Source organism: Coloeus monedula, assembly GCF_965178545.1.
Source record: "Coloeus monedula genome assembly, chromosome: 1".
NCBI lineage: Eukaryota > Metazoa > Chordata > Aves > Passeriformes > Corvidae > Coloeus > Coloeus monedula.
In genome coordinates this window covers 42,122,985-42,178,591 of record NC_138781.1, presented here as the reverse complement: position 1 = coordinate 42,178,591, position 55,607 = coordinate 42,122,985, and the positions used below count along the sequence as shown (strand labels likewise).

Genomic DNA, 55,607 nt, shown 5'->3' with positions numbered 1-55,607 from the left:
AGTTTCTCCCAGAAATACAGGAAACATGAGTTACCCAAAGGAACTGTTCTTGTGCATTACTGTGCCTCCCCTCACAGTATGTGTCACAGTACAGGCTCCATGGGCTTCTTGGAATGTGTGTCTTGGCTCAGGCTCTGTGGAGCCTCCGTGCCCTCTAAGCTCTGATTAGGAGAATAAGTAAATTCTGATTAGGGAAAAGATATGTAATTTGGTGAAGCCTTTCAGTGTAAATGTTTTAGACACTGGTGATTTTTTTATTTAATATGGCAGAAGAAATGTGGCAGAGTTTTGCAAACATGAACTGCAGGTCATCGGAACATGATGCCAGCCACTCGACATGATGATAAGATATACAGATAGCATCTTTTTTTTTTTTTTTTTTGGTGAGGAAAAAAAGACCATTAGTAAACCACACACTCAAACCCGCTTAACACAACTTCTTAACCATGAAACAAGGAATTTTACACTTTTTGACAGAACCATAATTTTTTTGGAGACATTAACAGCACTCTGTACTTTTTGTGTTCCTGTTTTATCCCTTTCTATTAAATAAGAGTTGATATTTTGAAGGAACAGAACAGACCTGTGCACTGGCCTGTTTAGAGGCCTGCTTCAACTGGCTTGCAAATAAAAAGTGCTTTATCTGATTGTTCAGCACTGCCAAGGTTCCTTCCAATGCCAGAGCTACTTTGCCATGCCCCTGCTGCTGTTTGTGAGGACCCATTGTAACAGCATCGATTTTCCCCTCTGACAGATTCCTGTCTTTTCAGTTTTCCACCTAGAAGATCAGTAAGTAAAAGTGAGGAAATGTGGGGCTAAAATTCATGCCACTAGCAAAATTAACACTAATTTCAAAGTTGTTTGAGCCATTCACATCACTTCCCTTCTGAGAGCTGATTTATTTTACGCTGGATGCTTATTCTCACCATGTTTCCAGGATGTTATTCGGTGGTCTCAGTGTTCATGCATAATTCTAAAACTCTTTATTTATTTTGCTCCCAAAACTCTTAAGGGTCAGTGTTGGTTTTCTGTCAACCATCAGAATAAGAGCAATAAATTCCATTGCTTTTGGTCTGCACATCTGTTGTTTGAGCATCCCAGCTCCTGTAGGGGAAAAAGAAAAGTAAAATAAAAACACAGATAGGGAACCAATTGTTTTCTGCTTCAACTATATTAATATATTGTCAGCTTTCAATGTCTGTTCTAGAGGTCTAGTATCATGATTAATTCAACAAGAATTGGAGGGCTACACTTGTGGGCAATTTCTCTGTACACTGGCTGCCATTCTGACTTCCCTAGTTAGCATATTTTTCTCCAGCAAACCTGTTCAAAGAATAAGTTTCACTAAAAAATGGGTAAACACTCCAGAAGCTTTTCTGTATCTGATATTCCTGGAAGCAAATTTCATTCTTTAACTTGACAACATAATACTTGACATTTTGAATGTTAATTATGAGGGTCTAACTATTTTGTTTTGCATCCTTGCACTAAGGGCTAGAACTGGAAAGCCTTCAGGGACCAGCTGAGCCTAGCTAGATTTTTTACACGTAGATAGCATCAGAAAGAAAATAATTGAATGCTCCTGCTTGAACAATCAACCTTTTATTACAGAACTACCAAGAGAGAATAAGGTGGCCCATTTTCTGTATTTTAAATTAACCTTTCAAGGGAAGGATTGGCAAGGCTTTTAAACACCAGTCAAGATTGTAACCTCTTGTTTGTCAACTACTATAAGGAAGTAAATTCTGATTAGGAAAAATATGCAGTTATGTGAAGCCTTTCAATGTAAATGTTTTAGAAAAAGCAGAATAGTGGATACAAGTATTATCAGGTTTCTCAGTAAAGGGATTATTCCTGAACCTCTCAATATCTAATTAACAGATTCTTCCATTTAAGCTGTTTTTGTTCTCAAATCCTGAGGTATCAACATTTTTGACATTACTGATTGAGCTCTCTAGAACTACTTTCTCAGCAACAATCTGGCCAGCTGGAAGTGCTAATTAAAGTAGACTCACAGGCCCAAGGAGTGGAGCTCACTGGAATTTCCTGAACTCTTTTTTTGGTTTTCAAATACAGCTTCCCTCCCCCTTTCCAAATCCTAGAATTTTTGAATGTCAAACTTACTCAGACTTTTTTTAGGTAAGTAAAACACATTAACATATAAAAGATGATTGAGTTTTTTCAGTGGTTATCAGCAGGTTTCAGTCCAAACAACAAACTTACTGTATTTAAACCACCTAGAAGTGAGCTAAGAAAGATAAGGGAACTTATTATGAAGAGAGCAGGAAAGGAACTGTACTTTCCGTGAAACCCAGGTCTCACACAAGGAACGGGGATTCATGTCGGATGTCCAGGACAAATATTCTCACCCTTGACATCCTACTGTGCTAATCTGAGGATGAGATATTTTTAGTTAGCATTAAATCAAGAAATGATTGGAAATTTCCTAATGGCTTTTCAGAATTAGCAAAGTGTAGGCTTTGAGCTACAAGTGTATTCACGTAAATAATTAATAACATATTTTACTCTTTGGCAGCTTACAACCATATGGAAAAGCTGATTTATTTTAACCCAAACCAGAAATACTTGATTTGTACTTTGGTAGTGACATGTGCCATAGGCACATGATCAATCAAGGAAAATGTCTCTGTGATGGAATCCGTATTTTACGAAGTAAAGATGGTTTTCATGTCTGAGATACTTGGATCCTCTAATGTTGCTGCAACAGAGAGAGAATAGATGAGAGGCCCATATTATCAAAATGGCCATTATTTGGCAAATCTATAGAGGATCTATGTTTGTACGTGGGGTTACTGAACACAAGGCTTGTTTGGTTTTGCAGCTTGGGCACCCCAAAATTAATGAACATAAAATCAATACCATTTCAAACAACAGTCCAAGTAATGACAACAGTGCATGGGATTTTATCATCAGATGCTTGTTACTACCCTAATGCTGGAAAATGCAGGATTTAGCTGCTATGTTCTGTACTCCTTTTCTCACAAATATTTCTTTCTTTACATGAACTTTACTTGAATTTTGCAGACAAAGTCCTGAATGTAGACACACAGTAAACACAGTAAACATAACATACAGTTTTTACCTGCCAAAAAGCTGTCTTAGAACATATCCTGCCATACAGATAATTAACTCTATGCTGGGAACAGTAATATACTGACTTTTAGATTTTATTTTTCAGTTTTGAAACCCATGACACTAAGTAAACTGTGTGGTGATAGAGACTGTGCTAAGAAAAGAAATCACAAAGTACATAAGCCATGTATTTTCTTTGCATTAAGCTTTCACCAGCTGTTTTATCTGCTCCGGGAATCTAAAGATCCCTCCCAGCCCTGAAACACAACTATGTCACAGATACTGTGCTGAGGAAGAATTGCTTACTTCTTCCAGAGTTGACTTGTACTTGGAACACACTGTCCCTGCACGCTGAATATATATGCTGAATGTCAGGGCAGAGAGCACATCTTTAGATTAGAAAGAGTTTGTCGTGATTAGTGTGAAGTCTGTTGAAAAATCTTCTCAGAATGGGAGTTGTGGTTTTCATATTTAGGGGCCAGGGACCTCAGCTCTGTAGCGCACCTGCAAGAGCATGTCTGCATTGTATTTCCCAGGCTGTGTCCCAGCTGCCCTCAGCTGTCCTGCTCTCCAGCGAGCCTGCAAGCACAGCTCCAAGCACAGCTGGTGGCTGTGCCTTCTCACACCTGCAAATCAGAGGCCACCCGAATACTCAAGAGCGGCTGGTGTCATGTTGTGTGAGGAAGGAGCTTATTCTACCCCTGAGCATGTCCAGGCAGGCTGGCCCTGAGGCACACTCATAAATACTTTCATTAGGGTCAGCAGTCCACCATAGACCTTTAAATATTATTATAGAACAAACACATGCTAGTGATTACATCCTTGAGAATATAAACATTTCCACTGAAGACATGTACATTTTCTACTTGCTAAGGGTGGTGCTTGCCTAAGTGTTTATGTAAATTGCAGCAGGTAATGTTTACACAGCACCCAAGCCCAGTGCAAAACAGCTGGAGGAAAATATAACCTTCAACAATTGTCAATGCCATATTTGTTTTTAGATAATTAATGAAAGACTGTACAATCCTATCGGGGTTTCATCACAGCACCATCCAAGTTTAAGGAGAGAATTCACAGCCAACTCAGTTAGGTTGCAGGCTTAAATAAAATAATAAACAGTCAGCTATGTTGGTACAATACCCTGACACAGGCCTGAGACTTAAAGTGTGCCTTATATTATCCCAAATTATGAGGAGGCGACTTGGGCTTGCTGTGTGTATGTACACTAAGAGAAGACATGGCTGGCAGGTAAAAACCTAACCAAATACTACGGCTAAAAGCTGAAACTAGACAAATTCAGACTGAAAATAAATAAAGTGGTTTTGTTGCTGGGGTTTTTTGAACTTATTTTTTTAACACAGCACAATGAGCTATTTCAAGGATTTATTAAATAAAACAGTAAACTCTCCATCATTTTAAATCTATAATTCAAAGCTATAGGTTTATTTAAGATGTACTCTTTGCCAGACTTACACTGACAAATTTTGTGGTCTTTATTATACAGAACATGACAAAAGATGACCCAAATGATTTAAGAAACCACAGAAATTAATTCCAAGTATTTCCATGAAGTGAGAGTCTTGTTAACACCCTAATCACCCAGCTGTACAGTACACATGCAGTACCAGTGCCTGACACATCTCCTGGAGTGGCAGCAGAATAAAGGATCTCATGATTCTCGCTATGTCTGGACAATGAAAACTGGTAATGAAAGTGCTGTACAGCAAGAATCAATTTTATGCAGATGGGCTGCAAGGTTTAAGGGTAGAAAAATTCTCATGCAGAGAAAGTTAAAAAGCCAGTGGGTTGACTGCAGGATCTGCTGAGAAAGGTGCCAGCTGACTGGGATGAGGTGCCAGAGTGTACCTGCTCTGTTGTAGGGGGCTGAAGCGCAGGAGAAGAGAACTGTGAGCCTGGCAGGGCACTGACTTAAGTCTTGGGGAACACAACAGTGGAAGGAGAAGGCAGAGAAGTGCAGGCTGATGTTTTACTGCTCCTCAAACTGGTTGGCACAGCCTTTCTGTTAGTATGGAATAAGGATATTTGACATCTACCCTTTAAGGGAAGGAGAGGAAATGTTAGCAGAGGACCACAGTGCACCACATAGTGGCCTGAAATCTCCAAGCAGCTGAGCAATATGGTAGTGGTATTTTCAATTTAGCAGTTTATCTTTGCAACTAGACAAGTGTCAAAAGACTTCTGTGTAACAAAGAGCAAAATGACCCTGATGTTTGTATTCACAGAGCAGTCTTGGCCCTGAAACAAGACAAAACCAAAGAAACAATTCTCTAGTACAAAACACAGTCAAGTTCAAGTCAAAGCAGGACAAAGATGTGCAGGCAGCAGTGTTTTAGGATATATAGAATACTGCTCATGACTGTAAACCATTGGATGCTTTCATAGCATTAGCATTACAGATATGCAAAGAACTAGCATGCAAAGCTCCTGGTAACAGGTAGGTCTTGTGTCAGCACATGAAAAAACAGCTGCAGTGATGCAAGGCTCTTAGTGCATCCTCCAATTCTAGTTTCCCTAAATCATCCTTTGCAAGAGAAACAGGAGTTTGACGAAACAGGAGAGAGAATGTTTCTGTTAGGACTGCATGTATTTACAGGGAACAGAGTGTGTTTTCTGCTGCTGGCCTAGTAAAACCTGCTGGGATTTTTAAATTAATCAGAAAGCCAAATTTAGTTAAATTTCTCAATTCACTTAGTCTTCTATGAAAATTGCAGGCTTTGGGCTGTGTGAGAACGGTGCATGGTGTGAGACTATAGAACAGTCAGGGGGTGGATGATGGGCTGCCTTTTGGAGGGATTGGGATTTCCTCAGAACAAAGGCTTATTCCATTTATTCCGTGTCTTGAGAAAGCTTATCCTGTCAAGTCATTTATCACCCTGCTAACTAGCTACCGAGCATGGATAATGCTTCTTCCCTAGATCAGTGAAGGAAAAGAGAATTTCAGAAGAAAGGAAGGTTTTCATTTGGGGATTTTAGGAGTTTGGGAGAAGAGCCGATAGGAGTTAGGATATCTAAGCTCTTTGAACAATGAGAAAATCATACCAGGAAGGATTTTTCTAACAGCTCATAGTGCAGCTAAAATAGTCTTTCTGCTCAGGGTATCCTAGGTATTTAAATTATGTGAATTGGCACAGCCCTTTGGCTTGCAGTACTGGATTTGGAATAAGTAGAGGATGCTCTGTGATGGATGTGGCTCTAATTACTGATATTGAGGTGAATGAAGTCCATCATATATTTGCAAATACCTGGCTTAATGCTAACTATAAGACAATTATGATGTGAGATTTGTAATTACACAGATGTTCCCATACATCCCTACAATGAAAAAGCTTTGTTTCCTATGAACTGTGAGGTTGGCTTACCTTAATGTTCAAGAAAAGTTCAGACTCCATTGGTTGTGCTGGCTGCAGTGGGGGTATTTGTAAGAGCAATCTATTCCATGCAGATTTTTCGACTAAGAGCATATCCTCAGTTAGCACACGTTCTTGGCATTTACAAGAATTCGATACCTTCTGGTAATCTTCCTCTTTGTCATGTTCACCTGCAATTGACCGACCGGTTAAAAGACTATGAAGATGAGGACAGGTAGTGTGATAGCTTAACCTTCATCTCCTCGGCACATCAGAAATCTGATTTTATATATATGTATATATATATATAAATATACATACACACACAGGGACATACAAAAGCATGTCTCATAGATCCAGACAATTATTTAAAGCAAAAAAAGTGGAAAAGTGGTCACTAAATATATCAAATCTGTGATATTACAAGAGCAATGTGATTCTCTGAATATACCAATCAAATAATTACCCACTTGCTATCCTCACAAAGATTCAGTCAGACGCCCAGGAAACAAGCTGTATCAGTGTGTGCAAATGAAGGTCACGCATCAAACTGCTGGGCTTTCTTTTGAAGTGATGCTATGATTGCTGTTTCAGTGAAGGAGGAATCAGGGAGGTAATCATTTCATGATTCATTGTTCCAGCAGGCAGTGCAAGGAAAAATATTGAAGTTAGCAATGATATATTTAAATCAGGTATTACTTTGATGAAATCTCATTTGCTCCAAGGGAGGTTGAGGTTTGATCTTAGAAAAAATTTATTCACTGAAAGTGTGGTCAGGCATTGGATTAAGCTGCCCAGGGAAGTGGTAGAATCACCATCCTTGGAGGTGTTCAAAAAAACATGTGGGTATGGCACTTGGGGACATGGTTTTGTGGTGAAGATGGCAGTGCTGGGTTAACAGGTGAACTCAATGATCTTAGAGGTCTTTTCCAACCTAAATGATGCTAGGATTTCTTGCATGCAAGCATCCTTCTTGTGCTAGAATACTGTTATGGGCTGTCTGAAATCACTAGTGAAGGTCTTGATGCAATTCACAAGTAAGGGAAATATGAGTAAGTGGGTTACTTCAGTTCATCAGTGCTGAAATGCAGGATTTAATGAATTATCTTCATCAATAGCAATGAACAACACTGGGATACCTCAATGTGTATTTCCAGGTATCTATCTAATCAGCATATAATTTATAGGTGACATCCTCCAGCCTGCAAAATACTCTCTTGTGTAAAGCAACTCCATGTAAAGACAACCAGCAGTAAGAAAAAAACACACAGAGCGAAGGATAAAAAATGCTGGTGAAGACACCTCTACAACAAAAACAAGTCTTCCATGATGTGTTTTTATAAGAACACAGAAAGGGAGCCATGAGGATGCATGAAAACTGCCTCACTAGGAGAGGGGAATGGAGGGGTTGCATACCTCAGTCTCCCTCATCTGAGTGTGAGTCATACAGTTCAAGTCCACCTCCAAATTTGGGGAAGAGGCAGGTAGCACTTGAAGCACTGCACCCCCACATACTTGGTCTATATATATCCCTGCCTTGAAAAAAACCCCATTACTTCCCAGTTCTTCATTAATGTAAATGAAAATAATTTTTATAGGATGAGTGACAAAGAGAAGCATAGACTCTCCACGATCGCTACACAGAGAAACTACCTTTACCCTGTGTGTGTGGTAGTGAATCCCCTGACATAAGTTGTTCTAAAAAAGCCACCAATTCCTTATAATCAGTCCAGAATGCTGGACTAAAGCAGAGGCAGTATGTCATGTTCATTCAAAGGCAGCACAGAAGATAAAAAATTTGCTGACCCAAACCACCACCAACCCCAAACACTCTGAATCTGTATTAAACTGAAGGTCAGCTATTTCTTGAGATTTGCCTATTGTATTTCAATATATTTTACTAACCATCTCAAGCCAGGTAACTCCTTTGAAAGCAAAATAATCTTTCCAAAGCTCTGTCTAGCTACACAGAGACTTCGAAGTAGGGATGCCCAAGAAAACTGCATTGAATAGAGCTAAATCATGTGTTAAGACTAATACTTCAGAACTGAAAGCAGACTTAAAAATTAAACATTTTTCCTGTTCAAAGTGTTGTCTGTGCATGCATTTCCCTTTTTAAAATGTGAATTTAACACAAAGAAGCAGGTAGACAGCAAGCAGTCCCAGGGAATGATGTCACTGGTTCCTTAAGGCATGTCCAGCAGGGTCAGCAATCTGAGGAGCTGCCTTCTAACAGTCTAGTTGAAATGTTTTTATCCTGAGTCAAGCAGGCTGCCTTGAATAGTTTAGGTTCCCTGCTTATTCACCATATAACTTCTGTGACAGTGAACCACACTGTCATTTTTAGTGACGCATTCAAGGAGGACTCATGTTAAGCCTGGTTACCTGGTGCAGAGTTCCCAGTCATTATAACATAATGAGTTTTAAGTCAGTCTAGTCCAACTCAGTAATTAGCACAAGGTACCTCGAGCTGTGCTTCTCAAGTGTTCCCATTCTGTTTCCTAAAATCTGTCTGTCCATGCACTCTAATGGGCCTAATTACTGTCCCAACATTAGAGGAACAGAGATGTTCAAACCTCCCAATATTTGCTTACCACTCCTTGGATGCTCCCCTGACCCAGCCCACATGCTGACATGACAGGTTCTATCTAAACACAGTCATTTCACACGAGTGCGTCTTCATAAGTAATGTAACCACATCCACTACTCTTCAATTTAGGATTGATTATAGTAGCAATTAAAAATAAACCCAAACAGATTCCCTTTGTGCTAGGGAAGAGACTGTGGGTACAACATGCAAGTTCTCAGATGGAAGCAACCAGGAAGATTTCTAGCCCACCTATTCTTGCTCAATTATTTTCATTTAACCTCAACCTCTGGTGGCAACAGGGCAGAGCTGCTGGCAGCATTATAATTATTTGGTTTTAAGATCACAAAAACCTTAATAGCCTGGGTTATGGCTACCTTGCCATTACCTAGGGCTCCCACTTGTAGCTCTGAATCAGTAATTGCAAAAGAGAAGGAAGATAATTCCCTCAGAAATTCAGGAAGACTATTTTGAGGAGCTTTGCTTTGAGGGCTTGTCTCTGACTACTTAGTCAGACCTAATCCTGCTTATCTTAGCTGTGAGAAAAATCACAAATGGATGAGGAGGTAACTAACACTTCTGATTACTTCTCACTTAAATACAATATGTGCAGCCCCAAGGAGGCTGCAGCTATTTCTCTTGCCAGCCTTTCTCATGACCATCATCACATTTTCACGAACTCTCATGATCCCACAGTAAAGTGAGTGAAGTGCATATTTCTTCTGTATAAGTTGTCTAGAACGCATGAACAGCATATTTTTCTCATCTCGGTCTTCCATCTCTTGCTTGTAGAAACAATACATGGAATGGAAAGGGAACTTCAATAGCAATGGTTTTATCTCTATGCATTTTGATAATACCAAGTGTGCTTGTGAAATCTCTCTTCCACTTCAGCAACTGCTAAGTTCTCTGAGGAGACATTTTCCAGGTTTTAGTTTTGAAAGGAATGCTGCTGCACTAAGCTGTTACCATGAAGCCATGCCTGGTACAGACTGACAGACAAAAAGGGGCTCCAATCAACTCTCAACAGCTTTGTCTTCACTCTTCCTGTATTTCAGGGCATGTTCCTGCCTAACCATCTCTTGCACTGGTTAAAACTCACTTAGGCTCATTCCTTATGTTCCAACAAATGCAATACTTTGCATTCTGTTCCCTCTCTTCTCCACACATAGTACATACAAGTTAACACTTAAAACAATTTACCTGTAGGGTTTGCAGTGCAACCCCATTCCACTCTAATCTGATGGCTTTCAGAAAGCTAATTGTGCCTGCTAGCAAACACCTCTGCTGCTCTAGCCTTGCCCAGCCTTGTCAAGGCAACCACATTGTATTTTGGAAGAAAAGCCACACCTGGAAATTGTCATACCTGGAAACTGCACATTCCTCTGTCAAATGGTTTCAAGGAGCTGAATTACGAGTTTTCAAATGCATCTGTGAATAATGTATAATCATTCATAAGATGGAGATAAAATTTCTGAGGGGGAAAAAATATTTAAGTGAGTATGGTAACTACACCTAAGTGTAGAATACTACGTCTCCAGAGCAGGAATACATTAGAATCAATATAAGCAGCTTTTGTTAGAAAGCTTAAGCACTGATGGGTTAAAGATCATTCCTAGCAACCAAGATCTTGGTGTGATCGCCTCCTCTATAGACTTAAAGCAGCCTGAGCAACTGCACCAGGGAACACCACTAATAAAAACTCGAGCTTCTGCTATTTTAAAATAGTCAATATATGAATAAAGATGGGAGTGGCATAAGGATTAAACCCAAGAGTATGAAAGCTTGGAAGACTTTATTCCACCTAACCTCTCTGCTGGGCATCAAACATAAGACAAGGTTAAATGCCCATGGCAGTATGCAGATCATTTTTTTTCCGTGCTGGCTAAAGCTCTGGGAGTAATGAAAGGTATTCCTCAGCTATAGTACCCTACAGCCTGAAAAAAATGCAGATAAAGAAAACAGGAGGGTAAGACTAAATAAAGACAAGGGAAGACTGGCACAACTAAGTGCTACTGCAATTACCACCTAGCTTGAAGCTTGAAGAAAATTATGCTGATGACATCTACATTAAATTAAAAAAAAGCCAAGAAACAACAAAATACCCAAAAGCGTCTCTGTCACATTCCGTTGCAAATCTGCACACTAAGTGGGAATTAGAAAACCACAGAAATTTGGTTTCAAAATACCACTAAAAATACTTCTATAAAACCTGGGCTTGAATCCAAAGCACAAGCACAGCCAAGGCTGGCTCTGCTCAGCTATCACAGTACAGAGCAGCTTGCTTTGTGCTCACTTTGCTTTCAAGTATTTAGAGCCTCCTAAAGCATGAGTCACAATACATGTAGGTTTATCTCTTGATGCAACAATACAGGGAGTAGGTATCACAAGAAAAAGAACAGCATGTTAAAAAAAAAAGCCTCCCAGTTCCTGAGCAGCTGTGATGCAAGTGCTTGTGTTTGACTTTGCATTTCAAATACTAGTATTTAAAATGATGTAGATCAGGAACCCAGCCAGTGCTTGCTAGAAGATTTGGCTAGCTTTCCAGTTCTCTCCGGCCTTCAAAAAGCAAAAGAGCAAACTAAAAATCCCCAGGGCTGTACTTTCTGAGCCTACCACATGCCTGTGCTCAGCAATCATCAAACTGAAAGATACTCACCAAGTCCTCAAAAACACAAACCAGAAAAAATCTATCAGACTGAGAGCTGAAGTATGTTCCTATGACAAGAACTGGGTTTATAATAAACCTAGATTTTGAGAAAGAAGGGGCAAACTAGTTCAGTTAATGTCACTATTATTTTCACCTGAACATGAAATATGCACTATTCTTTACGAATGTGGCATTTCGGAGCTTCAGGGACTGGCAGCATGGATGCGATGCTGTTCCCCTAAAATAGTAGCAATGTTTTCCATTATCCCAACCTGACTTATTGCCATCCCAGGCACTGGGGACAGGCTGGAAGAAATCTATGCACTAGCCTCACAGCCAGACAGATTTAAATGCACAGATGGACATTAGCTAGTGCAAATACAGCTGAACATTAATCCTCTTGGTGACCTTGCTAAAATCCTGTGCAAAATTCCCAGCACCTTATGAGGGTTATTTGTGCGCACAAACATTCAAAAGCGAGGTAAGTAGGGATTTACCTGTGTAGATGAGCATGTGTGAGCATGTACACACGTCCACCTTCTGATATGAAGAACTCTTCTTAAGGTTCATTACAAAACAGCACGTACAGGTGTAGCTACACAAAGACGAGAAGGAAGCTGGAACAGGCACGAAGAAAAGCTGTAGGGTGAAAGACACTAAATGCCTCTCATCCATGTGAGAAAAGGAAACATGCAGTGTAGCAACAAACAGCCAGGCTAACATCAGAATGCAATGTGGATTATACTGAGCAAACTCTGGAAGCTACATCCACCTAAACAATCAGGAATGCTCACACAGTTCAGAGCAGTACTTTATTTATCATTCACTGATTCCTTAGCAGAAGTTACAGGAAGAACATACTTTTACAGTCAGTAAGTCACACTGTTTCTAGTAACTTACAGAAATAATCAACAAATTGTTCCCAATGTCCCTACAACTACCCTTCACTAAATCTAAAGCAGATACTGTAGGTAACAGGTAAATATAATAGGTAAATTCAGTTTAGACAAGGGGAACTCTGACATATACCATTATGCTAGGTGTCACCCTATTGTTCTCATCTTTAAATCTTGTCCTGCAATTGTTTTTCATAAGAGTGGGATTAGACTGACAGATCAAGAGCATCTCAAAGTCCTTTCGCAAAGCAAGGATCTAAAATTGAGTTAGAACAGATTGAGAGAGAACCATGGTTCATTTAACCTGAATGCCGAACACCTCTCCTTTGCACATGTTGGGATTGAAGACACAGATGCTCTTCTCATCCATTTTTCAGAATGGAAGTGTTACCTTTTAGTGCTCACATTTCTATCAGCTCATGGCAAGTCCCAGGAGAAAAATCCATGCAGCCAGGAGACAGGCAGAAATAGTTTCACGCTTTCTAATAATATGACGTGTCATGTGTTCCAGGACATTTTATTTCAGCATTATCCAGTATCACTGCTGTGAAATCTATGTAATTCATTCTCATGACTCTAGGCTTACAATGAAGTCCAGGTCGGGAGCTTTATGAAGAACCATCAGCAAAGGCCATTAGACACTGACTTCTTGCCTGCCATGTTTCTTGTACAGCCTGGCTGTTATTTGCAGTCACACAATGAGAGACACCCAGCCTGTTTGCACTGATTTAGTGAGAAAGCACCACCCCTTCAGAAGATACATAAAACAAAGGTGTCCATCCTAATTCTCTTGTGATGGTTTTTACTTTGCTGTTGACTCAGGCTAAGTAGAATTTAAGCCCTTTTGGATGGTATGCTTGAAATACTTTCGTATTTATTCTATTGGTTGATTTCATGCACTCTTACAATAAATATAATTTTGAGGTAAAAGTACCTCAAGAAATGACCTAATGGCCGAAATTCCATCTTAAAATTAGGAACAAAATGCATCCAGGCACAGATTTGCTGGGCAACCGCCTTTACTGCTCTCAGTATCCCTATGTGTAAATAATGGATTAGGACATTACTCTCATTTTATTAACTGCTCTGAGGCTTTCAGTAGAGAATGCATTATTCTGTTCACCAAGAAAATCCTGTTCATTTTGCAGTATGGTTTCACACACTAAGTAGCAGACCTTCCTTTTCCCGGTTAAACACCTGTGACACCTCCCACCCCTTTGGCTGATGTACAAACTTACAAAACCGAGCACAATGTGCTCTTGTTATTTCCCAAGGTCTTTCAACTTCAACACCGAACAGAAACAAACATTGGTGGGTACACAATACAGGAACCCCAGTGATACTGGAAGATCTCACTGCCCATATTGTCAAGGAGCTGAGGTAGTGGCTGTTGCCCTGTACTGGGAGCGTCTTATGCCTTGGGTGGAGTTAATAATATGTTGGGCATTTTATATCAATCTCCTTCCCTCAATTCCAGTGGGTCTACAACACACGCATTTGGAGCTGAACTATAACCATCTCCTAAATACAAAGAACACGCTGTAAGATAGGTGCAGTCATACAGGAACCTCGGGAAATTCAGAAATGGTCAGAAGAGTTAACTCCAGAGAGGGTGGAATCAGTCACTTACCGACCAGTGCCCTCCAGTGGCTCCCACAGCAACTGAAGGAATTGAAGACAAGAACCTGTTTTCAGAGGTCAAAGACACCACAATTGTACCACTAATGGAAAGAAAGAAAATGCTGACATCTGGATGCCAAATAGCTCTTTTTAAAATTTGTGTTCTTTCATGGCAACCTCATATCTGCTATCATTACATACCACAGCCAGAAAAACCTACATTCCACCAAGTGAATAAAATATTAATTGCAAGCCTTGTGAAATGAGACAACAGAAACCAAAGCAATTCCCAAGACAAAAATGTTTATTTGTACTAACTCTTCAAACAGGTATACATTCAACATCTCTAAACAAAATCAGTACATATGACAAGGGCAAGTTGAGTAAGTATCATTAGAATGTAATGCCTTCCTTAGTAATTAAAGTTCATAAACCAAGAATTAGTTACAAATTTATGACCCTCTTACACAGGGGTTAATGTTTTCAGTAAGACTACCCCAGTACTAGGCAAAACAGAGTATTTGCAGAGTAGGCTTCTAATCCTTCAGTTTCAGTACCATGCCACAGTCTTTTAATGAGCAGTAAGTATTAGTGGGGGAAAAATACCTAGTGCCAAGTTGAGTGTTCTCCAGCGCTGAAAAGCAAATGTAAATGGTGAACCATCAATAAAAATTTTAATAAACTATTTTAGTTATTTTAGTTACTGAAACCTCACTTTTTGTCTGAAAAAAACAAGAATATCGTAACAGACTGGAGGCAAGAATTTAATAAAAACTTTTTCTCTGGATTTGCCTTAGAATAGGCTTCTCTACAAAACAAGAACAATTATGATTTGGGAGTTTCAGTGGTAAAAGAAGTATTGGAATAATAAAGAAATAATTTAAAAATATATATTAATTTACCACATTTAGCTCATATAGCCCTTTATGTATCTTACAAAATGCTACTGTCCTACATACTGCATGTAAAAAAAATTTTATACATATAATGTATATGTACACATACAAAGGAAAAGCCATCAATTTGGTATTAAAAAAACAGAACAAAAAGCGTAAGCAAACACACTGAAAGTTATGCAGTAATGAGGAGTGTATGCTCCATGTGTGCGTTAGCATAACAGTGCTTCCAGCCTTAAAACATCCTCTTAAACGTCTAAGCAGAGTGCTTGCTCCAAGTCAGCTCTACCAGTGATGTTCCCAACTATCACAAACATCTGATGTCATTTAATTTCTGGCCATCTCTTATATTTAGCACTAAATCAGAAGTAAGGCAAAAGAACTTTTTCTCATCCCTGAATATCTGAGGACATTCATGAGATCTTCCAAACATTAATGCAAAACAATACAGGAGCACAAAGAATGGTACTCCTGAGCTGAAGGGTCTTCCTGTCTACACAAAGCTGCCCCAATGCTTCCCTATTTCAGAGTAATCCAGGCTATGTAAGTATGATGATTATTTGCCAGGCATCCTCTTTGTTTTATCAGATTTTGAACGACAACCTGAAGTTTCAGGATGGGTGTGTGCTCATGATTTCTGGTCTAAAACCACCACCGAGAACAGTGAACAAAAGTTCTGATACTGCTCAGATGTTAGGCGTGGATATTCAGAGCAGATGGGCAGTCTTGTTCTAGAAATTCTAATGCCAACCCTTGTCTCCCAGTTGGAATAATGAGTCCACTCTTAATATACCTAGCATATATTTCACAAAAACTCCCACACTTTAGTATACAAGAAAAGCAAAACAGATTTTTCTTATCTATCTTCTCTTGCATCAATCTTAAAAAAAATCTAAAAAGACCAACCAAACCAATCCCTGCCCACCCCTTAAACTCCATAAAATCACAGATTTTCTAATAACAAATAAAATTAACCTCCCTGTTAAAGCAAAGGTTTCTGAAAAAAACCTAGTTGAGATATCCAGGGAATAAAAGAGATGGATGCCTTTCAGAAGCTTTCTGGGAGATTGGTTGTAAAGGATTTGATTCAGCACCCACAAAAGTTTTGTCCAGTGAAAGAGTAACTCCAGAACTGGGGAGGCTGGATCAGGACTACAGCCTGGTGGACGTGCCAGTCACTGGCAGGCACTGAAATGAATGCAGTCATCGTACTGGCACACAATCCTTCTGACGACACAAGCGTGTGTTGTACCAGGGAATTCCTCTGACATTCCTTGGAGAGCTGTGTGGAGTGCAACACTTTGCAGCTAAGCTAGAAACACAGCAGAACAACTTGGAGCAGTTCCCAAGGGTATTCTTCCCCACCCAACCAACAATACCAGTGAAGAACAACCACAGGTAAAACAATAAAATGAACTGTAGGCTCCAGGGTTCAGAACCCCCAGGTCAGCATCTCTGGCTTGCTTTGGGGAATGGGATTCTAGAAGAGCCTAACACCTAGGAACAGTAAGGGAGAAATGTAGAAATACAAAAATGCAAGGATTAAAAACCAGAAGGGGAAGTAACGATTCCCCTCTAGAATATTCCCTTTAAAACAGTGTAATTAAAAACTTTAAATTCACTTAGAAATTGGTTTCAATGTAGCCTGACATTTTTAACGACTTTCAAAAATCAAAATATTCTTCACTAGAGTTCATTGATATATCCCTGTAGCCCCCTGAATAACTGCTACCATTTGTTTTGCACCAACATTGCTTAAATTAATACAGTCATAAGCATGCAAAATGTTAACAATGAATTGTGTATACAGAATAAAACAAAGTTCTAACAGAAAGATTCCTAATATTTCAATGTTATAGGCTTGACTCAGTCTCTGACCAAAACCAGTGGGATTCTTCCCATAGTGTCCAGCAGATTTTGGACTAGGCTTTAGTAAGAGACAAAAAAGCATTGTGTTTTATGTTGTAGGAGCAAACTCAAAGTACACTTGTGTGTGCAACTGTTGTATTGTGTATCTCAAAAGAGTTGCATTTTAGCCAGTAAAAGGACAATCACCAAGCCAACACCACATGCTGTGTCAAACCAGGCTGGATAACAGACACCAATACCTGCTCAGAGACATTCATGTTGTTCCTGTTACCTAGGGAGCAGCTTTGAACAAAGCTTAATGATAGCTACATACACTTGAACCCAGACATGAATTCGAAAGGCAAAAAGCTGCATTGGTACAACAGCCTGATGGAATTTACTTGTGCTCTGGATGGCTTTGAAGGCAGGATATTATCTCTCTGACAGGCCTCCCTTCATAGCAGATTTGATACACAGCCGTGAAGAGTGGAAACCTGAGGAAAGAGGGTGGGGAAAGCAAACACAGCATAAATTTATTCTGTAACATTTTCTTAAATGAAAGAAAGATAAAGGGGTGAGGAGAGGGATGGGGGGAAAAGGAAGAGGTGGAAAAAATGATTTCTTTTTTCTATTTGTCAGGTGCAAATGCTGGGCTGAAAAGCAGGGGATAACTACAGAACCTGCATGCACTCTGAAATAGAGTAGCTCTCAGAAGCCTAGCTAGCTATAATGGAGCCTGAGACATACATTATGTATGGCACAACCATAAAGTGATCTAAAAAATAAATTAAAAACATTTTTCCTGGCTGTTCTTACAGCAGTACCCATCTGTGGTTAAAAAGGATGACTGGCACATCCATTATGCAGTACTTCTGAGCAATAATTTGATAATATAGAATACGACAGAAAGAGACCCAAGAAGACACTGAAGGTCAAGTTTTTAATAAGAATCCAAAATTAAACCTGGATTTTGAAATACAAAATTCCATATCTACTTTTTTTTCCTTTCTTTTTTTTTTTTAAATTGGCCAGGTCTCCAACAACCTCCAAATTATTCAGGCTTCTCTGATAACCTGAAGGTTTGTTAAAGCCAAGATGCCTTACAGAAGTTCGTATTTGCTTTCTGTCCATCCCAGACAGTAACAGCCAGACAAGTTCCATTTTCATACAAAGCCTGGTGAATTTTAGGGGCTGATCTGTTCACCAAGTACCTGCCATTTCAGCATGGCCTTCTGTATTGATGAATTTTGACCAATGGAAATAAAAAAGAGCAGTCATTGGAGATGGTGAAATAGTTGATTTCTGAGTGATTCAGAATCTGGACTAGGACTTTCTCCTAAGAAAGTTGTCCCATCAGTCACTCTAAAGCTCTATCTGTAATGCACATTTCAGTGTTCAGTATATATGAGCACCATATATGATGGCCTATACATTCCACTGTCACTTATTACATTGCAGTAACCCTGGTATCAGTACCTTGCCCTAAACTAGACTGACTTGAGTTCTGTTTCTACTTCATTGGTGGAAAAAATTATCATATAGCTACATAGCTGCTCTCTCAAATCCAATGCTTAGATTGCAAAACCCTTAGTAGGAAATCTGTGGAAAAAAAAATTACACAATGACTTCCGCGTTCCTTAACAAACCTCACTTATCCCTCACTTTGTATGATGTACTGGGCTGAAGCGGGGATAAATCTGCTGTTACCATAAAAGCTTACATGTAGGCACTACTAAAATTTGCTATGCCTGTGTGAGAAGTGGCCACAAAACAGGTGAACCTTCTGAAGCAAAAGCAAGTTTCCCACACATTTAGATACAGTACTGGTGCTTACTTCTCAGTGAAGAAGCTCCAATACTACAAACCACAACCTGATACCTAAGTCCTGCTGCTTATCTCAGAGAACATTACCGTGCACAGGTCTGCCACACTTCACATGGATAAACCTGTACCAAGGCTGGCTGCAGGCTCAGGGCCAGCAAACTCCAAATGCATCTTAGGCCTGAGCACATCAAGAGGGCAAAGTCTACAGCTGTTGAAAAGAAGTAATTCCACCACGAGTATCAATAGGCATCAACCCTACTACCGAGGCTCTTCTGCTGAACTTTGACTTTTGCACACTTCTACATAGCCTTGGGACTCATTTTATAGGACCAGAATATTAAATTCTACCCTTACTAGACTCTTACCTCTTCACTTTGAAACCATGGCTGCTCCACTGTGTTTTATGTTTTAAAGCAGTAGTTTTTGAAAAACACTTTGAAAGTTGCTTTCAAAAGTCTTGTTGAATGAGACCTTTTATGAAGAACTGACACTATATGTTGGCATACCAAAAATAAATGAGCAACAGTGTTTTCATGTCTTTCATAAAAACACAACCTGCAAACATCTATAATGCACTCGATTTGTTGTAAGATAGAACATGATACAAAACAACCCTCAAACACAGCATCCTGTTTCATTTAGGGAATCATAAACAGCGAAGAATGAAGCCAACATTTTAATTAATTTTTTCTGCAGTTAGCTTAATTACTGTACACAGATGAGACAGACTTAGGTACCTTACATCCAAAGATAATATTAAAAAATTAATCATTTAATGGAGCTGATCCATTAAAACTAGACTTTCAAAAATGCTTTTGAAAAAAAAAAAGTAACAAGCCTTGGTCTTTTGACTGGCAGTTTTTTAATTTCTGATTTTTCCTCTTTTACAAACAGGAAGAGATAAATGCATCCCTTAATCTCGTAAGGAAATAACTGTGTGTGGCTATAGGAATCATTCATGTTCTGACTCAAATACAAGTGAACCAAGCCAGGACAATCTGCTTACTTTCATACCACAAAAAAACAGCCCCTGACCTACAGAAGCAGATGGGAGGTTCTAGCCTACAGCAAACTGGAAGTCACATTAGGAAGGAGAACTGCAGTATCTAAGCTAGAATCCATGTGGTGGAAGCAGTCACTATATTCAGATGATTACCAAGCTCCTCTCCTTGGAGGTAAGTAATGAATTTCCTACAGTGAAATGAGATGTAGAGATTTTTCAGTCTCTTTAGGAAGCTCTACTTTCATGCATTTTTTCTTTTCACATATTAGAACACACTTGCTGTGCTTTTCTGTAGTAGCAGAAGGCAGTAATACACTCTGCAAACAGAAGGACATTCACAAATTTCATGTAACAGTAATAGCTCTATCTACACCAATATTTTTTTGAGGTTCTGCTGACTTCTCTCTCTGATTTTAACTTTTAATCTACTGCTATTACAGTGATTTTCTTTTTGGCTATTACCTTTATGAATATATCAAAACCAAATATGCAGAAGGTGTTATGGGGATAAAAAAGTGGCATGTGGAAGTTGTTTTATCTGTTCTTACTTACTTGTCCAGCATTCCTTTCTGCTTCAAGATGCGATGCACTTCTGCAGAAGTCTGTGGTCCTTGCAGTTTCTGACCATTCAACATTTCTTTCTCTAATTCTTCAATAGACTAAGCAACAGAGGGAAAAAAAAAAGAAAGCAAAGGAGAGCTATGATAAAGTTTTCAGAAGCCTGACAACATCATCTGGATTAAAAAAAATAAAAGTTACTGAGAGTCTTTTCTTTTTCAAAAGTGACCTTGAGTGAGCATATATAATATTCTCCTATATTCTTGTTTTTAAGTATTCTTCTTAAATCTGCATCTCCCAATGTCTTATCTCTCAAGCTTTTTTTTAAATCACACTCCCCCCCCTCCATGTTTTAGCACCTTTACACTCATTCTAGCCTTGTAACACACTCAAAAAACAAGAGGAAAGAGAAGGGCACTCACACAGCAGCATGGCCCAGATAACTCTACTATTACTCCAGCAAACGAGGAGTGGCAGTACTTGTAAGAATAGATTTCACCCAGTGAATAAGGTACCTTTCCAGTTTTAACGACTGCTTCTGCTACGCGTCGATTCCGGCCACCATAACATGTTGTGATGAGATCAGCAACGCCACAGCTCTCCAAGAAAGTGGCAGTAGAAACCTGTCCTTTGCAAAAAAATTTGGCAAAGGCGATCATCTCCATTAGGCCAAGGCGAATAACAGCAGCTTTGGTATTGTCACCATAGCAAAGGCCATCACAGAAACCAGCTCCTACTGCTACTATATTCTAATAGGAAGAGAAATGGGAAAGGAGTTAATTACTGCTTACAGATGTCCTTAAGAAATGCAAACACTTTTCTACTGAAAGACTAGGTTGTTAGTTTGGGTTATTTCAGTTTGGGGATTTTGATTTCTGTATTGGTTTTGCACGGCGTGGTTTTTGGCAGCAGAAATGGCTCCTCTGAGAAGCTCTTGGAAACTTCCACCATGTCCAGCAGAGCCAATCTCTGATGGCTCTAAAAGATGGACATGCTGCTGGCCAAAACTGGGCCAATAAGAGAGGTTGGTAACACTTCTGTGATGACATATTTAAGAAGAAAATCAAAACAAAGTCACACAGTTTTGCTTCTAATCAGAGAAGAGGAGGAGGTGAGGGAAAACAACATGGTGACACCAAGGTCAGTGGAGAAGGAGGGGGAGGAGGTGCTCCAGGTTCCAGAGCCGAGGTTCCTCTGCAGGCTGTGGTGCAGCCCATGGTGAAGCAGCTGTGCCCCTGCAGCCCATGGGGATCCACGGGGGATGCAGAGATCCACCCACAGCCCGTGGGGGAGGTGCCCACGCCAGAGGAGGCTGTGATCCAGTGGGAGACCCAGTGGAGAGAGAGGGCCCCGCTTCCAGGCTGGAGCAGCCTGTCCTTGGAGGGCTGCACCCTGTGGAAAGAGAGAGCCCCGGCACAGCAGTTTGGGAGGGCTGTGTGCCCGTGGGAGGGGCTCAGGCTGCAGCAGGGGCGGTGTGGCTGCTGCTCCTGAGAGTGGACCCATGCCAGGGAAGTTCAGGAGAACTGTCTCCTGTGGGAGGGACCCACGGCCTCACAGGGGAAGGACTCCTGTCCTTGAGCAGCGGAAGGAAATCTCGGTGATGGACTGACCAAACCCCCACGCCCTGTCCCCTGTGCTGTCGGTGGGAAGGAGGGAGGAGCTGGGGGAAAAGGTGTTTTAAGGGCTTATTTTACTTCTCATTATCCTCCTCTGACTCTGCTAGTAATAAATTCACTTTTTAAGTTAAGCCTGTTTTGCCCTTGAAGTGTTTTCTCCTGGTCCTTATCTCAACTCATGAAGTGCTTGTTAATTATTTTTCTCTTTCTCTCCTCTGCCCAGCAGTGGCAGGGGAGGGTGAGTGAGTGACTCTTACGGGTGCCTGGCATTAGGCCAGTGTCAAACCACAACAATGTTTATGGAATAACCTTAAAAAAAAAAAGGCAAGTCTTACATTAGTATTTCCAAGGATAAAAGCATAGTTAAAGCTCTAACACAAGTTGCCCCTGAGGCTGTGGAGCTACTCCTATTGACCATCTTTAAGAACAAACAGGTTGCACTACACCCAAACAAGATTTTAGCTAGATTGAGTTATTCCTGCTCTGAGGTAGCCGTGAGGTTAGACTGACATCCTATAGTCCTTTTATCCAGATTTTCTTTAAGATTAAAGCAACAGTACGTCTAAAAAACATTTATTGACTTCTGTGATGACATGCTAAGGGACCAAATTCAGCCAAGGCAGTAGTATCCAGCCCTTTAAGTATGCAGACTTTCTATAACAGTAATAGTTAATCAAGGATTCCCAGAAGGTTCATGACACAGGAAGACCTTCCTTAGCAAAAAAAATGTTTGTTTTTTTCCTTAGACCTGGTGACAGCCTTCTACAAAGAATGTGCTGTTTCTTCATGAACATTCAGCTATATGGTCCCTTCTTTGGTTAAAGAACATACACGTTTGATGAGACACATTTGAGCGAAGTGACTACAAAAACTATTTTCTGGCTTGGGTGTCAGAGCAGAGACTAGCCATGGCTCCACTGACCCTACCAAAAAAACCCAACTAACACAACAAACCCTAACGAAACCCTCCAAAAAAAGATGGCATTCTGACATATTGATAAAGCAAACAAGGAAGTAATGAATGCTAATATCTTTCTGCATGCAACAGCAACAGTAGTGACCTCAACAGAAAGTGCAAGAGAACCAGCATTATGGCAGCCAGTGTAGCACCTCATGTAGGGAAAAATACAAAATTAAAAGATTGTCCAAATCAACTTTAGCTGCTGATGAATAAAGAACAACAATCAGAAGTTGTTAATGAAAGCAACCAGCTGATTAACAGCTGGTTTGGTTTTGGGTTTTGGACTGTAAGAACCACAAATGCCAGGCAGCTGCAGAGCTGTGTGGCCAGTCATGGCTAGGTGACTCTGAATCAAATGAAGCCAGAGGATCAGTCACTGCTTTTTCAGCAGCTAGCTGAGGTGTAAAGGTGACCCTAAAAATTGCAGACAGATATCCCAACATCAGACCTGAAGCAGCTCAAGACAGTCATCTCATAAAGCTGGTAGTTTAAATCATCTTGGCTTAGATCTTGGCTGGGGTGATTCAGTCAAGGTACATTTTCATCAGATACCTCTTGCAGAGCAACCTTTAATATTTGTTCATTTGAAGGCAAAGCAAGAGGAAGTCAAACAGATATTTAAAAAGTTTTCCGATGGGATAACCCATTCAAATGGATTTTACATGTATGTGAAGTCTGTAAGCATTTAGCACTCAGCTAAAAACATTAACATGACTGAGCAACCATTGGGCTTTTTCCATATACTTCTTGAACGCTCCCATACTAAAGCTTCTCCTTCTCTCCAGCTTTGTCTGCTTGACTTTCCACTTTGAAGCAGTCTACTTGATCATAATTTACAATACAATTTGGCCTACAGTATTTCATTGTCTACTTGTACCTTTTGCAGTGTTTGTTGTTGGAGCAACAGAAATACCCCTGGCACTGCTGCACTGGGTAAGTGAGTGGGGTACAATTTACCCCCAAGATTGCAGCTATCAATGTTTACATGGCCTCTCAAGGACGTGGCCAGGTTCATACCCTAGCTCAGTCTTGCCTTACGTCTGTGCTGCTTGTAACACCACACTGGCACAGGCGGTAAGGACACCTCCGAAGTGATAACCTTGGGTCCATGCTGCTCGGCAGTATCACATCCATCAGTACCCAAAAGCACATCCATATGTGTGCATAGCTTCACATGCTGTTTTTAGGTGTCACAACCTTTAAGCATTTCCCAGGAAGCCTCATTCATCATCTGGCAAATGGCAGGTGTACTTGTAGGCGGCCTTGAGTCATTCTGCCTATAAAGCCAACTGGGCACCTTGAAACAACTATCCAAATTTGAACTTTGTTAATTTCTGTCCTCAACCCTTAGAAAAGGTCAACAGACAAATGTGAAATGTTCATCAGTCCTCAGAAGAAAAAAAAATCCTCACAAAGAAGAACATGCCAAGCACATTTTGTTCCAACAGCCAGGTTACAGTAGAAAGCTGTTCCTCCTCAGTACCACCAAATTTTGTGAAGTCACTGCCACTGTCTATTCAGCCAGCCTCCAAATTGACACAAGACTGCATTTTCATGGCACTGATTTCTGCACTTCACTGTATCTCCACCAGCCCATTGTCACAAATCTAAATACAGTGGATGAAGTGGATATTCTGTACATATCCATATATATATCCGTATATAAATAGCAATCAAGCACATGTTCTCTTATGATCACCCAGCTGCACTACTTATTATTACAGTCTGAACTCAAATAGGCTTCCAAAAACAAATTTCAAACCTGTAATTATCACTGTAAGGGAAAGCTGTGCTCAGAGCATTCTTTGTTACCCTTCTGTATTTTTTCCCAACCTTTAGGCAACCACCCACACAGAAAATCTTCCCTGTTTAGAAAGGCTTGCAGAAATAAAAAGCGAGGTAGAGTACAGGCTTTTAACATCTAGGCCATTATGTCAGTCATACCGGGAAAGTCTCCTTTTCCTAAGCTGCTATTTGCAGAAAAATGCAGAAACTAGGAGAATACCTGTTTTCCATAGTGTACTGTTTCTCATCCTTTAAATATATCATCCTTTAAATACCAATACAGGAATTGCTTTTACTATATCCACATTCAAAAAGACAGTCTGGAGTGACATGTTTGCCTGTTTACCCCTGTCCTCCTTGCTGTAGTTTGCAGTGCTGCTACTGACATTTTGAATCGGCACTGCTACAGAAAGAGAGTAGAGCCTCTCTTTTTTGCCTGTGTCTCCACACAACATGACACTGTCACCTTCTGAAACTGGAATTTCCTCCTTCAAGGAAGTTAAAAAATGCTAATTTTTACTATTTTTTTATGAAGTAACTTTCCAAGTTTAACAAACTGTCAGCTGACTGAAGCTACACATTAGATTTTACCCTAAAAAAACCATATGAAAAGTGTTGGCTTCCAAAGGAGGCCGGAGGTTGGGCAACCCGGTGTGCCACGACCTTCCCAGAAAGAGTGTCCTGCAGGGAACAACTCTTCCAGGAGCGGTGGCGGCTTCCCTGGGACACAAGTGATTTTAGCAAGTGTAGCATTTCTCTGCTACAAGTGATTCCAGCTCCTGAGATTCAGCCCTTTGTGAAACCACCCAAGGCAAACTCGGGAATAGAGCGACAGGAGCCTTGTATAGCAGTTCCCCAGAGGTAGCCTTCATTGGCCAGCAGTCCCCGTGAAGGGGTGGCCAGGGACAAGGCTCCCTGCATCAGGGCTAGGGGGCAGAGGTTATATGGGGTAGGCAGGGGGTGGGGTAGAAACCAGCTAGCCAACGGGGTACTGGGTATTACCACATAGAAACAAGGCATGCTGCAGGTGGTTCACTTTCTCACCAAGACCCAGAGGAAGGTTGCTTATCTCTGGGGAAGATCGTCTTGCCCTCAGGCCTCTCTTCTCCAAGGGCGAGCTGAGGGCTCCTGTGCCAAGGGCTCCCAGCCCTCCACAGAAAAGATGTTTACTTTTCAAATTTTTATTACAAATACTATCAGACTAATGATAAAAAAGTAAAGTTCTTCTTGATACCCTTAGCAAACAATTCTCCTAATAGAAAGTAGGTACAGCTTCTAAGAAAAAACACTATTCACATCTGAGTTTTGCATTTTGCTTTGCACTATGGCAATAAAATCTGATCCATATCCATAGGTTTAATTTTAGCTTCTTTATTTTCTTTCAGAGCCAGACATGTTCCCAATGCATTAATAAAATTTTGCAATCTTTGAGTTTAAAACAGCTCAGGACATTATTTACATGCTGCCAGCATAAGATTTAGGATTATTAGAAAGGGTTTTAAGTGAAAAATTACTTTTAAAGATACGATTTTATTAATATTTTCTTTTAGATTTAGGCGGAGTTGTATGTTTAAAGATATCACCTATACTAGAATGACAGATCTATGCCATTTCTATATATAAATAAATAAATAAATAAATAAATATAATAAAACTATACCAGTTTTGCCTTTTAATTATGCAAGAAATCCACAGTATTTTTAAACCAATTAATCTATCCTTATTTAACTTTCTGGTTAGACCTTATACCACGCATTTTTTAGAAATCTCAACTCAATTAACAAAATATACTGCAATCCAAACCAAATGACTAAAGCACACAGAATATAAACAGCGTTTTAGAAATACAACTAGACAGTTCAGTCTGCAGGATGCATGATGAATAATGTAGCAGAAGAGAGCAATAAAGCAAGGTTACAAAAAAACCCCAGAAGTTTCACCTTAGTATCTTTCCAGGTCAAGAACAATACTCTATTTAAATTCTACTGCACTTCCAAAGAAATATTGGTATCTTGCCTGACGTAGACCTTTACAGTGGAATTTTGAGTGTTTGCTGACTACCTGCCCAGTTTGACGGGCATGCTCATCTCTTCACAAGACTTGTCTGAATAAAAATTTCCTGGGACAGAATTCCTCTATCAGACAAGCATTTAAGCTAGTCAGAAAATATCCTGCTGAGCAGATTTCAAAGAAAAATAAATCTCCAAAATTTTTTGACTAATTTCATGGGTCTATACACAGGGACTTCTGGTAACCTCCCACATCACCAGAGCATTTAAAAGCAATGGCTGTGGAGACAAATTACAAGCTCCACAATCTCAATAAATTGCTATATATACAGTAAGTCCAAAGCGTGTTGCATAAAAACACCTAATCCCATCAGTGCACAGACCCACAACCTCCTCTTTCTCAGGCCTTCCAGTATGACAGCTGTCAGGATGAAATTAAGGAAATTAATATGCAAAAAAATATGCTATTATAGCTATCCATCTACTTTTACTAAGCAGGAATCAGAATTCCTTAGCTTGAGACATCATTGCTTAGTGTGGTAGCTTTGCAAGCCAATTAATTTAGTTTACACAAAATTTCAACAGCAAAACCAAAGGCAGACAAAATAATTATCCAAACCACAAAAAATAAGTAAGTAAGCCAAATTAATTATTAAACCACTACACCCATCAAAATGATTGTGGGCAGGTATCAGATAATGTGAACTACGGTACTGTTTGCTAGGGTGCCAAACAACTAATGCCTCCCCTTCACAAATGGCTTGTAAATTAACCTGAAAAAATAGCCATTAAACAATGTTTAAGTTAGCCTTTGCTTCCTGTCAGCATCAATTTTGTTATGAAAAAAATGTTGGATGAGTAACTGTCCAAAACAACTTCTTCCCTATGCAGGTCATTTCTGTACGTGGTTATTCACACAAACCTTATGTAGTACATGTCCACAAAATATAAAACAAGTGCTCACATTTCTTAAGCCAGTGAAGAGGGGGATAGTTTTGTCAACAGACACAAAGCATTAATGCCAACTTCTTTCTCCCTTTCTTTTGGTGAACACAGTTGCAAAAACAAAAAAGGGAACTGAAATAGATCTAGAAATATATCAGCCACTTAGATGAAATCAATACTTGCTTCATGACTGTGTGGAAGTTAAGTGGAAGATGTAGAAAGATGCAGAAAGAGAACCTGGCAGATGGTGAGACACAGATCTAAAAGCCAGCTCTCAGAAAATGCTGCTCCCTCATTTCCCATCTGATTCTTCAGGAAATGTTATGTGGCAGTTTTATATATTATATAAAATACAGTGACCTTATTTTTTTAAATGGAAATAACCTCTTTTTTTTCTACAAGGATCACTATTTCATCTGTGTACCATCTGCAGCCTGTTAATCTTACCTTCAAAGCACCACACAGCTCAACTGTATCTGCATCGTCAACTACAGTTATTCGGAAGTTTGGAGTCTGCAGGAGTTCTTTGAAGAGAAGGCCATTTTCCAAGATTCTGCAGCCTGTTGAGAAAGAGAAAGAAAAGCTAAAAAAATGAATAATTTATTTGTATGTTATTTAGCCTTTCCTGTGCAAGCCAAAACGCCTAAAAGCAGAGATAAGGTTGTTCTATCTCAATCCTAAACATATCTGTTCTAAGGGACCAATCACATGTCGACATTGCATTAAAAGCTCTGCACTGAATTACTCAGGACTTTTTCATAATTTATTGTCTGCTCAGCAACAGGTTCTAAATAACAATCCCATGAATTCTCTATATACTCTCCATTTTTTGATCATTCCCTTTAAAAAGAACAGCTAATAATATAATAACAGAGATGAATTAAGAATATGGCAGGAGCAATTCTAGTAATTATTTCAAAGTCTGCATTCCAGAAAAATACCTACTGATAAAGGTATGTCAAAGCTGTTTTATTAATCAAGCATGCTGCCCCTGACAATTGTTTCTAAACACTAACATGTTGTTCAACCATTCAAAATTAAGTTCAATGCAAAAGCTGTGAATGAGATGTTACAAAGCTAGCAGTGCACAAAACTGTAAAAATTAACACTGAAAAAACCCATAATACAAACTCTGTGCTATAAAGTATGAGTACCTGTATGCATATACACACACACATGCCTTTCTAGAAACTGTAAAATCCAAGACTAGGCACATCTTCACACTGCAAAGGTGTTTAGAGATCAACACAGAACCAAAATATTTTCTAGCTTTTGTGGGAACGAAATATTTTGAGAAATTAAAACAAGATACCTTGAAAAAACCACCAAAAAAGTCACACCAAAACAAACATGCATGAAGGTACCATCTTTGACCATAGCACCTCAGCTGGAATACAGAATTTATAACTGTTTATCCATATAAAGCCATTCAGACCCAAGAAAATTCTTACACACAGTAATAAAATGAAGTAGTTTGTTATATGAAGGGTGATAAAAAGCATGCTTGTATTTCACATGCTAAGGTTATAACCCTAGTAAGAATAGGTAAAATTGTGCTCTTGTCTCTCCCTCTATTCCCAGTATTGTCCTAGTATTTTTGGAAGTGTAAACATTCTAGGAAATTCAACCAACAGCTTCTGGTAACAGTCAGCTAATGTCGAAAACAGTGAAATTTGAGCTATTTGGTGTGCACCTGTGAGGACAGGAGCATGTGTTAAATATTCTTACAACTTGGAACAGTACCTATTGTGGTTTCACAGAATTTCTCTGCTGCCACCTCACTGGCAATGTTAGCTCCCATCAGCACACTGATGTCTATTCCCATCTTCTCTCGAATAATGTCAGAGATCAGTTTGAGTCCCTCCGGGCCTTCATCTATTCCCTGCAGCCAACATTAAATGGAATTACTAAAAAGTCATTCATTAGGCACAGTAGAGATGCAAGCAGAACACAATTAGTCTTGTCCACAGATGAGAAGTGAAACAAGCACTATTCAGACAGAGACTAAAGATGACAGATGTACTACCATGGATACTTGTCCTATTTTGACCTCTCCAAGATTTCTTAGAATCAGAAGAGGTAGCACCTTAAGATTTAGGGCTAAACTCTAGATGATGAAAACAGTTGTTATTCCATCCTCAAAGACCTGATTCTAAGAAGTGCTGAGCATTCTGCTTTGTTAATTCAAAAATCAGGTGCTTATAATCAGTGTATCCTTAATCAGTGAAGCATAACCAATCCATCAGTTGTGAACTAAACCTGAGCTTGGATTTGAAATTGCACTAAAACTCACAAAATGGCATGCAAATAATTTGCTTTGTGAAGAGATATCTGAACTGAAATATCAGAGTCAGATTCCCCAGTGTGTAACACCAACAACAGCTTACTAGTAGAAATACAAACAGAACAGCCATTCACAGATAAGTAGAAAGCTGGACAACTGAGAATAATTTAACTTCTAAGGATATTTTAAATCTGTATTTATAATGCGCTCTTTACAAAATGTGAAAAAAGGGCAGAAATAGGGCCTTAGAAAAGATCACCCCACATACTGATGCTGCAGACAAGAAGAGTCTGGTACCCTGAATTGCCTGAACTAGAACTGCAAATGAGACCACTTTCTTCCCATAAAACCCTTTTCTCCCAGCCTGCTAAATGCAGAATTCTTTTGAGCTTTTATTACGGGGGTAATGGCAGACCAGCTATTGAAATAGTCATTCTTTCCCACGGTATATCACTCTTTTTTAATGTTGAGGATTTGATACTTTTGGGAATTGGCAATTTAAAATTATGATTTATAGCCAAAAAGTGAATTCCTCTATTACTTCCAGATATACATATACATACACACTTGTATGCTGCCAGTAGTGACATTTCAGGCAGGCAGTAATTTGCGCTTCCACAGGTCAAAGGTGCTGCTCCTTAAATAACATGGTGCAATCAAGAGACATGCAGAAATGCTGGTAATAACACCTGCCAACTAAACTAGTGCTTGCATTTCTGCATTATTTTTCAATTGGTATCGCTTAATGCACAGCTCTGCTTTCTCATCTTTAATGAGCCATACAGAACCAACCTGAAAGCAAGCACACAATACATGTTGTATTTTTCCCTCATAGTGTCAAAAATGTCCCCACAAAATAACTGTAAGGCCCCTCTTCCTAAGCAGGCAAATAATAAACCGAAAAGCATGCACACATTGGGAACAACTCCAAAAATGTGAATACCTGCACAATAATTATTCATGCAAGTGAAAGGAGACCAGAAAGGCTTAGATGCCAGATTCAGCTCCACTGTGAAACAGATGCAACTCCTGACACAAGTCACAGAGAGCTGTACCTGCTTCTTGTAGAGTTAAATCCAATACTGAATGACAGAATAAAAACCAAACACCCCTTCCTCCCTGCAAAACCAAGACTACAGCATCGGCATTTTCACTGGGCAGTAATGGTCTGCAGGCAATGCAAGTCCAATTCTGTGACCTTATCGCTTGCAGCCTAACATGCCTGTCAGAGCAATCCCTGGGGCCTGTAATAGGGAAATGAAAATGAGACTGATGTAGAGGTTGCCTGAAGAGTATTTTGAATGACTTTCAGCTACCCTGCTTCCTGTGCTCACTGCCGTACTGCACTCTAAGTTTTATATGATTCTTCCCCCCACAGCCACACAGTCACTTGTTAGGTTTTCATAGGCACAGAGCTAATGTAAAGCAACACAGATGCAAATGTTTCAATGGAAATGCATATTAACCAGCATACAAATGCCTTTATTTCCTAAATACTCAGTTTTATTGTCAGACCTTAGGCGCAGCTTGAAGATTAGACTGTCAGAAACAAAAAAAAACCAAGAAAAAAGACTAAAAGATGACACACTGCTAACTTGACAAGTAATTTAGAAAGCACAGGAACTAAATGTCCCACAAATTATATTTTTCAGAGCTTTTTAACTTTTTAACTTTTAACCACCAAAGTTAACACAAACCACTTTAACAGCATTAGCATTGAGCATGAGACCCAAAAACTATGACACTGATGAAAACAGCATGCCTAAAGAATATGCAAAAGTAGAGGAAAGAATGCATTCCTGCCTCTACTACTTAAGTTTCATTGTTGTGTTAAATTTCTACCCTTTCTTCTCAAATGGTACTTTTAATGATGCACAACTATGCCTTTTCATAAAAACTGACATGTACTTTGCATTCTCCCGAAAAATATTAAGGGGCCTCACAGCATTTCATTGGAATGGCTGCCTATGGATGCAGTGTTGCAATGTGACAGTGGGAAGCTGCACAGTAACCAACTCTGCACTGCATGGCAAATGCCACAATTTCACTTCCACCACTATACTAAACACGGCCTTTTGTTTTGCTAGGGTTTTTGTTTGTTTGGAGTTCAGCTTTTTTTTTTTTAAAGGTAAGTATTTAATTCCCCTCTCCCCCCCACCCCCCCCCTTTTTTTTTTCTTGTTAAATATAGCCATTAATCAACACTCCATTAGAGCACAGGTAATTAGTACCCAGAACAGTGATTCCAAGGGAATACAGGCCCAGGACCCTGACTTCACATATGCTGACATAAATCCTCAATCAGTCTACCAATTTCATTAGTTATTCCTGTCACTAAGAGAATATAAATCACATTTAGCAAATTAAAGGAGAATAAAGTTTATCTTGAGCACTTTTAACAGTGCCTTATTTTACCCTTCTACAACATGAGGAGTTTTTCTACAAATTGCAGCAAGAACATTTTGGAAGCATTACTTTTTCATACATCTCAGCAATACACCAGGTCAGCACTGACAAAACAATAGATTTGATGGGTTTTGTTAGCCAAACTAAAGAGACAAGCTTGCAGTAAGCAGTGATAGGGTTTTTTTGTTCTTTTTTGAGCACAGTTCCATAAATGTATCATTTTCCAGAAATGACAGGAAACAAGGGAATGTGTGCTGAGAAAATGGCCGACAAAGCAACAACAAACCAGAATTTTCCAAAGCTTATGGGAATAGCTCATTATTGCCAGCTAAACATACAGAGGAAAAAAGCCCACCCACCCAAAACCAATTCCAAGAATAAACTAATCCACAATTTTAAATTTTCCTGCCAGCAAAATTACAAGCACTCCAATGAAATGCCTCCTGCACTTCTGCCCTCTCCTATTTCCTATGCTCAAACTGTCTGGGCAATGCTGAACAGACTCTCTGTTGCAACATAGTATTTGACATGAACAAGAACACTATCCTCTCAGTCACATGAAATTCTCTCAGCAGTTCTTGAAACTATCAACTCAGCATGTGGGATGTGCATTAACAATCAAAGCATTATGCTTGTGCTCTGTTCTTCATCTAATGATGCTTTTGGAAACAACAAATAAAAGACTGGAAAGTTTAGTGGTGCAAAACATATTGACTCCCTCTTTCTTTCTCAAAGTCTTGTGAAGAGCCCCATTTTCCTCTTCCTGCAAGCACTGCACAACAATCCACTAATGACCGAGACAAATTCTAATTTTACCTAGATAAAAACCTAGAAAGGTTTAATGGACCAATCAAGTGAATAATGCACGGAGACTTTTCATATCAAAATATCAAGTCACCTTGTCTTAGAAGATTCCACGACACATTCTCGGTTATTAGCGCACAGTGTTTATTATACCTTTATGAGAGTTATGCCAAACGCTTTCCTGGGTACTCGTCCTGTGATTTCATCGCAGACTTTATGAATGAACTGATGAGGAATAACAAAAACCAGCAAGTCTGCATCCTGTACCGCTTCCTTAAGGTTTGGGATAGCAACCTGTGTAGTTATGGGAAAGAAAGGCTGCATAACTTTTCAAAGTTAACACTACACACAAGTGTTATCTGATAAAGTAAAAGCAGAATCACAGAATCAATCTGAATCTGAGATCATTGAGTCCAACCTTAGAATGAACACCACCCGGTCCACCAGACCATGGCACTGAGTGCCACATCCAGTCTTTCCTTAAACACCTCCAGGGATGGTGACTCCACCACTTCCCTGGGCACCCCATTCTAATGTTTAGCCACTCTTTCTGTGAAGAAATTAATCCTAATGTCCAACCTGAACCTCCCCAGTTTGATCTTGAACGCCAGTAGTTTGGTTTTATGCTGAATGCTACAAATGTAGTTTCATCAGTTTCATCACTGAAAAGAAACAGTAGCATAAACTTCCTAGACCAACAGCTCCAATCCAAAGTTGAGGCCAATTTTATTTTTGATGGGTATAGGCAAAGCTATTAATCTTGCTCTTGTTTTCACATTTGCTTTCTTATACAGAAATTGAAGTAACATAAAGACAATAGCAAGACCAAAAAAGAAAGAGTGCATTGGATTTACTTAACTACATAATTACATAATTTTACTTGTTTGAATCTCTGATGTCATCAGTAGAATAGCATAGTCTGAAATATTACAAACCCTAGAGGTGTTAACAAAACAAATTTCTAGCTCCATTTACAGCACAAGCAATGTTCCCTCTACTCCATAACTATAATTTAGCTTCTGAGCCTTACCACATTATCTGGCAGCTTGTATCCAGGGAGATACTTTACATTTTCATGTTCATGATTTATGATATCTGTCAGTTTTCTCCCATTAATATTCTCCTCGAAGACCCACATCTTCACTGTGGAAGCAAACTTCTGCAATTTTTTTACATTATTACCTATTATTTTGGCAACTGCAGAACCCCTGCACAAAAGAAAACAAAAACAGTCTTAAAAAATTATGATTTTGCTGTACAAAAAAAGAGATTGTCTTTAAAACAATTACAAATTCACAGATTATTTGATCTGTTACCATACAGCATTTTGATAGAGTAAAATAAGTGGAAAAATACACTAGTCATTCACACCTGCTGCTTTCTCTCAACTACAGCTAGAGTAGGTTGGACTGAAGCATTTACTGAAACGTCCTTATTTATTTTGTTTTCTTATTGGCTATCCACTGAGAGTTTAGGTTCCTGTATTTCCCCAAATCAAATTGTATCTTCAAAGCTGAGGTAAAAGTGACATACTAAACTTGCTCAAATTGTCATTTTCACCTTTAAGAGATGTGAAGCTTCTTTTCTAAGATGACTGACTCATCAGTTGTTGTACGATACTGATAGCCATTGAAAGCCAAGAATAATTTATATGTTGCAGAAGTTATAAGCTTTATGGTTGTGCAGCCAACCTCACAGAACTTAATTATTGCAACAGCATCCTCTGAAATTGCAGGCAGACAAGTCCATTACTGTTACCCTCATATTCTCCCCAAGAACAGCATACAGTGAGATCTATATTATGGTGATCAATTTTACTTCCCAAAACTCTAAGCAATAATGAAATTAGTCACAATTATGAGAGGAGGAACAAACACAATCTTCCCTTTCATCATTCTATTAAACCTGTTAACCTAAGTTCCTTTCATGAGGTAGAAGGTAGGTTCATAATTAGTGATAACCTACTAAGGAGATACAAAAAAATCTTAAGAGATGCGATAAAAATACAGAGTCATTGATCTGAGGCTTACGTCTGTGTGTGTGTGTGTGTGTAAACTGCACACTTTACTAGGAGGTAAGAACACTGACTTTTCCAATCTAGTTACACTCACACAATCCCCTAAATTTATATCGGACATTGCTTGCAATAAACCCATAGCTGGCAACTAAACAAAATGGATTCATTCTACTTCAAGAGCTTTTGATATGGCACAACTCATTGCGCTGTATTAAAGATGTGTGCTAGCACATGGCTAAGATCACTTTCTAAGTAGCGGCAGAAAAAAATTTAGTATCCTAAGCAGACCTTTTATAGTGAAACCATAAAACTGTATGTCTTAAAAGACTGGAATTTACTTCTCTAATAGCATTTCACACACTAAAAATGCCCCTGGGTTCAGGAGGTGATACAGAAGACAATTGCAAGCCATCTTTTATCAAGCTCATACAGCATGGTTTCTGTTGCACTGGTATACAGCTCACCAGCTCAGCCTCCAAATGACAGACCCGTACAAACAGCAGACCTCACATGCAACACAACACGGGTACGTCTTCCTCAGACAGTGCTCTAAGCTCCTTGAACAAAAGCATTTTTACTCCTACAGATATATATACAAAGTTGGGATCCTGGCAAATCCACTGCCTTCTGGTTTGAACTTCACTACACATTCTCTGTGCTTGCTGGTAACAGAGCAAGACAGAAATAACTGATTCAGCAACTCTCTGACTGGGATTTTCAGTCTGCCAGCAAAAAGTCTGGCAGCGTGGACTACTTAAGCGCGACATTAATTGCGTTACTATTTAACACTTAAATGCCTGAGCTGTCTTTTTTTTTTTCCCACCCTTTGAATGCAGTATTAAAAAAAGTGAAGATTAGTTTCTTAGTTCAAGAAGGTTCTCCTGACTGGCTTCTCCGGTTTCTCATTTCCCATGATGTTGCAACCACTCTTTTGGACCATTTCACAGTCGGTCGGCTTTCCCTTCATCACTTTTTAACTAAAGCACAAAGTCAAAAACCTCCTTAACTTGCCCTGATAACAGCAGCAATGGAGGTCACAATATGCAAGTGCAAATGATATAATTATCTAGCTCTACCACTGTCCCTGTAAAATCACCTCAGTTAAGCCACAGTTCCTCCCAGTTTTCTGCAAGTTCCTAGCTGCATAAACACCTCTGCCCAGTAACTTCCCACCTCTTCCCAAATTTTACAGTTTCTGTTCAAGTTTGGCAATCAGGTTAATTAACAACTGGTCCCAAGAAAACAGGGAGGGATAAATTCTGGCTGTGCACACCTCATTAACCTGCCGTGGAAGTGTTATCAGAAGAACAGGCTACAGTACAGGATTAAGGCAGAGCCTGTAGTGCTTTAAATGACTCTGGGCACTGTCCTGGAATCCCAGGGCTTCAAGGCATACTCCCAAGGTGTACTCTCTCCACATCCCAGACAGCTTACTTTATCCCCTCTCTTAAAAGATTCTAACACAATCACTTATCCACCAGCTGAGCAACCCTAAAAGGGCAAGGCCGGCAGACACCACAGCTCCTGCCCTTCCGTGCTGAGCCATCTGTCCTGTCCCATGATCTTCCATCAGGTGTCAAGTGACCCCTGCCAAGTCAACTTCATTGTTAAGGTGACCTTCCCGTAGCAAACCAACCAAACAAGTCTGATTGGAAGTAGTTAATCAACCACGGTGACTGGATTAACCCTTCCAAAGCTACTGTCCTGCCGAGCTCCTTTAGGGTTTTTTTCATCCCAGATATAGTTTAAAGGGCGATGAGAAGGAAAAGACTTGTCTGACGGAATCATCTCACACAGAACCCCAAGACCCACTGTCTCTAAACTGCTCAAATGCCAAACCCCACTCAGATCAACTACTTACATGCTTACAATTTAGGCACCACCAATCACACACTCCTATAACTCGGGCTTCAAAAATATATAATCCCCAAACATCAATGATCAGATGTTTATAAAATATATAATCCCCAAACATCAATGATCAGATGTTTATAAATGCTTCCATTTCTTTCTAGTTACCTGCTTTAATGCACTAAATACTAAAACTTTAATTAAATATTTTAGGACCGCAGGCACCAGTTCATAAAAGGCACTTACATGGTACACAAATTTGGTCCAATTTAGTTTGATGGTTACACATATTACTGAATCACAGTGCTCTTTGCAGTCAGGGTTTGGTGTCTGTCATCCCATGGATTTTGAGGAAGAAATCACCTACCTCTCCAAGAATTACTATTTTCAATTTTTGGTTACTTTGGTTTCTGCTTTCCTGACACAAAAACCCCTGCCATTACATACGAATGAAGCCATAAGTTATTTAAATACATTTATCCCCAAAAGAAAGAGAATGCTACGACCAGGCATCAGCGTTTTTCTTTCTCTCAGCATAGGAGATAAGGGCATTTTGCCACCAACTCATCCTATTAGGCAGCTTTTCTTATGTATTAAACTGATCCAGTGAGGTGAAAACAAAATATATTTGCATGTGGTTATTGCTAGTAGGCAACAGCTACAAATCCTTTTGCTTCTGTAAGTGTTTTGCAGTGAATCAAATATAAATGCAGTCAAACTTCCTAAAACTTTTTCTAGATTTCAAGTATGGAACAACAGCCACAACACTCCTAAAAGATGAGGTCTAACTGCGTAATTTCCTTGTGACATATAGTGCAATGCACAGTATCTCCCTATTCATCTTACAAGCTGGTGCAAGGAAAGCAAGAGATGCTGCACTGAAACATCAGCCATTCCCTCAAGAAGACACCACAAAGAAAAATAAAACTTGGCAGCTGCTGATATTTTTAACAGCAGCAAAAGCCAACTGCATGGAGTGGGCAGGGGGTGAGCAACAAGTCTAAGATCATCCTGACAAAAGACTGGCAAGTTTGTTTTAATAAAACATAGTACCTTGTTCTACACGGAACTCCTCTGAGTTTAATGTCCTAAAACCCAATGTTACCCAAATAAAGTGTGCTTAGCATTAGTAATTGGAAGTGACAGACTGTGAAGGTATATTTCTGTAACACACTGTACTAAATTTATTCACTGTAAAGAGGGACGTGGCATAAGAACAGTGATCAGGAACGGTAGGAAAATGGGTAAAGCCAAAGAAATAACTAAAGAAGATGAAGGGTTATCAACATGATACCCCTCGAAGAATGACGCCAAGTAAGTGTATTGCTTTCACTGGATGAAGAAGCAAGTTTATTTAGGTCTAATTATAAACTAGAGATAGAGACAGCAATAAAAACTTGTCTCAAGCTCTCAGTGGGCCTCAGCATAATCAATCTGGGGCGGGGGGGAAAGAAGGTATTTCAAATAACCTAGTGTCTCGCAATTCTTCTTTGAACTGTCTTGGAAAATAGGCACATAGGAACACAGAAAACCCCGAACAACACTTCTGTAGACAAGTGAGGTTGTTAGTGAAGCTCTACAGGCAGGGAGTAGTTGAAAAAAAATTTTTTGTAAGGTACAGCATCTTTAATGTCTACGTCATCTGATAGCGGACAAAGCACACAACAAATACCAGGTTAAAAATATCCTAGAACAACTTCTTCGCAGAACATGCGGGTGGTTTACAAGCACTAAAACTGCGTGCTCGATTCTGCCGCTTCTTCCTCCGAGTATGTCAAGGCAGCACCTCCGCTCCGATGGAGCCGGGGGCAGGACGAGCCCCCGGCACGGCAGGACGAGCCCTCCCGCACGGAACAAGCGCGACCCAGAGCCCGCCACAGCCCGGCGACAACCGTGTTCCACCGCCAGCACCGGGTGGCCTCACGGCCGCCACCCCTGAGGGGAGCGCGGCCACGGTGCCGGGCGGGAACGGACAGCAAGGCCCGGGTGGGCACAGCCTCCGGGAAGGCCGGGCCGCGGCGGCCGCCGAGATGCCCGCCCTGCCACGGGCCGCCGCACTCACCAGTTGCCCGAGCCCACGACGCAGACCTTGAGAGGGGCGGCGGAGAGCGCCATGGCAGCGCCGCCCGCGCCCCGCCAGAGCGGCCGCGGCGAAGAGCTCCGAGAGGCCACCGCCCCCCTCTCCCGCCTCCGCCGTCAGAGCATCGCCCGCTTCTCCCTCCGCCCCTGCGGCGTGCCGGGAACTGTAGTTCCACCCCCCGTCCGCCGGAGCCGGGCAGGACGCGACGGCTCCTGTGGAGGACGAGCCTAAATCGAGGGGCCCTCGAACAAAACAGGCAATCCCGCCGGCACTGTGCCGTATCACAGAATCACAGAATCATTTAGGTTCGAGAAGACTTCTTAGATCATCGAGTCCAACTTATGGCCACACACCACCACGTCAACTCGACCACGACACTGAGTGGCCACGTCCAGTCTTTCCTTGAACACCTCCAGGGACGGTGACTCCACCACCACCCTGGACAGTCCATTCCAATATCTAATCACCCTTTCTGTGAAGAAATTCTTCCTAATGTCCAACCTGAACCTCATCTGGCACAGCTTAAGACTATGTCCCCTTGTCCTGTCACTTGTTACTTGGGAGAAGAGGCTGGCCCCCACCTGGCTACAATCTCCTTTCAGGCAGTTCTAGATATCAATGTCACCCCGAGCCTCCTTTTTCCAGGCTAAACAATGGCAGCTCCCTCAGCCACTCCTCACAGGACTTGTGTTCCAGATCCCTCACCAGCTCTGCTGCCCTTCTCTGGACTTGTTCCAGCACCTCAATGTCCTTCATGAATTGAGGGGTCCAGAACTGGACATAGCACTCAAGTTGTGGCCTCACCAGTGCTGAGTTCAGGGGAAGAATCCTTATTGTCACCATTATCTGCTGAACTAATACCATACATTCCAGTCATACATGTGACAACAACAGAACTTCTGCTCTCTCCTAGTGGTATATAGCTTTGGAGTAAGTCTTTGAAGGTTCCCAGGTGTGGAGGAACTGATGTATCAGGTAATAGCAGGTTAGGCCTGGAGGAATCTTAACAACAGAAATATGAATGTTTTCAAATATTCTGCCTTCAGCCTTCAGACAAAACCATATTGTTCTCCATCCCACATGCTTCTCCAGGGGAAAAAAAAGTGGATGTATTGTTGGTCTGATAGATGGGTTTGAGTCATCTGTGATAAACTTTTCCATCAAGTGTGTACTTCTACTGACACTTTTAGCTGTATTTAATAATAAATTATCAAGGAAAGACTAAGGTGTGATCTCATCATGCTCTGCAACTTCCTGAGGAGGGGAAGTGGAAGGGCAAGCATTGATCTCTTTTCTCTGATGACCAGTGATAGGACCCAAGGGAACAGCGGGAAGCTGTGGTGGGGGGTTAGGTTGGATACTAGGAAGAAGTTCTTCATCCAGAGAGTTGTTGGGCATTGGAACAGGGTTCCCAGGGAAGTGGTCACAGCATCAAGCCTGACAGAGTTCAAAAAGCATTTGGACAATGCTCTTGTGCAGGGTGTGATTCTTGGGGTGTGCTGTTCAGGGCCAGGAGCTGGACTTCGATGATCGTAGTGTGTCCCTTTCAACTCAGCATATTCTATGATTCTTTGACAATGCTCTGTCCCTGTACAAGGACAGTGCCCTCCTCTCTTATTAAAATCAACCGTGTATCAAGACAATACCCTTTTAAGCTTTTCGTTACAGCACATTTCTTCTCTTGTACCTCTTCCAGATGGCTTGCTAGGTGTTAGCTGTCAATAGAAGCTATATAAGAAGAGAAGTTGGATCAGCTCTGATGCCTTTTGGGTCATCGTATCTGAAGTGAACTGCTGTCTAGTGTTATCCTTTCAGTTTCAAAGCAGGGTTTTCATTTACTTCATTTATTCCACTGCCAGTTTGCTATAAAATTAAACTACAACAGTAGAGAAAAAAAACCCCAAAGCAACAACCAAAACCAACAAAACTTGCCCATATCCAATCTGCTTGCATTAGTATCTTTATTTCTACTGCTAGCACTTTCTAATGTGGAGAAAGCCCTCATCTCATTGTTTGAGTCCAGTGAGAGAGTTTTTTGCTTACGCTTGCTTTAAGCATTCAGAGACCAGGGTTGATAATATCTAGCCTAGGTTCTGAGGGATTGGGGAGGGGGTAGTCCTATAAAATGGAGTAGTAAGTGACTGGAATCTAAATACTTAATGAAATAGGGAACTGAATATTATGCAAAATGTACATCCTGAATATGACCACTTCAGGATCATTTTGACAGTCTGGACAGAAAAGTTAAAGTCTTTATTAAGCTAAATTTAAAATACTTTAAAAATGCAGATAAATTATAATTTCTATAGATTTTCTCAAAAAGATGACAGTTCTTCAACAGTCTAGAAGGCTATGGTCCATCACTCCACACCATATTGTGAGGCTGTGTGTGTACTTCTGTGTTTTACATAGAATTGCCATTGTCTCACTGGCAGCCTGCAACCTGAAGTTTAACATACATTTATGCCATGAACTAAACTGCACTCTACTTAAACAGATCAAGTTTACACAAACTTTACAAAAAGCCAAAATGTAAACACATATTCTTCTTGAATAATCCTTATATGCAGATTACAGAAGTACATTGTGCAGGTCTACACTTGCTGACTTCGGCGGGGGAAGACATGCAGACAATCAATGTGATTGATAAAGCAAGCTTCTTTTATTAGCAATACAGAGGCACTTACATAGTATGAAAGTACATGCTTATCAGTTCTTTAATTGGTTTAAACTTACGAAAGTGCATTCTTACTTCTACACAATTGGGTTAGATAAAAGACTACATTTGGCAAGCTTCTATTATTTATGTTTTGACTTGAGAAATCAAAGTTCTGCCTCCTTTCTCATAGTCAGTACATCTTATCAGCAGAGCACTGTACCTCCTTAAAACTCCCTTTTGGTTCTCAGGCATGTTTCTCACGCAGGCATTTTCTCATGCAGGCCTTTGCTCATGCAGGCCTTTGCTTGTACAGCTCTGTTATTGATCTGGCTTTATCAATGATCCATGTCCCTGATCCTCTAACCATTCTTCAACAGTCTACCATGCCACTTTAAATGTTACAGAATAGAATAAAGTGAAATAGACTATTTCAGTTGGAAGGGAACTACAACAACCATCTAGTCCAACTACCTGATGAATTTCAGCCTGATTAATTTAAACTGCTTCTGAAGTAAGAAACAGCCAATCCTTTAAACAAAAACATTGCAGACAATGGAGAAGAAAGGGCAAGAAAGAATCTTTCTGTTGTTAAAACAAGTGCTGCCAGTTCATAAATGTTAGCAAGAATACAAGATTTTCTTTTATGCCTCATCTGTAGGCTCAGACAGATGTGTTCAGGCAATCTAGTTGTACTGACTGAAGGTGCTGTCCTCCTAACCTAGTGGGCCAAACTGACCTCAGCTGGAGATTTTAATCTGTTTCTCAGGGCTGGCAGAAGAAATTACATGTCAGTGGCTTGAGTTCAGAGTCTGACACCTTACCTTAAATTGCTAATGAGAAGGGTTAGGAGCAAAAGCAATCTGAAAGGTAATCTCAGGGAAATCAGACTTGCATCATCTTTCATAAAAACCCACATGCTGATGGCATAGCTGTGACAGTCCAAGTGAAGCAGCTGCCGCAGGAGCACATGTTCCCTTATGCCAGCTTTGCTATGACAACAGTATGAGCTCCTCTGACAGGTGAAGCAGGCAACTGGGTTTATTAAACCACCACTAAGATTTGACAGATTTGATCTGTCAACACCCCAAAAGACTAAGACAATATTAACTTTATTTGGTACATATCAGAGAGCAGCTAATTTGATACCCATAATTCCATTACAGAAAAAAAAAAGGAAGTTCATTAACATAGAAATACTTTTTGAATGGGGGAGAAAGTAATACACAATTGCATCACTGTTCTTGTTACCAGTTTTCCTCTGTGTCTAAGTAGTTTGTAGGTCCAATGTCAATAGACATAGATCTATTTCTTTTCTTCAGTGCTTCATTTGACTTTACACATGGTGATGAAAAAGACAGCAGGGATTGAGCAACCACTAAGAAGAAAAAAAGCAACTCATGAAAGGGCAGTATTGATGCCCTGCCCTGCAGCTCTGATACCCTCTAGTTGCATGTTCTAGACTACTTATAGGCAGAGTCACTGTGCTTACAGCTTAATGTATTGATCTATTTTAACTATTCTAAATATTTCTGGGATGCTTATTCCTCTTTTTTCTAGGGAGTTCTCTATTTGTCTGACAATCCAAGCATTTATTGAAACCTGACAAACTCCTTTCAAAACTCAGTACCCAGAGATAATAAGATACGTCAGTGCTAATCTACAACTGCAAAGAGCCCTGTACAAAGCAGAAACATCTGGCATCTACAAAATACAGAAGAGCTACAGCAATATAAAATATTTAGCTTCAATTGCATATTTCTGAAAAAAAGTCCTGATTACCTACTTGGAAATTTTTCCTTTAATAGGCTGATTTTCTTGTTGAATGTATTATAAAATAAGTTTTCTTAAGATATAATTAAATGCATTAAATAGCAGTTTTCTTTTAGTTTATTCTTAGTGTTCTTCACAAAAGATAAGAATTTGAGTTATATGATATATATATATAATATATGGATTATATATGTATATAAAATTATCTAATTATATAATAAATAGATAATTATTTCACCAGAACATATTAACATCTTGAAACACATTTTGAGTCATTCTAAATTCTGGTGATTTTCTAGGAATTTCTTGTATCTATGTGCTGTTGTGAGAGTGTGGGACTTACAAAATTCTGTGACTTCTTTAGTACTATAAACTCCTGTCTATGGATATGGATTAGGCAGCATAGCTCAGCCTTTCTGAGTAGGTGACCTCAAGGGGAGGCAGATTAGGATATAATAATGAATACTTTCTTATGACACCTCAGTTTCTAAAGCATCTCAAATACAGACATGAGGATGAGGTACTGCCTAAATTAAACAAACATACATGCAACTAAATAATAGAATTAAGAAAGTCCCAGGCTTTGACTCTCTTGAACGTGTAGAGGAAGGAGTTAGGTTTGACTTTCAGTTTTTGGGATTTTATTCCCAGTGACTGCTGGGTAACTTTGAAGTCCTGCAAAAAGAAGTGTATACGAAGGCCAGGAAATGTTAAGAAGAATAAACATTTTACCTTTTCTCCCCTTCACCTCCACTCCCCATTCATCCTTTCTTCACATAACCTGTTTTCCCACTTCTTATCTGTGCTTATTTTGTCAGCTGTCCACAACTTTATTCAAATGTTTCTCTTTCCAGTCCTGTTCTATTTTGACTGACTAATCTGCATTTTTGAGGATAAAAAGTTAATGAGGAAAGGAAGGTGATTTGTGGGTTAAAAGCTATTTTGATTTTCCTTACATTGAGGGAAATGTGCTTACTTTATGTTTAGAGAACTACCCACCTCATGCAAGCTTGACAAGCACCTTCAAAATAACTCTGTCTCCCAAATAGATCACACCTCTGTTCTGAAAGGAGAAAGAATGTTTTCAACTTTATCATATTGCATTTTGGCAGCCCTTACAAGATAAATACAATTTTAATCTAGCTGTGAACCTAGGTCAAGCACAGATTATAAAGCTTAATACTTAAGGAGAAATCTGGAAAAGAAATATCTGATTTTAGCTTCATAAAGACCTTCTGCCTGTATCTTACATATTGAACTGGTACCATTTTTTCCTCTGCCTGCACAACTTCTTTCAGGTAATTTTTCGCAAGTTATTCCATTAAACTTCTATGTAACATCTTTATTAATTAAGATCATAGCATGATAAACATTTTGTGTCAGTAAAAAGGCCATCCTCCCTCAATTGCCCATTCCCCTTTCCACACTTTCTTCCCCCACTTTGTGGTGATACAAAAGCTGTCATTTGTGCTGTCCATGCAGAAAATCAGAAAGGAGAATTAGCTGTGTTTATCTGCTTTTTCTAACTTAAACTGTTGAACGACTGTCTCAGCCCATAGTGAGAAGTCAAATATCTGACTAAGCAATTTAGTGCTATTAGATTTGTGTTCTGGAATACAAAGTCTAAATATAAAACAGAGACAGAATTATGTGGGCTGAGGGCAAAACGCAAAAATGATCTTTGCAAATATGGGTGTCTGCCAGGAAAGTGTTTCTTGCCTACAATCATTAGGCAGTGGAGAACTATTTTTAGAAGATTTGCTTGTCATTGCTCTGTACTATATATAAACAGCATTAAAGTATATTCCTTAAAAAACAGAAAATAAAGGCAAGTTTTGCTCTAGAGATGTGGATTTATCCCTTTTTCATTGAAGTGCAGATGACCTGAAACAATTTCTTTCTTTTCTGTCTTCCATTCTTGAAACTGAACTAGCCTTTATCTCACCTTTCTCACTGAACCTCTCAATGGCTTGCAGGGAAGGCTTTCTTTCTAACCTTTCCTCAGGAAAGCACACAGTAACAAGCTTTGTCTTTGGAAGCTAGGAAAATGGTGTAGGAATGATGATGTAGGAATGTAGGACTAGTTCCCTGCCTAAACGGCCAGATTTAATACAAGTCTTAAATTTGCAATGCATAGATCAATCAGCATCTCTGATGTGACTCTTACAGCTGCTAGAGATTAACTAGTGCCTCTACTCTGGTGCTTATTTCAGCTATGTCCTGCTCTCATCATTGGGTTCTGCTTTGTGGATAACTCTTGCTCAGTAGTTTCTCTGCCTTCCAGATAGTGCAGTGACAGTATCTCTTACAGAACTCTAAAATGAGCCTCCCACTACTGTGCAGCCTCAATCAATGGAACTGTGTTCCTGTAACTGCACAGAGCTATTATCAAGCACATATAGAGTATAAATGAGATTTAAGAGGAGAGAATTGAAATTATTTACTCTTTATCACTTTTATTAGTCAAAAAAGGTTTTAATCATGTGGCATTTTTCTTCCTGTGGTCTGCCAACTGCAAAGGGATTACTGAGGGAGGAAAAAAAAGCCAAATTAATTAAAATCTGGTTCTTTAGGTAAACAGCACTGGCTAATGTCCATGTAGCATAATTGTTCTCATCTGTCTTCGTGTATCATTATCCATAGAATGCTGCAAGTAGGAAAACTCTGCTTTAACTTGAGTGGAAGTTCTGTACTTCTTTGGGTTTTTTTTGTTTTGTACATCTGTGGTGCCACAGATGGCTGCAGATCTGCTGCACAATCATTGGCATCATTGCCTCCACATTTTAATGTAAAAGAGTTCTAAGTGGGCTTGCAAGCTCCTAACAAGCAGTAGTCAGGATTGTCTTAGCACTGAGGTTAACTATTCCTGGTTTCTTGGACTGCTAGCTACAGTGCTGTGCACTATCATCATGCTGACTCTGGGCAGCTCTGGAGGGGCACTTGGAACCAGTGCATTGTTGCAGTGAAGGATCTGAGAGTAAAGAAGTACCTGGACTTGAAGTGAAAACTGCTTCTAGCTGGTCAAGATGTAAAGTGTCTGACTGGTCGGTTGAATTATGGAATCATAAGTTCATGGATGTAAGCGCCATCCGCAAGGTGGGAAGCACAGATAAGTGACTGCACAGTTCTCTCAGCCATAATGGAATCTGATGTGCTGTGCAGTGATCTGGCATCAGGACAGATCACTTAGAATCTCTCTCTCCTGTGCTCCAATGACTATTAGTACATCTCGAATGAATTTTAACTGGCATGCAACTAGACTTTCAGCTTTCTGATAAGACAGTCTCAGTTCTTCCCAAGTTTTTAGTAACACAAGACATGAAGTTTGGAACTTCCAAAATAAGGATCGAGATAGTAAAGGCACTTCCATTAACAGAGGGAATGTTGACTTATATATGTGTCTTCATTTCTATTCATATATCAGATATTCAGCCTTATGCAGCCTGAAGAAAACATTCAGATAAAGTTATTGTAGGAAGATGTATTGACTGATTTTTTTAGAAGTAATTGTGCCCAGCAGTCCCTGCTAGTCAATACTATGCTTAGCTAATGCTCTCAAAAGCTGTCTCTGAAAGCTGGTTTGTTACCGCTTAATAGCTTTTATTGACATAGACTATGTGAAACTGTATGCAGTTCCAAAATTGATTTTTTTTTTGTTGCATTCAAATCTGGTTATATGCCATTGTCACTTTTTGGAGCAAATTAGTGAACTGTCATGTCTGTCAAGAGAAACTGAACTGAGAACCATGGAATGCAAACGCTGTGCAACAATAAGTAATAGGAATCCACTATGAAACAGTCAATGTAAAGTACTAAAATCAGAAAGTAACTGGGTTCACTTAATCAAAATGACAGCCTCGGTGTGCATGGACTGGTGAATATTTGACGTGGCAAGGAGAAAAAATATATAAGAAGGGTACTCCATTTTTAAATGGAAATAAGTAGCTACAAAAGTCTTTACACAACATTTTACCTCAGCTGCTGTCAAGGCCCTCAGTGGGCCCACAGACTCTAGTTATCTTGATCAATCTGTAACCATCATTTTCCATGAGCCTTCTCTGGAACACCTTCCCCATCTGCCAGGCTTTGGCTGCCTCTGTTCACAGGCAACTACGGTATGATACAGCTGTGTAATGTTGGATCAGGCTGCTCTGTAAACAGCTAGGTCAGGAGAAAGCTGTGAGAAGCCTCAAATGGGACTAGGATGCACATTTTCATCCATGCACACTCCACCTGTTGTCTCAGGAGCTGCATTTCAGCTCAGCCCTTGCTGTTATGTGGATGCACCTGTGCTGATCCTGCTTCGCTGAAGGGAGGAGTGAGACTACCAACAAGACAAAGATCAGCTGAACAAAAAGGCAGTTTATTTGTATTCCTAACTGACTTCAGTTGTTTAAGCAACCACAGAGCCAGTTTATTTGAGTAAAATTATGCAGGATTAGGGACTAGGGCCATATGAAGTAGCGATGAATACATGACTCATTCATGCAAAGAAGGTATGTAAAAAGGGGAAATTATTCCCTATTACAAAACTATTTAAGACTGGAAGTGAAAATATCTTCTTATTCCCTTGTACTGTTATTATGTGAGATTAAATTGAAAATAAATCAGGTATGATAAACAAAATCTATATCTATACTGTTGTATATAGTATTTAGTAAAAAGCAGCTTGCCAGCTTTTCATATAAAATCTAAAAACTCCAGCAACTACTCCAGCCAGTGTTTTGTTAGCCACAAAATACCTAATAGATATTGAAATCTATTTTCAATAGCCTTAAGAGATTCTTGGGAGACTTAAGAGAATCATCTTATCCCATGGCTCCACCTGGGCAGTCAGCCTGGTTACTTAGTTAAATCTCAGGTAAACTTCTCATAATGGGTGGGTTTTTATGGCAGGAAAGAGGTTTGTGAGCCTTTGAGCTGACGACCAAGCCAAGATGGTTGATGAACACCAGGTTGTGAACTATTGGTTGTGTAAATCCAAACAGTCTGCTGTAGTTCTATGTGTGGGACTCACAGGGTGTCAGTGATCCCAGAGGAAAAAAAAAAAAAATTAGGCTGCAGGAATAAGAAAGCCAAATTGCACTTGGCAGTTGCACTGGGATAGACATGTCATTTCTTGGCCCCACTGTCTGTATCCCTTCTATTTGCTCTGTAGAGACCCTAATGCTCTGAATGCTGACTTTGTGCTATTTTAGCTGCTTCACTGTACAGAACTCTGCCACACTGCAGTATACAGATACAAACCTTGCTGCTCTTGATCTGTACAGGGATGGATCTTGCCCTGTGCTTGTCTGCTTTGTAATTGGCCACCACATACACTACAGGAGGGACAGCTTGTACCTCCGCTTCTGACCCAAAGACAGCTGGGCAGCTGCTTGTTTCCTGTGTTCACCTTTTTCTGGATAGTAGGTCATAGTAAGTGATCCTATAAGGGTTTAAAACTGCATACTTTTGGACATCAGGTCATTATCTAATTTTGGAGTATTGTAATGGGAATGTAATTTCTAGTGAGATCTTTTCTATAAACACCATCTCCTTTTCCACCCATACAACTTAGCAAAGGATGGAGGTCAGATCTAGCATTGCAGGCTAGTCTCCCCTCTGTGATGGAGGCAGGACAGCTTCCCTGCTGCCTCTGGTCACCTTTAAAGAGATGTAACCTTATTTCTTCTCAACACTGTGCTGGTTTTTTGCCTTTACCTCTTAGTTTCGTGCTGTTCCATTGCTGTGCATCAGAAAACAAAGCAAGCTGTGCAGTCCTAATGTACGAAAAGCCTCTGTGCACTGTGACAACCTCAGTAACCTTTGTATACAGTATGTGCAGTCTAACAGTACCAGCAGCATCCAAACCTGCTTATCAGCGCAACAAGCCAGCATGGAATGCCCCGAGTGGAACTGATCTGCAGCAGCTAGTTTGTTACTCAAGGGCATAGGACTTTTATTTATCTTGTCTTCAGAGGATAAAAACTCCCACAAGGCTTGCAACTTTCTGCTTTGTTATTCCATGGTAGATTCTATGCATATTAACCTGCTGAGTATCAACATCTAGGACAAATTTAGCATCCAGAGTAACTGTAACTGATTTCAATGTTGTTGTTTGCTTGGAAATCATACACTTACCATAAATTGTAAAAGCCACAGGGCTCTGAAACAGTTTTCAAAGATGGCAGTGAGCCAGCTTTAGTGCCAGTCTGACAGGGCTTGAGCATGTAAACCAAAGCTTTTCAGTGTGCTTAACATCATGTGTTTCAAAAAAAAAATCATCAATGTCCAACAATGTCCTAATTTGCAGACACAGAAGCTATTTTTGTTTCTATTAAATTTTAGTTCCTGTTAGCACTTGTGTCAGCAGATACAACAAAACACACTAATAGGAGAAAAGACTTCTGAGTGCTACTTTATAACGAGAACACAACATTAATTAGCAATTAATGACTTTCACAGGAGATTTAGTGTGCTGTAAGAAAGGAAGCTCCTTTGGCACTAGAGGGAGTTGCTGTTTCCCAGCAATAAACCTGTCCCATGCAGCTGAAGTTCAAACATATGGGGACTTTATTGGTTTACAGAGTTTGTATGCAAACTGTCAGAGCAAAAGACAAGATAGAGACAGAGGAAGCATTACACCAAATGTTTCTGAACAAAATGTGGTACAAAGTGAAGTTTACGGCCAGTAAACATGTCACTTTTTATTGTGATTCCTAAAGTTAATGAATGAGTTGAATTAATATCCTACTTTGTAATAACAGTGAACTTAGCAGTTTATGGCTTAGCTTCTAAGTTTGCAAGAGTATTTATTTGAATGTTTTAAACTGTTTAGTGTGCTGGCCTTGAGGATGGTAAAATGTGCACAACACACACAAGCTTTGACCATTGAACATTCATCATCAGTAACACAATTAGAAGTCTTCTGAAGTGTGTGAGCTGTCCAAATTATAATGTAATGGAAAGTTGGACTTCTAGTCATTAATTACCATATTAACTGGGCACTTTCTTGCAGCTTTAAACCTTGGAAATTTAATTAGAATATTGGATTAAAGAAAAATACAATTTAGACTTTATTCACAAGGAAGAGTGAAATATATAAGCTTTGTAGGATAGGCTATTGCAGATATACACAGGCAATTTTGAGAATGCATTAAGTGAAGAAAAATCTTTGGCATCAGCCACGTTCCCTGAGTGTTCTTCCCTTTTGAGGAAATGGAGCATGTTTCTTTTTAAAATATTTGCTGAATTCTTTGGAAACCATGCCTAAGTGGAATATTTTTCTTATGATGCTGAAATGTGTTTGCTCTTTGGGTTCTTCTGTTTGCTCTGTGACTCCCAAAATAACGCATTCAGGTTCTCTTCTCATGCTATGGTAGGTCAAGGGGAACTTTTCTGGAGGCATGAAATCTGAAGTTCTTGAACTTTTCCAGCTCTTTTCAATACTCTGTGAGGACTTTTATACTTATTCAGGAAGATGTCTTCATAATAATCTGAATTATTTTGCTTTCCCTTTGCATCTGAGTGTGGTCTCCTTAGTAAGACCAAGGTTATTAATTACTTTAAATCCAAAAGTTGGGGCTTTGACACTGTTATAATTCACAGAAATATAACCTAATTAATGTATTATGTCTGTGGGGAAAGCTCACCACTGTGAAGTCTAGGTTCTATTGCTTAACTTCTGTGATTAGTGACTTTTTATTAGAAACTCTGCAGTTCTGGCAATACATTAGTTTTAAGCCGGACACTGGTGCACAAAGCAATACGTTTCCCATTTGCGTTCTAACTGGCAGTCCATTCGTTTCCTGGCAGAACTCCTGTGAGGAATTAATCAGATTTAATGAGGCCCTCATTGTCTTCTTTTTGATGTTATGCACTCTGCTGGTGCACCCTTGCAAAATGCCATAATGTATTAGATGTTTTGCTTCTTCCTACATGCATTTTGTGACATGTTTTCCTAGATTGTGCTGGCTATCACAGAATGTAAGGCTTCATGTGATACTTTGCTTGACTTTGATTTTGAGTTCTGTAAGCATACCCCTTAGTCCCCTGCGGAGCTGAGCTTCATACCCGAGTTGTCCTTTTTACTGACATTTTGAATTTTCAGTCACGTCTGCTGAGTCAGATTGCCATCCATCTGCTAGAAGCCTTGCTCTGGACTAGAGTAGATCTTGAGCTAGGTCTAAATAATGTGCCCAGATTTAATTCTAAATCTGCTAGTCTTTTAAGCCCTTTCTGAAGCTTTTTTACTATGCCCTGCATTTCAATATTCTTTTCCTTCGTGAGAAAACAAATTTGATTCTGCAGTTTTCATTCAGCCACAGATACCCTAATGTACCTTGTACCATAGATAAACCCCTAGTTTTACTTTGCATTTCTATGCTGCAGTTTCACTGCCTCCTTTGATCTGTGTTAACAAGAGATGCCTAAACATACCATGTATTTCAGCACCAGCCACCGTAAAAAGGTGACCTTCTCAATGTCATTTTTACTTTTAATGATACCTATTGCTTTTGTGTAAACTGTGCAACAATGTTTGAACTTCCTTCCATTGTCTGCTGGATTTCTAGAGAGTAAGAGCTGTGATTAAACCTTTAAAATATGTATTTTGATTTTATTTCTGATGTTATGTGACATTAAGTAGACTCTGGGAAACAGGATGCATAACAGAGCTCAACTACATTTGATTTGATTGATTCTAGTTGGGTTTGAATTTCTTTATCTTCTGCATTATGTAGCACAATTTTTTCAGAGACCCAGCTCTTCCCAAAGGGTGCCACTAACAGTACAGGGATGCACAGGAAGTTCAGTAACCAGTGACACAGGAAACTGTGTGCTTCCTGGTCAGTCCTTCCATGAGTGTATTACTGGATAGCTAAGGGCAGCATTCATGAGAAAAATAGAACTTTATTCTCCAAGGGAGAAACATTAACTGCATTGTGCTACAGATTGTAAATGAAAAATGTACTGCCTTGGTTCTACATTACAAATGGAGATTCATCCCTTTTCTGTAAACTTACACTGTTTATTTCTATTGCCCGTCTTGGTTGAAGCAAACTGCTCTTGGCCAAATAAGAAGTTGGTAACCTTTGACTTGAACTAAAGTGGAGAATTTTCCTGAGAAAGAAGCTGATACAAGAGTATTTTTCTACCTTCCTTTCACTTTTATTTTTTCCTTTCATCAAGACTCAAGCCTGAAGAACACGTACTGCATTTAAAGCCAACTTCATAGAGTTATGCTTGTTTTATGCTAGGGAATTGTTAGGAAAAAAACAAAGTGGAAAGAAATTGTTTCATAGATTTTTTTTTTTCCTATATTTATTAATTAATAAGGCCATTAGTACCTCTGAATGCACAAACACGGTTCCTATCCTCTGTGAAGAAAATTTACTTGAGCACAAGGAATGTGTCAGAATTGTTACACATAAAATTTGTGTTGATAGGAGTGGTATTTGCCCTCAAAACTACTAAACGAAAGGAAAATAATCTTAAAACCTTTGGCATCACCTCATCAGTTTACTTTCATGCAGACAATACTCTTTTCTCCCCTTAAAACCTTCTCTTTCTTGTGTGATGGCTTGGGTTGGCTTGCTTACATATGTTTCCCTTTGTAATATTTTCCTAAGATTCAAATTACCCTGAAATGCTTGCCTGTGGGTGATGGCCTCTGACTTATTTCTAGTGCACTGCATCATCAAACAACATCCGTTTTCCTTCTGAAACTCTATGAAAGTGAGAAAATGCTGTGGTTATGTCAGGAGACTTGCCTTCTCTTTCTCCCTGGGTTATAAACTTCCTGGCAGTTAACTGCCAGGATTTGGACACGTTTGGTTTATGCGTAGCCTCTGAAGACTTCATCTAACCTATCCTTTTTTGGCAAACTCCCCATTACACTCTTAGGCTGACACTGGAGCAGCTCCATCTCCACTGGGATTTCTACAGTAGACCAGCTGCTTTTGTTGCTATCAGAAGTGTTGTCTAAACTTGGTTAGAACAGAACTTGCTGGCAAAAATAAGGCGATAGCAACTGCCAAAGACTTTGCTGGTGTTCTAAATGTGGTGTGGCAGACCTCAGTGTTGTTAGCAAAAATATATGAATATCTAAACCTCTTTCATACTGACTGATTCTTGTCTTTGTTTCTGCCTATAAACCCCATTTTTCCTGGTCAGCAATACAATTCTATGCCCTTCTCTACTAAAAGCAGAACGAATTTTATTTCTGACATGAAGCAATCTGGGAACAGATTAAATTAGTATGGGCTGTGTTTTCTCATAATAAGACCCTATTCTAGTTTATGAAGCACATTCTGTGTATGAGCTTATTTATAGCTTTTAGATGATGATTTTGTTCAATGAGTGTAAAAAAAAACCCAAAAAAAGTGGTGCATGATCTTTTGAAGACCTTTCCTGTTCCATTTGATATTTATACTAAAACCTCAGATCCTTTCTACTTGTTTTTCATTAAGTGCTTTGAAAAGTCTGTGGAGAACATATTTGGACAGGGAAAGTTTTTACTGAGACCATTCAAAGCTTTGCTATATTGTTTGTTTAAATGTTCATTTCTGATGACAGTTTCAAATATTTATGAGATGATTTTAGAGATCCAGTGCCTGTCTTGTCAGTTAGGGGTTGACCTCTCCTGACCAGGATTTCAAGGTCCCCCAGAATTGTTTCTTATTTTTTCCCCAATAGGATAGTAAGATTAAACATTTGTCCTTCATTTCATACAAATGGGATGTCAGAAAAATAGAACAAATTTCTCCAGCCTCCTTGTAGCTTACAAAGTAGGAAGAAAATTGTCTGTGTGTGCAAACCCTTAGATTCTTCCTCTTGTTGCCATTTCAGGTTGCTAGCACCTGAAATCTGTTTTATCAACTTTCATAACTTTAATGTTACTTCATTTTCTGAAAGTATAGCCCTATTTTTAGGCTATAACACAGTATAGTAGGGAGAAGTTTATGACTGACTGAAGCTGGCAGAGCTCAGAGTTTAGAATGTCTGGATTTGTGGAACTTCCTTTAAGGAGTGCCTGTTCCAGGCATCCTCTATGGAAAAGACCAAGGTTAGGAAAAGTTAAACTGAAAAATGGCTGCTTCCTGAACTTATACTATGCTTATTCTAAAAACTTAGCATTTGTTTCTGCCTTTGAAATCATGGCAAATACTCTTATATCCAGCCATCTATGAATGCACATTCTACTTTGCAGAACAGGCTCTCAAAAGTCAAAGACCAAAGCTGACAGCTGAGTTTTAGAAACCAGAGGGACAGAATCATAATTCAGCTCTTTGCATATTTTAGGTTATCTCCACTGGATACTTCTGTCAAGGCTGAGTATGGTATGAGATAGTAAGCATTACATGCAAATTCACCAGAGAAGAGGGAGAAAAAAATACAACTGTCTTCTTCTGTCCAGCAACTTGAAGAGGATTGGATAAATGACCTTGTCAGTCTTTTGTAAGCCCCACTTTATACCATTCTTCAGAATCAGGGAAGATAACAGTCTGTGCTGTGGGGTCCTGTTGAACATAATGTTGCCTATCTATCAGATAAAAACCTACATTTATAGACCACATTTGCATGAGGTGGGAAATACTCAGCACATTCCTTTTATGTTTTGTTTTGTTTTGTTTTGTTTGGGTTTTTAAAAGCTAATCTTAGTTATTGTAATATGTAAGAAAATTTTGGTTCATGTGTTTTTCACGAGCTATTATAATTTGTCTGTTATTAGCCAAATGTAAAATCACTCAGTGGTGAACCCTGGCAAAAAAAGATGTCATCCACAGCTTGGGATAATTACACACCTCACATATTCTAGAGTTAATTAAAGTATGACCCCCAAAACTATAAACCCCCAAACTATAAAAAAACCCCCAAGCTTTACTGCCTTTTACTCCCTTTTACGTGCTTATTGACTGATTTTTATTGGTAGGAGCTAAAATTTAGAACCAAGTGGTAAAATATATTTCAGTAGTTTATTGAATTTACAAGAGATTTATTTTGATAGTAAAAAGTAGTTAAAATATAGGTGTCATGACTTGCTCTAAAGGTCTTGCTTTTTTATGTGTTTACAGTACTCATAAAGAAGTAGGAAAT

At 39.6% G+C, this 55,607-nt stretch overlaps 1 protein-coding gene across 1 annotated transcript; it reads right to left on the bottom strand.

The window, feature by feature from the left end:
* Positions 1-14,500: 14,500 nt before the first annotated feature.
* On the bottom strand, positions 14,501-39,216 carry GPD1L (glycerol-3-phosphate dehydrogenase 1 like). The gene is made up of 8 exons (XM_082289750.1): positions 39,083-39,216; positions 34,183-34,360; positions 33,306-33,446; positions 29,403-29,541; positions 28,107-28,219; positions 20,859-21,092; positions 20,338-20,444; positions 14,501-17,452 (listed from the first exon to the last, which is right to left on the bottom strand). Exons 1-8 carry the CDS (start codon positions 39,133-39,135, stop codon positions 17,356-17,358), a joined length of 1,062 nt encoding a protein of 353 aa, XP_082145876.1. The 5' UTR covers positions 39,136-39,216; the 3' UTR covers positions 14,501-17,355.
* Between the last annotated feature and the right edge of the window lie 16,391 nt (positions 39,217-55,607).

What these genes read in the sequence shown, in the direction of transcription:
- GPD1L (XM_082289750.1), bottom strand. Translation starts at nt 39,135, where the DNA reads ATGGCGCTCTCCGCCGCCCCTCTCAAGGTCTGCGTCGTGGGCTCGGGC. An exon ending in GTCGTGGGCTCGGGCAACTG is followed by an intron (nt 34,361 to 39,082) that starts GTGAGTGCGGCG and finishes TCTTTTGTGCAG; the next exon opens with GGGTTCTGCAGTTGCCAAAA. An exon ending in CAGTCGTTAAAACTGGAAAG is followed by an intron (nt 20,445 to 20,858) that starts GTACCTTATTCA and finishes TCTGTTGCTTAG; the next exon opens with TCTATTGAAGAATTAGAGAA.